The 72,089-nt window shown below is 39.0% G+C and overlaps 1 protein-coding gene and 2 long non-coding RNA genes across 3 annotated transcripts; 1 reads left to right on the forward strand and 2 right to left on the reverse strand.

Moving 5' to 3' along the window:
* Positions 1-12,771: 12,771 nt before the first annotated feature.
* LOC138903482 (uncharacterized) lies at positions 12,772-34,756 on the reverse strand. The gene is made up of 2 exons (XR_011412610.1): positions 34,199-34,756; positions 12,772-12,996 (listed from the first exon to the last, which is right to left on the reverse strand). It is a non-coding gene; the product is annotated as an uncharacterized lncRNA (long non-coding RNA).
* Positions 17,261-18,275, forward strand: LOC104092300 (uncharacterized). The gene is made up of 3 exons (XR_685423.4): positions 17,261-17,638; positions 17,759-17,843; positions 17,993-18,275. It is a non-coding gene; the product is annotated as an uncharacterized lncRNA (long non-coding RNA).
* Positions 34,757-41,918: 7,162 nt separating the features above from the next.
* LOC138909952 (uncharacterized) lies at positions 41,919-43,016 on the reverse strand. The gene is made up of 2 exons (XM_070201171.1): positions 42,935-43,016; positions 41,919-42,808 (listed from the first exon to the last, which is right to left on the reverse strand). The coding sequence occupies exons 1-2, from the start codon at positions 43,014-43,016 to the stop codon at positions 41,919-41,921; spliced, it is 972 nt and encodes a 323-aa protein (XP_070057272.1).
* Positions 43,017-72,089: the final 29,073 nt, after the last annotated feature.

Below are 72,089 nucleotides of genomic sequence, written 5' to 3' on the forward strand. Positions count from 1 at the left end.
GCCTTTCGATATATATTTCACAAGTTCTAGCTTCAACGACTTAGCTGCAACTTGGATAATCTTAAATATATATAGAGTAAGAGGTTCCTTACCTTTAAACAGAAAGAACAAATCCAATTTGACCTTAATTTTCCACGAAATATCCCTTCAATTCTGCCACAAGAACAAGGAAGCGAAACTAGCAATTAATTCGGGTTTTTCGGCACTAGAATTACTTTAGAAGACTTGAAATCACCTAGGGTTGATATTAAAAACTTGAAGGAGTATTTACAGAACATAAAACACTTAAAACAACCTCCCACACGAGCTGGAACAACACAAAAATCAGCAACAACAAGAAGAACAAGAAACTTACTAGCGCCACGGGATTCCCGACACTTGATTTGTGTTGTTTGCCCTTTGTTTGGGTCTTGGATCATGAGAGAACCTTGAGAGAGTATTTTTAGGGTTCTAAGGTCTGAATATACTGAAAAATAATGACGTAAAACGGGTTTGAGGTATCTTATATATATCCATATGTCTTAAACCGCCTATGTGGGCCCCATAGAGAGCTGCTTGGCGCACTCTCACGAAAACGCGAATATCTCTCTATTCTGAGATCGTATCGATGAACGGTTTAATAAGTTGGAAACTAGACTCATAGATCTTCAATTTGATAGGTAGATCACCCCATAATTCTAAGTATATTGGGAGAAAAATGTAGTAACATTTGACCTAAAGTTTAAGTAAAATTATAAACGTAAGTTGCGACAACTTTTATCGACTTTGTTTCATAACTCGCTTGACTTCAAGACTTATGATACGGATATTATATGATTCAAATACATTAAAACATGACCTCTTGGGACAATTAATCACCTCTAGTGTTACCCGAAAATACGGGTTACAACATCCTTGATTCGGTTAACTTCAAATACTTGTTAACCACTCTTATACACCCTTGTATCGTTTAAGACCAATAGGATTAACTTCTTATCATCTCAAAGATAATCTCTTCTTGGATTTACGTCGACTAACTTATGGCGTGATCTATGGTATGCGAATTTGGGTTGTAACACCCTCTCCCCCTTAGGAACATTCGTCCTCGAATGTAAGGGTTTATGGGGTGTCTAACTCATTGTGGATTCCGACGGAGATTTCCGGCTGAGTTTCCCCTATAAAATGGACACTAGCCAAACTTGCAAGCAGTTAAACCTAACCTATGGCCTTACAAGACTATACAAAGCATTATGGATATGTACATTATCTGCATATTACCATTTTGTATTAAAAAAAAGAGTATTCACAAGCTATTGCTTACCTCATAGAGCCGTTTCACCTTATAATGCGTCCTTCTTTCCCCCGGCATCCTCGTTATCTTCACTCTGGAATAGGTAAGGGTATTTAGACTTCATCTCCTCTTCTGCTTCCCATGTCATTTCTTCTATATTCTTGTTCCTCCATAATACTTTCACGGAAGCTACATCCTTTGTTCTCAGCTTGCGGACTTGTCGATCTAATATAGCCACTGGCACTTCATCATATGATAGATCCTTTGTAACTTGTACATCTTTGATAGGGACGACCCGAGAAGGGTCTCCAATACATTTCCTCAACATAGATACATGGAATACCGGGTGGACAAATTCCAATTCAGATGGCAATTCTAACTCGTAAGCAACCTGTCCAATTCGTCGAAGAATTTTGTACGGCCCAATATACCGCGGACTCAACTTACCCTTCTTCCCAAAACGCATAACACCCTTCATCGGCGAGATCTTCAGGAAAACCCAATCACCAACCTCAAATTCCAGATCACGACGTCGGACGTCGGAATAAGACTTTTGCCTGCTTTGTGCCGTCCTCAGTCGCTCTTGTATCACTTTCACCTTCTCAATGGCTTGGTGAATCAAATCTGGCCCATATAATTCTGTCTCACCGACTTCGAACCATCCAACTGGTGATCTACATCTCCTCCCGTACAGTGCCTCATACGGGGCCATTTTAATACTGGAATGGTAGCTATTATTGTAGGCAAATTCTATAAGTGCCAGATGGTCATCCCAATTCCCCTTGAAATCTAGAACACATGCTCGTAGCATATCTTCAAGCGTCTGGATGGTACGTTCAGCCTGTCCGTCAGTCTGCGGATGGAATGCAGTGCTGAGATTTACTTGTGTGCCTAAACCCTTCTGAAAAGACCTCCAAAAGTTAGCCGTAAATTGAGCTCCTCGGTCTGATATAATAGATACCGGCACACCATGAAGCCTAACAATCTCCTTGATATACAACTTCGCATAATCTTCAGCCGTGTAAGTTGTCTTAACTGGCAGAAAATGGGCAGATTTTGTAAGTCGATCAACTATCACCCAGATGGAGTCAAACTTATGATAAGAGCGAGGTAATCCAATAATGAAGTCCATATTAATCACCTCCCATTTCCAGGTCGGAATCTCTATATTCTGAATCAATCCACTAGGTTTCTGATGCTCGATCTTTACTTGTTGACAATTAGGACACTGGGCTACAAATTCTGCAATAGACTTCTTCATGTTATCCCACCAATACTGCTCCTTAACGTCATGATACATCTTTGTCGAGCCAGGATGGATAGAATATCGGGACTGGTGAATCTCAATCATAATCTTCTCTCGCAACCCTGCCACACTAGGTACACATAATCGGCCCTGGTATCTCAGTGTCCCATCTCCTCCGATCTTGAAAGCTGTAATCTTACACTGCTGAATTCCCTCTCTCAATCTTACTAAGGTAGGATCTTCATATTGCCGTGCTTTTACCTCGGCTACCAAAGATGATTCTGCTGTATTCTGTACAGTAACACCTCCGTCATCAGAGTCCAACAATCTAATTCTCATATTGGCCAGCTGGTGAAGCTCTTTGGTCAACCCTTGTCTACCTGCCTCTATATGTATTAAGCTTCCCATTGACTTACGGCTGAGAGCGTCTGCCACAACATTAGCTTTACCGGGATGGTACAATATCTCGATATCGTAGTCTTTCAGTAATTCAAGCCACCTACGCTACCTCAAATTCAACTCCTTCTGCTTGAAGATGTATTGTAAACTCTTGTGATCTGTGTAGATGTCAACATGGACGCCGTATAAGTAGTGCCGCCATATCTTCAAAGCATATATTACTGCAGCCAATTCCAAATCATGAGTCGGGTAATTCTTTTCATGCTTCTTCAATTGTCTTGATGCATAAGCAATCACCTTCCCACGTTGTATCAATACGCACCCCAAACCTATACCTGAGGCATCACAATATACCACATAACCTTCTGTTCCTTCTGGGAGAGTGAGCACTGGCGCGGATGTCAATCGATTCTTTAGCTCCTGAAAACTATGTTCACAAGTATCAGACCACTGGAACGTGGTAGCTTTCTGTGTTAACTTAGTCAATGGTGCTGATATAGAGGAAAACCCTTCTACAAACCTCCTATAATATCCTGCTAGCCCCAGGAAGCTGCGGACTTCTGACGGTGTTGTAGGTCTCGGCCAATTCTTCACTGCATCGATCTTCTGAGTGTCGACACTAATACCCTCATCAGATATCACATGGCCAAGGAATGCTACTGAGTTCAGCCAGAATTCACATTTAGAGAGCTTAGCATATAACTTATGATCCTGAAGGGTCTGTAATACTATCCGCAAGTGGCCCGCATGTTCCGCCTCCGAACGAGAATACACCAGAATGTCATCAATGAATACGATCACGAACACATCAAGATAGGGCCTGAATACACTATTCATGAGATCCATAAAAGCTGCTGGGGCATTTGTTAGCCCGAACGACATCACCAAGAACTCAAAATGCCCATATCTTGTCCGGAAGGCCATCTTTGGAATATCCTTCTCCTTAACCCTCACCTGATGATACCCTGAACGCAAGTCAATCTTGGAGAAATACTTGGCACCCTGGAGTTGGTCAAACAGGTCATCAATTCTTGGAAGTGGATACTTGTTCTTTATTGTAAACTTATTCAACTGTCGATAATCGATACACATCCTTAACGACCCATCTTTCTTCCGCACGAACAAGACTGGCGCACCCCAAGGTGAAGTGCTAGGCCTAATGAAACCCTTATCCAGCAAGTCCTTCAACTGTGCCTTCAACTCTCGCAACTCTGCCGGGGCCATCCTGTATGGAGGGATAGAGATCGGTTGAGTGTCAGGCAATGCATCAATGCTAAACTCAATCTCCCTTTCAGGAGGAAGGCCTGGGAGTTCATCTGGGAAAACATCTGGAAATTCATTGACCACGGGGATTAATTGTAGAGTAGGCGGCTTCGCCTCCGCATCCCTAACGCGAACAAGATGATAAATGTAACTTTTTGAGATCATCTTCCTTGCCTTAAGATAGGAAATAAACCTACCTTTCGGCGTAGCAATGTTCCCCTTCCATTCAATGGCGGGTTCACAAGGAAACTGAAACCTAACCATCTTCGTACAACAATCAACATTTGCATAGCATGAGGCCAACCAGTCCATTCCCATTATCACATCGAAATCAACCATTTCTAACTCAAATAAATTTGCAGAGGTTTGACGACTACAAATCATCACAGTGCAACCTTTATATACCCTTCTAGCAATCACAGAATCTCCTATCGGAGTGGATACCACAAGTGGTTTACTTATCAATTCAGGTTCAATGCCAAACTTATTAGCCACAAAGGGTGTAACATATGATAAGGTAGATCCTGGATCAATTAGCGCATATACATCATAAGAAAACACAGACAATATACCTGTAACAACATCCGGAGATGACTCGAGATCTTGTCGACCTATTAGAGCATAGGTTCGATTTTGAGCACCACTCGAACTCGGCACTGAACCTCTACCTCTACCACGACCTGTCGACTGTTGAAAACCTTGTGCTGGAGGTCGAACTGATGAGGAAGAACCAGACACAGATCCAGTCGGTTGAGCCATACCACCACCTCCTCTGTTAGGACAATCCCGCATCATATGGCCACGCTGTCCGCAAGAATAGCATGCATCGGAACCTCGACGGCACAGTCCAAAGTGGGCCTTGCCGCACTGATCACAACGAGGTGTTGGGGGTCTCGTCTGACTAGTATCTCTATGAAATTGTGAGCCTGATGCCCTCAAACTCTGACCTAAACCAGAATAGGTAAATCGATCATACCGAGGCCTCTGAAACTTTGGAGGAGCACTAGCTACAGGTGGCGCCAAACTCCTCGAAGATTGGGGCCTGATACTGCCTCTGAACTCATCAGAATACCCTGCAAATCTCGCCCTCTTATGCTGGCCCCTATCCTGCTCCCTATCTGCCCTTTGCTGGCGCTTACGATCCTCTAGGGTCTGGGCATAAGCCTGAATACGGGAAATATCCATGCCCTCTACCAAGGAGGCTGTTGTGCACTCATTTATCAGATGTGGTCCCAACCCGTTCACGAACAGATGCACCCTATCACTCATCTCGGCCACCATATGGGGAGCATACCTTGCTAAAGAATCAAACTGTATACTATACTCTCGTACACTCATATTACCCTGTCGAAGGTTCAAGAACTTATCAGCTCTAGCTCGTCGTATCTCAACTGGCAAGTAGTGACGAAGAAAGGCCTCAGAAAATTCCTTCCACATGGCTAGAGGAGCGTTCGGACCCCTAGATCTCTCCCAACTATCATACCAGAAAACCGCTAAATCCTGTAACTGATAAGAAGCCAACTCTACTGCCTCCGTATCAGTAGCATGCATAACCCGCAATGTACGATGAATCTGATCAATAAATGTTTGTGGGTCCTCCTTGGGGTCTGATCCGGTAAACACTGGAGGGTCTAGATTAATAAAATCATGAACTCTCGCACTAACCGGTTTATCAGCAGCACCGGTATTCTGCCTCTGAGCCTGAGCAGCTACCAAGCTAGTCAACAATTGCACCGTACTATGCATATCGTGATCTGTAGTGCTAGACGGAGGAACTGGATGTACTGGGTGCCTCCTAATATCCTCTGGAGGAGACGGAGAGGTATGAGACGGCATCTCACTCTGAGCCTCACTTTGGCCTGCTCTGGCTGGAGGCACCTGAATGTTACCCTCTCCCACAGCTGTATCAAGCCGTTTACTAATTGCTTGCTTCCTAGTCGAAGGCATCGCTGAAAGAAAACAAGGTGAATATTAGATATGAACACTTACTACTCAACTCTACGCACGATCTAGATTCAGGAAGAAGGTAACAACCCTAGATGTCACGTAGCCTCCTGATTATAAATGTGGCGTGCTACACATCCATAATCAAAACTCTACTAGACACGGCTCATAGACATCCCCTAGGACAGACTTGCTCTGATACCAAGTTTGTCACGACCCAACTAGAGGGTCATGACTAGCACCCGGGCCATACTTGCCGAGCACCAACGTACATTTTATCTAACCTTCCTTATTATCTTTAAGGGCCGACAAGATCAATATAAATAGTAGACATGGATCATGAACATCCAACAATTAAAGATAATGTCATGAACATACATAACATGGGACGACAAGACTGTCAAGAAACTATATATAAGGTACGAGCTATCATGATGCCATGAAAGACTATACAACAAAAATCAGCCGAAAAGGCATTCTAAACCATACATAAGTCGACACCTGTCTATGAGCCTCTAAAGGAACATAAGTGCTACAACATTGCCGGAACAGGGCCCCGACATACCCATAATGTCTATAACAAAAATGCATACCAAGACCACGGCAAGTCCGGAGAAGGGATCTCGCCAATAACCGCTGAACTGGACAGCCTACTGTGGTGGGGGAGCTACGTCTACCTGTCTATCAGGACCTGCAGCACGACATGCAGCATCCACAAATAAAAAGGACGTCAGTACGAATAAAGTACTGAGTATGTGAGGCAAGAAAGCATAAGTAAGAACAGTAATGTAAACAGGGATAGAGAATATACAACCTGTGACATCTGGGTACCTCTGAGGGCTACTGACATGAAATACATGATACATACATATATATATACATAAACTTTTAAATATATATATATATACATGAAATACATGATACATACATATATATACATAAACTTTTAAAACATACGCCTTTGTGGGCATCACCATCATCATATTGTACCCGGCCATAATAGGCTCGGTAAAACGTACCCGGCCATCATAGGGCTCGGTAGAATCGTACCCGGCCACGTGGAGCTCGGTAAAACCCAACTGATCAGTGGTTGCACAATAGGTGCCGTACCCGGCCGACTATAGCGCGGCTCGGTAGAGTAAAATAGATACATATATATGATGCATGCTGGACTCATTGGAATCACATTTTGAACCTTTCGGAGTGACATAAGGTTGGTATCCTTCGTACACGTTATTAGGATTAACTCTTCATCAAGAATCTTATAAGAATCAGGAACTACCAACAACATTGATAATATAAGAATAAGAGAAGTAACATCAATATCAATCGTTTCATAAGAAGGGCAGCAATGTAAGTACTGCTAGCTTCTAAGAGTAGAGTATCTTTGGGAGCTCGTTCATTACATTATGTACAATCGAAGTCGTGCAAAAGAATGAAAGGGATAGCCTCACATACCTTGTATATACTTCCCAAGCTCAAGCTATGCAAATGTCACGACTCCTTAGTCTACAATAAGACAAAGGACACTATCATTATCGTTTAAGCGTCGTAACTATTATGTATCGACCATAACCTATTTTACGATGAAACGGACAGCACCTCCCCTATTTATATGACTTCCCACAAGTCAATACAATCACCAAACAGCCCAAACAACCCAGATCTGATAGGCTTGAGGAACCGTGCTTATTTGATATTCCTCATTGTCGATACCAACTCCACTTAACTGATGTTAAATTTGTAATATGATAACCCGGGATATTGTTACAACCCATATTCCCGTGCGTTAGATCACGCTGTAAGTTAGTCGACGTAAAGCCGAGAAGAGATTATATTTGAGATGATAATAAGTTAATCCTATTGGTCTTAAATAATACAAAGGTATATAAGAGTGGTTAACAAGTATTAAAAGTTAAACCAATCAAGGATGTTGTAACCCGTATTTTTGGGTAAAACTAGAGGTGATTAATATTCTTAAGAGGTCATGTTTCAAGGTATTTGAATCATATAATATTCGCATCATAATTCTTGAAGTCAAACGAGATACAAAACAAAAGTCGACAAACGTTGTCGCAACTTACGTTTATAATTTTACTTAAACTTAAGGTCAAATGTTACTATGCTTTTCTCCCAATTTACTTGGAATTTTGGGGTGATCTACCTACTAAATTGAATTTCTATGAGTCTAGTTTCTAAATCATTAAACTATTTGCCGATACAATGTCGGAGTAGAGATATATTCACATTTTCGCGAGACTGCGCCAAGAGCTCTCTATGGGGCCCACATAGGCGGTTGAGATATATTGATATATATCAGACCCCTTAACCCCGTTTTAACTCATTATTTTTCATACTCTTCGGACCCTAGACACCTCAAAACACTATCTCAAGGTTCTCTTATGATCCAAGACCCATACAAAGGGCAAACAACACAAATCAAGTGTCGGAAATCCCGTGGCGCTAGTAAGTTCCTTGTTCTTCTTGTTGTTGCTGATTTTTGTGTAGTTCCAGCTCGTGTGGAAGGTTGTTTTAAGTGTTTTATGTTCTGAAAAATACTCCCTCAATTGTTTAATATCAAACCTAGGTGATTTCAAGTCTTGTGATTCTAGTACCGAAAAACCCTAATTGATTGCTAGTTTCACTTCCTTGTTCTTATGGCAGCATTGGAAGGATATTTTGTGGTGAATTAAGGTCAAATTGGATTTGTTCTATATTTTTAAAGGTAGGGAACCTCTTACTCTATATGTATTTAAGATTATCCAAGTTGCAGCTAAGTCGTTGAAGCTAGAACTTGTGAGTTATCTATCGAAAGGCTTGTTAGTAATGTTGTTGGTGGGTGGACTATTTTGGGAGGTTATTGATGTTTTTTGGGCTGTTTGGTGATTTTTTTTAACTTGTGGGAAGTCATATAAATAGGGGATGTGCTGTCCGTTTCATCGTAAAATAGGTTGTGGTTGATATATAATAGTTACGACACTTAAACGATAATGATAGTGTCATTTATCTTGTTGTAGACTAAGGAGTCGTGACATTTGCATAACTTGAGGTTGGGAAGTATATACAAGGTATGTGAGTCTATCATTTTCCTTCTTTTACATGACTCTGATTGTACATAATGTAATGAACGAGCTTCCAAAGATACTCCACTCTTAGAAGCTAGCAGTACTTATATTGTTTCCCTTCTTATGGAACGATTGATGTTGATGATGCTTCTCTTATTCTTATGTTATGAATGTTTTTGGTACTTCCTAATTCTTATAAGATCCATGATGAAGAGTTAGTCCTAATATCATGTACGGAGGTTACCGACCTTACGTCACTCCGAATGGTTCAGAATGTGATTCACATTAGTCCAGCATGCATTATATATATGTACCTATTTTACTCTACCGAGTCGCGCTATAGTCAGTTGGGTACGGTACCTATTGTGCAAACACTAATCAGTTGGGTTTTACTGAGCTCCACATGGCCGGGTACGATTCTACTGAGCCTTATGATGGCCGGGTATGTTTTTATCGAGCCTATTACTGCCGGGTACGATATGATGATGATAATGCCCACAGAGGCATATGTTTTTAAAATTTTATGTTTATATATATATATATATATATATATATATATATAAAAACATAAAATTTTATGTTTATATATATATATATCATGCATTTCATGTCAGTAGCCCTCAGAGCTACCCAGATGTTACAGGTTGTATATTCTTTATCCTTGTTTACATTACTATTCTTATTTATGATTTTCTGCCTTACATACTCAATACTTTATTCGTACTGATGTCCCTTTTATTTGTGGATGTTGCATGTCGTGTTGCAGGTTTGATAGACAGGTAGGCAAAGCTTCCCCACCATAGTAGGCTGCCCAGTTCAATGATTAATGGCGAGATCCCTTCTCCGGACTTGCCATGGTCTTGGTGTGCACTTTTGCTATAGACATTATGGGTATGTCGGGCCCCTGTTCCGGCAATTTTGCAGTACTTATGTTCCTTTAGAGGCTCATAGACAGGTCTCAACTCATGTATAGTTTAGATTGCCTTGTCGGCTGATTTTTGTTTTGTAGTCTCTCATGGCAGCTTGTCAGCTCGTATCTTATATATAGCTTCATGATAGCCTTGTCGGCCCATGTTACATATGTTCATGCCAGTATCTATTATTATTGGTTGTTCATGATTCATGTCTACCATTTATGTTGATCCTGCTGGCCCTTTTAGATAATAAGAAAGGTTAGATAAAATATATGTTGGTGCTCAGCAGATATGGCCCGGGTGCCAGTCATAGCCCTCCTGTTTGGGTCGTGACAGATATGTAGAATCTCTGGCCCCTAGCACCTCCTTCTCCTGTAACGACCTGCTATTCTAGGCTTGATCAGTTCTTGTCTCGGGAGCGAACTTATCCAATGACTGAAACCCTTTGTCTCGATCCCATCCATTAGTTGATACCGGGAACCCGAGCTTATAGTATTCTATCCTTATTTGTGACTCATAATGGTTATGGACATCCGCCCATGTAGTTTCTTGAAACTCGAGCAGGCTTTCCTTTACCTTTTGGGAGGCGTCGGAGCTCTGCGGATTTAGACCCTTTTGTGAACAGCTCTACTGCCCACTCATCCGGTACTACTGGTAACATCATCCTCTCTTTGTGGAACCGGATCATGAATTCTCGTAGCAGTTCGAACTAGCCTTGCGCAATCCTGAATATGTCCGCCTTTATGGATTGAACCTTTCTTGCTCTAGCATGTCCTTAATGAATGAGTCTGCAAGCATCTCAAATGAGTCAATTGAATGCTCGGGTAAGAGAGAATACCATGTCAGGGCCCCTTTTGTGAGGGTTTCACCAAACTTCTTCAGTAAGACTGACTCGATCTCATGTTGAGCCAAATCGTTCCCTTTCACAGTAGTGGTGTAGGTTGTGATATGCTCCTGCAGATCCGAAATCACATCGTATTTTGGTATGTCCGGCATCTTAAACCTTTTTGGAATTAACTCTAGTGTTGCACTCAGCTTAAATGGTGATTGCATGTATTTGTTTGAATCTGGGCTTTTTAGTATTAGTGGCGTGCCCTGAATCTGATCCTCCGAGCGTGAAACTCCTTCGCATATGGATCCATTCGTTCGTTCATTTCCCTTATAAACCTCATTAGCTCGGTTTTGAAGGGATCATTCCCATTGTTATTTCCAGATCCGTTCTCGGTCCCTCCGGCTTCGTCGAAACAACCTTCACCCATTGGGGTGTTGTTATCGACCCTATAAACCTTTTGGTTTGCAGGAACACTGGAAGGAACTGGGCCCCTTTTGTTCGTGTTATTGGGCGCACCTGACAAAGCTTGTTTTTACTCATTCATCACCCGATCCTGCCTTGAGAGGTGTTTCATGATTGATTTATGCTGTTCTCTCAGAATTTTAACCGTTTCCACGACATGTACCCCATCCGCATCATCGGGAGTCGGTACCCCCACATGCCAAGGATACTGGCCATCTCGGACTGGGGTCTCCTCATCCCCTTCATTGCGAGTCTCGCTGATTGAGTCATCATGTTGGGACAATTCTTTGTTCCCCTCGATGTTGTGTGTGATGTTGACATCATTAGCTTCCATATTGTTTTTCACTAAGGAAAGAATCAAAACAAGTTAGTAATAAATGTAAGGATCAAAGCAATTACGCAATTGTCTAAGCCTCATGGTGGACACCAAACTGTTTACCCGTAAAACGGTACAGTTAAATCTGTTACGTGATTTATAGATAAGCGAACTGATTTGATCCAAAAATGATAAAGAGATAAGGTTAAAATTGAAATTAGCAACTGGAATGGAGAAGATGACAAGTCTAGTTCCGAACACAATGCATCCGAGGACAAAAATGAAAGTAACAATAAAATGCAAATAAAATTATTTAATTGAGAGCAGAAGTAATAAGATATAACTTTTGTATGCAGAAAGTTTCGCGTCCTTACAATGGCTGTTGAGCCTGCTATTTATAGCTTTACCTAAGTAAACAAGATTCTAAGATCAAGCTCCTCTTAAATGATAATAAAAGAGTCATTGATGAATGTGTAACGGCAGACTATGAATGCAAATATTCTTTGTAACGGTCGCTCATTTAATGTTAGTAAATATTCCCTCATTGAATTATATCCGATGACAAACTTTTGATCTTCTCCCGTCGCCTACGCTCCCTTCATGATTTATTCGATATCGATTACATTCGTTGTATTCGGAATTGGTTATTCACTGACTTGCCCTTTGCTTATCTTCGATTCCATGTGTCATGTTACCATTCGACCATTTGTTATAATCCAATTTTACCCCCAAATAATTAATATAATCAAGGCTTGTGTTTTTCTGCATTATGTGCTTTTGGGATTTTTAAGTAGTAGTAGTCTATTCCGAGGACGTAGGCATCATTGGCGAACACCATTAACTCTTATGCTCAAATTTATCTTCTCTGATAATTTATATCTTAAATTATGCATTTTTCACATCCCGAAATGTATGATGGATCATCTAAAATAGTCGCATCAGAAATTATATAGTTAATATGGTTATGCGATGCAGTCGCTTTAGGTTAATGTTTCACCTCTGTCAATATAATGAAGTGGTTTATATGTTTCTTGTACACGAGAAGCTACACAGTTACATGTATAAAAAACCAGAAGACGCTAATATATATGGTACCACAGGTTACATATTCCAAACCACATATTCAGAGATATTCTCAAAACATATGTATTCTTGAACCAATAAAGAGAAATACCAAAACACAACTAGAGTGATACATAAAGCTTAATCAAAAATCAAAGTTGAGTTCAAATTCAAACCCACCTTCTTCCGCTTCTTCTACTTCTACTTCTTCTCCTTCCTCCTCCTCTTCTCCTTCATAGCCTTCTTCATGCTGCTTCTTAGGATGACCATGTAATAACTTTTGCCCTATTTTCCCAGCAACCTTTTTCATCAAATTCTTCTTATCATGTTCTCCTTTCTTTTGTGCCTTGCTTTCATCATTCTCATGGATTTCTTCTGGCTTGTCTTGAGCTGGATCATCTCCATGTTTGTGGTGTATATGGAACTTCTCCTCGATCTTGTGCAGGATTCTTGACATACTGGTTTGATAAACTATTCTATATATCTGAATTATTTATTCAGTGGTATCTTTTAAGAAAATGAAGAGAGAAATGGAAGTGAAGATAGTTGGATAGAATTAAGATGTGTAGCATTGGCCTATTTATAAGGTTTAGGCATTGACCAAAGCCCACACAATGACCTTCCATTGCTTTAGTGTCAGTTGAAATAGTCTTCTTTGGCTTCTTCATAAACGTGGGTGGCAACTGCTGGGACGGATTCCTTTTAAATATTGGCAAGTTGGGACTTATGATTAGGTGTCTTTTCAAAACGGTGCTAGTATTTAGTTCTTACTTTATGCAAGTTTCAAATAAACTTTTCCGGTAGTCTGTTACGTATGAAAAATAATACATGAATTCCACTTCAATAATCCGGAGATGGAGATTTAATTATCTAGAGATAAGAATATATAAGAAGTCAATGATCAGGATTAGAGTGCGTATGTTGAGCCTTGAGGAGGCTCAGGTTTTTGAAGGCCAATGTTCATACGCTAAATAAGAACATTTCTTTCTCTACTACTATCATTTGTTAATTGTACCATACGCAAGTGATTGCAAGTCGCAAAAGATGATTGATGATCTAATTTTTTTTCGGATTTGGTTACTCATAATTACTTTGAGTTGTGTCAAATTTTAAGGAAAAATAAACAAATAAAAAGTTTAAAGTAAAAAAATTTTCAAATATGGAAAATAATAAGTAAAGTGTGTCACATGAATTGAAACAGAACGAGTACCTTCTGTATATACAATTTTGTTATCATATTTCCACAAGCACATTAGCCATCAGCGCTCTCTCTTTAATATTCTCTTCTTTTTTTTCTTTTTTAAAATTTCACTTGTGTGGTCAATACTCTTTTGTAGGATAAATAAAAATATAGAGATATCCAATTTCGTTGTACCAACTTTCAATGATTCACATCTTTGACCACCCTAATTTTCTAAACAGTATGTACCCTTTAAACATTACAATTTACAAGTAGCGACTTATGATTGTGCGGCTCTTGGATTTCATTTTGGTTATATTTTGGAAAATAAGTTTTGCAAAAATTTTAAAAGAATAATTTTGGAATAAGATGAGTGTTCGAATTATTTTTTAAAGAAAAATATTTTGAAAAACAATATTTGTTTTAGTTTCCGGAAAATCTTGGATTGGTATTGCCTGATTGGTTTATGATAAATATTTTGGTTTTATTATCATACGACAAACTTATCCTTGGGGTTAATATCATGTATACCCGTAGATCTTTACTTACTATAACAATAAATTACTTTTTTTAAAAATTAATTACTTGAACTTGGCCTACTAGAATATAAAAGTTAAACTTTTATCATTATAGTATAAAGTAATAAAATAGTACCCATTTCAACCGTAAGTCATATTGATCAATAGATTTTGTTATTTTAATCGGTAAGTTTTACTCTCTATTTCAAAAAGATTGGCACTATTTTCTTATTAGTCTGATCCAAAAAGATTGATATTTTTTAATATTTTCTTAATATGAAGTATTTATAGTCACACAAATGCGATCGCAAGTTTCAGACCACAAATTTTAAAAGTTTTACAATCACACAAATGATATGAATTATTTAAGACCACATATCTCAAAAGTCTTTCACTCTTTAATAAAGTTTGTATCAAGTTAAACTAAGACAATTTTTTTGAATCGTAGAGAGTAGTTATTTTATGGTATTGTGTAAAGTTTAGTTTTATATATATATATATATATATATATATATATATATATATATATATATGTGTGTGTGTGTGTGTGTGTGTGTGTGTGTGTGTGTGTATTATAAATCTGTATTGCTGTAATAAACAATTAAACTTTCTGAAATATATAAACAAAACAGAAAGTTATTAATACTTGTTTAACGAAATAAATTCTGGAAAAACAGTATAGGAATAAATCGAGCCCACTGAATACACAGTGTGTCCTTAAGGACCCAATGTGCTAGAATATATCCTCCCAGGATAGAACGATTTAACTCACCGGAGTGTTGGTACCAAACGCCGGTGAACAGCGAGCCACTCGAAGACTGTAAAACACACTGGATTTTTTTGTGCAGAAGAAGAAGAAGAAGCAGCTCAGAAAATTTCGTAAGGAAAGATTCTGGGATTCAAACTCTATTTATAGAGTTGCTGGCATTATTTTTGAAAAGGTTTGCAATCTTTCAGAAACATCCATAGCTGTTGGAACAGGGTTGTTAATCCGGAAAAGAAAACGGGTCTGACCGGACCAAATCCGAAGCCGAAGCCGAGTGAGCGACGACGGCGCGAGGCTTGCCTTCTTCTTAACTCTTTAAGAGTTAGAAGAAGAGCAATTATATATATACTCATCAAAAACCTTTTCTTCCTCCAATATGGGACAATGTCCCTTTGCCAAGGAGGGAAATTCAAATATTTTATTTTTCCCTCTATTTCTCATTCACGCTCTTTAAGTTACACAAGCTTAAAATCCCAATAATATATATATATAAAGAATTGAGGGACATTGGGAAGTGATGTCCCACTATTCACTAACCAAGAATTGGGTTTATCTTTTTTCTCAGTTTTTTTGCATTTTCCTTGATATTTTTCAATTTACTTTCCAAATTATGTGCTCTGAAAGTCACGCCTTTGGACCAATAAAATTGAAACTGAAAAGTCATGTCTTTGCACTTTAATTTCATTAATTAATTGCCCTTCCTCTTTAACCCCCATCTTTTCACCCAGACCCAATTCAATCTTTCTTTGTCCTCCTTCAGCAAATATGGCATCAGATTCAACATTTTGCTCTCCCGCATGCTCTGTATAATGCTTTTTTGGTTTATTTTTCCTAATTGAAAAACATTAAGATACATTACTTCAACTCTTTGTAACGCATCTTCTATAAATTGCTGGTATACTGTTGATTATCTCTATAAATTGTTGGCATACTATTGATTATCTTTGTGTTGAATGATCAATTTACTTCTTCACTTTATCATATAAAGATATCTTCTTTTGTTTTTTTCTGCTAAATGACTTCACCTAAAATTCTAAAATGTTAGAGTGTCAATTCCTCAATAAGAGTAAAAACAAATATGTGATTGGTATTTTGGTATAAGTGAATTGCTATAAATCTAAACAATCCATATATGTATACTAACTATTTGAAGTTTATTTCAGGATAGACAATACCAGGTTTACTTTGTCTATGCCTCCCCTCTCTATTTTAAAATTTCAATCAACTAGAACTTCAGGAAGCATTTTTCACAGACAAACGTTGTGTTGTCTTTAATAGGTTGCATCACAGAATAGTCTTTTAACAGACATATTAATTGGTTGAACAATGTGTTGTCATTTTCCTGCACTATTTTTACTGTTGGTATATTCAATATTCATAATATATTTGAGGCCAAATAGTTAGAGAATGACGAATTTGTCTGACATGGTTCTTGGCCAAACATAATCACAAAAAAATATTGTGACCATAGGCTCTTGAAACACGGAAGGAAAATTTACACTTTTATTCTTTTAATGTTAACCTTACACAATCTTCTCTGCCTACATATGCAGGTTGATGCTGCTAATGGTAGGATAACGAAGACCAGAACAGTGCTAAGTCATCCATTTTTGATAGTTGAACTCTTTCAACAGGTAATGAAACACATACACTTATTGTGTAAACTGAGCAATTGTTAATAATTAATATATATGTTGACTAGAAAAATTATATATCTTCCATATTTTTGGGCTTTTTCTCTTAAATCCTCTGTTGATTTGACTTTTAAAAAGTTTAAAGTGTCGTAAATACAATGACAATTAAAGGGAAAGACACTGAATAAAATAAAACATGAAGAGACATGAACATGTCTGTTCATGTTCCACTCCTATGTAATATCTTTTTCTCTTGGTCAGAATGTAGTATATCTTCCCATAAATCTATCATTCTTCCCATTTTTTAAATTAAAAGCACTTAATACATCATAATGATCCAATAAATATAATTTTACCGTTACTAATTCCTCAAAAGGTTTTACTCAACAGGTGTGTATTCCTATCATCCTCTTCATTCAATAAGGATCTCCGAAATCTCTATCAAAGGAAAAAAATAAACACAGCCCTTTTGCTATCCACCAGAAAGTCCAACCGTCGTCACGACAAAAGTTAAAGGCACTCCTTTGGTGTTGGTCCCCATCACTGATTTCTCTTTCATGACTCCTCTCTCTGTGCATGCACCTTTGTGTATCTTTAACTCCATAGTCCATAATTGAAATATAACTATATTCTTTGTAGTATAATTGAGAGCACTTTAATTAACTTTTTGTTATTAAAAAGAATTACTCTTTACAATGGATCTAATGTTTGGTCTAAGCAAGGAGAATCAAAGTAAAGTAGGAGGGCTATGATCATTTTGCTGAAAGGTTCTGTTCTTTCTTCCAATTTTTCTGTATTTGTTGTATTTATGCTCCATATATATTCTAATCCTCAATTGAGGGTTTAATGAGATTTCTCATTCTATTATTTTGAATCATATGATGTAGCGGGTTTTGACATCGACAAAATAAAAACATAAACTCTAAAGCCATTTTCAACTGTCGTCTTCCTCTCTGCCATACAGTGACATAGGTAAACACTCCATTCTTTCTCTGCCTTCTCCCTCTATATATATTTCAATTCACAAGCATGTACATTCATGAGTCATGAACTATTCAGATTCAGGATGTTTAGAAACATGTACTATATATTACTCATGCATAATGATGTTTCGAATGCAGTTGCAGTTTATTGGGTGAATATATTGATCTAACTCGAGAAAGAAAGAGATCAATTTTGGATCTATGAAAAGTGAAGCGAAGAATGGAAAGATTGAGCTATTTGCGGTTAAGTTTTGGTGCTTTCACGAGACTTATGGAGACGACTATAAAGTATACAAGGTTATAAAATTTATATTTTCAATTCTTCATTCTCATTTTGTTTGGAAAATTTCAAAGTTCGCGATTACTAATATCATTACGAAATTGATTGAATGTATCAACCTCTTTTCCCCACTTATTTTAAAATCCCAAAGGAGACATAAAGTAATACTACATATTATTTACAATAATTATTACTATTATTTGTGAATAATAATTAAGCAGTGCAATAGGACATAGAGACATAAAGTTAATACTAAATATTATTTACAACCGTTATTACTATTATTTGTGAATAATATTTTTAAGAAGGAAGACGACGCAATAGGACATACACTACATATTTTTTCCGAAAAAAAGGTGTGTCAACTACTCTTCCAATTGAGAAGATTTCTTTGGAGCACAACCTGATTTCTTGCCATTAAAAAAAGATTATATCGAGTGAGTTAACTAGTTTTAATATAATAAAAAGTAGCTTTGTAATGAGGAAATTTTACCGATTTTAAAACTTTACTTATTCCTTTGTTGACCGTACAGTACTAGCTTCAATATTTTTTCCTGGTCAATACGTTATAGAGCAAGTAGGGAAAGAGTTGGTTGACGTTTTAAAAGACTAGTTGAGTATTTAAGATATCTAATCTAAATTTTATTTTTCCTTTCTCCATACCTCCTACCCTCTGAACTTCCTGGATTGAGCTGGTCCAAAGTGATATATAATTTAGTTAGCATCTGGGGCCACTTCAAATGTAAGTTTCTGAGTACATAATTGAAAATTCCTAGTCAGCTTTGTGAAATTGAAAAATAACTATTTTAAATTCTTACTATTAGAGTTTAATTAGTATTTAAATTAAAAGACTATTAGCATTTAATTACTCCTTTCGTACGAAAAATATTTGGATAAAAATAACCCTATCTAAAGCACAAAATAACTGGGGTAATTTCACTGAAGGTCATCCAACATATCATTTATTTCACAAAAGTCACTTATCTATTTTTCATCACTAAAATGTCACTAACTTAAAAGTCATTCTAGTTCAAAATTTATAAAATATTCAATAAAAAATATGACATGCATGGCATTACATTTAATTAAAAAATCTAACAATAATACCACATAAGCTTAAATAGACTATATCTAAGTTAGACTCATTTCTTCCTCAGTCCGATTTCGGGCAGTTTTTTGAATATTAGTATTAATTTTTTTTATATGAAAAATTCTTAAAAAATAAATTTTTCGGAATTCTAAAATAGTTTCCCGCATTTTTGCGCCAGAAAAAACCGACCGTCGGTCGGTTTATATATATATATATATATATATATATATATATATATATATATATGCGGTCGGTTGACCGCGGTCGGTTTTGGCCGAATTTTTTGTAGTGAATTTCTACTATGTAATTTCATTGTGGATATTTCTTACCAATATTTTGACTTTAATGGAATAGTAATTTGTGAAAATAAGTTTTTATTAGCTTGTTATTATTGTTTGTTAGTGGCACATTTATATGTTATGTGAGATTGAAGTCGGTCGGTTTTTCAAAATATTTTTTTTAAAATTTTTTTTTTTTACGAAACCGACCGACTTCAGTTGGTTTTTTTGGCGCAAAAATGCGAAAAACTATTTTAGAATCCCGCAAAATTTATTTTTTTAAGAATTTTTCATTTAAAAAATATTAAAACTAATATTCAAAAAACTGCCTGAAATCGGACTGAGGAAGAAATGAGTCTAACTTAGATATGGTCTATTTAAGCTTATGTGACATTATTTTTATATTTTTTAATTAAATGTAATGCCATGTCATATTTTTTATTAGATATTTTATAGGTTTTGAACTAGAATGACTTTTAAATTACAAAGGTAAAGTTGAGTGACTTTTAAGTGATGATAAATAGATAAGTAATTTTTGTGAAATAAATGATAAATTGGATGACCATGGGTGAAATTAACCCTAAAACAACTCCAATGATCGATATTGAATTTTACAAATTGATATATTTCCACTATATTCTTCTTCCTCTCTCGACTTCTAAAAACTGATGCTGAGTAGCATAAAGTCAATATTTAAATAGATGTCAATGCCATTACCATCGGGTAGATGTTGAAAAGGTTTCGTATCAACTGAATCACTGATCGATCCTAATTTTCTACATCGGGAAGCGCATGCTTCAAACCCTTTTGACACATTGTTGATACATGGCTAAGCCAACACCTCTATTTTAAAAGGCGTTTTTGGGGCGAGTCCCGAACCAAAAACGCCCCGGGGCGATGATGTGGGACGAAAGTCTCAAGAGGCGTACGCCCCACAATTTGGGACGTTCGGGGCGTACACCTGGGCGTTCCGGGCGCATTTTTTTAGTAAGGAGTAAGCCTCAGAGACTTTTTCAAATTAAAACAAAATTTGTTGAATTAGTCCTTCATATAATACCCAAATTCTCAAAAGTCAGTTTGGTAATTACTCAAAAGGTTTAAAAAAGAACTCAAAAGTATTAAATTTAAAAGTAAAAACCTTTTTTATTGATTTAAGCTCTAATTCATGATTTTTTTAATTTTTTATCTTGTCCGCTAGTGTGCTAATATCTCCCAAAAGCAATGAATATTTAATTTATTTTACAAATACAAAGAGAACTACATTTTTCTTCATAGCAGCAAATTCAAAGTTTAAATTGCAGGTTAATCATCCTTTTTGTTCCTCCATATAGAAAACTTTATTCTTCTAGACTCAAATTACTTGTGCTTGTAAGTAACGTATAATAGATTGTTATGATTATTGTTTTGTGGGGATGGAGCACACATATATATAGTTTTCTTCAATTTTTATGCAATTTTACCTGTTTATAAATATTAACTGTCATTATATTATTTTATAAAATATTAAAAATTAAATACTTATGGGGCTTACGCCCCGCTGAGGCATATGTAAAATGCTCCGCCTTACGCCCACGCCTTTTAAAACACTAGCCAACACCACACATCATTCATAATGGTAATAAATACACCGACCAAAAACTCTTTGATCAGACACGTGGAAAGCACAGAAGGAATTCATAATCAGCACTTGGAAAGTACGGAAGGAATTCATAATCAGCACGTGGCAAGCATGGAAGGTCTCCCTAGTTATCACGACCCAAAATCCCGTCTTAAGCATTGTAATGATACTTAATCTTTAAGACTAGGTAAATCAATTACTTACAACAGTTAAACCAGTTAAACATGATATTTTAAAGCAGAGTTTAAGAAAAACTTACCATACTATAAAAAAAATCCAAAATTTTCTTTAATCGTCTCTAAAACTATAATCCCCAAAATTCAGTTAATCGAGTATTTCCCTTTTTTAAAAGGGAAGAGGTCCAAAATTGCCCCTCTACTATGGTATATACTTTAAGTTTGTCCCCCGTTATACTTTTCGTTCAGATCCACCCCTAATGTTAACAAACTTTCTAGAATTGCCCTTAACCCTAACAGATCTACACCGTGGCAGCTGACTCCCTCAATTTTTTCCATGTCAGCTGCCAAGTCACTCGACCCCCTCCCTTCCTGCCACTTCATGCTACTCATCTCTAATCTCATGTACCCATTTATCTCTCCTCCTTTACCACCCCCACTTATCCGAACCCCTGACTTTCTCTCCTTTTCCATCGTCAGCCTCTTTCTTCTTAATCTACATAAATCGACAGTAAACTCATAACAAAACACACTTTCTTCATATTTACTTTATCACCATTAAACCTTTTCTGTTCTTGGGAGTTTTCCGGCGAGGTGTAGCGTGTAGAGTGGGTTTGAGGAGAAAGAAAAAATATGGGATGGAGAAGATTCCTGAAATTTTAAAATAATTTTTTTTTTTCATATCTCAAAGTGGGGGAAATGGCTAATGGATAAAAACTCATGGACCAATGAGGGTAATCTTTATATTCTGGAGAGAGAGAAACGGAAGATATTCTTTGGTGATTGGAAATGGATGTTACTTTAATGGTGAATTTGTTTTGGATTGAAAGAGGAAAATGAAGGTCATGGAGTCTGGTCTGTGATGATGAGGTTAATTTTAATATGGGACCTGTTGATATGGCAGCTGATGTGGACAAATTAATAGAGGGATTGGGTGCCACGGTGTAGATCTGTTAGGGTTAAGGGCAATTCTAGAAAGTTTGTTAATGATAGGGATGGATTTAAACGAAAAGTATAACGGGGGACAAACTTAAACTATATACCATAGTAGAGGGGCAATTTTAGACTTTTTTCCTTTTTAAAATAAGAGTTGAGGAAAAAGGACAAAGAAAAACGGAAGAAAAAAGACAAACATGATCTGTAGAAGGCCGCCTATTATGGCGTCAAAAGAGATGCCATCAGTGTTAACAATTCCCAATTTGGATTGATATCTTTCTCGTTCTCATTCTCGCCTTCCCTCGCTTCCCCCCCCCCCCTCCCCCCAACCCTAACTCATTCTTCTCTAATTCACTTTGATCCTTCTAGAAAATTCAGTTCTATGAACTAGGATGAACTCCTCAATAATATTTACTCTAATTACCCTATCCCTTTTATTTGCTCCGCCCCCGAAACCATGATCGCTCCTACCCTGTCGTCGCCGCCGGTGATGGTAGTGATGTGGTAACCCAATACGACTGTCGGTGAGGTATGGAGGTAAATTATAGAGGGGGAGAAGGTAGCAGGGAACCATATATGACTTTAGATGATTTCTTGACTAAAATGGGGCGGCTATAGAGGAGGATGTTAGAGTTCCGGTGATTTCTCTGCCTGCTACTGCTGCTGCCGCCAACCATAGACGCGCCGACTACTGGGGTTTTATGGTGGATAATATGGGAAATTATCAGTTTTCGGTAGCCATGCAGAACGAACCGAGGGGTTATGGTATGGAGCCTGATATAGGATGTGGTAATGGGGTTGTGACTATTGCTAGGAGTGGGAGATGGGGAGTGTTACGGGTAAAACCGGGGCTAATGAGCACCCCGACTTTTCGGTGGGTCAAACGAAGTAAAAGACAACTATATAGAATCAAAGTTGAGAACTTCTCGTACTAAGGCCCGAACGGAATGCTCGCCACCGGGCTCGATACAACACCCCCCGAACCCGGTACAAGCCCCATGACTTCGGAAAACATAACAAAACGGTTACACATGACTAACAAAGGACCGTGATATCCGCGCCCAGCCGGATATTACGGCGTAGATCTCGGCCCGTATCGGCAGCAAATCAGTGATTAACAAAAAAGAAAATTTTTACCTTTCTTAGAACTGTACTAGGGATGAAACTTTTCTACTATATAAATGGAGTAACTTTTATTCAAGAGGCATATTGTAACACGTATATCAATGCAATATAAACTTGTTTTCTTTGCCTCTAAGTTATTCGAAAGTTCTTATTTTTGTTCATAGCTCTTCATACATATTTGGCTCCGAATAGAGGGCAGAACAATTTTTAAGCTCAGATCTGAGCCCGGACTTAACATCATAACTGGTTTGGTTATTTATTTTATCTTTAATTCGCTTATCAAACGTTATTGATCACTTATATTGAATCAATCCACATATCCTTTAACATATATAAATTCAATTGTTATCCATTTTTAAGGGTAAACAGTTTGGCATTCACCGTAGGGCTAAGGATAATAATGGTGGTTTGATACGAATTTTTATAACACACTCTATTTTATGCTTGTTCTTTAAGATTTTAATTTCAGGTCAACCTAAAAATGTCAAACTCTCAGTCTACTCACTTGAACGTTGATGTTGAGTTTGACCATCATGGCGAAAATGACAATATGGTGCCTAGCAATAAGGTTCCCTCTGCTGATCCCAACAGAGTCCCAGTTGCAGATTCAATCAATGCTAACTCGCATGTGGCCATCAACGCCAACCTGCCGACCGACCCTGAGAATAACGTTTGTGGAGGAGCCCGACTAATGGTTCGAGGTACGCCCGAAGGTGAAAGCGAAGGGGGCAGTTTGCGGGTAATCTTTGAAATGTTACCGTCCCAACATACGGTGATAGTGTAGCTGCAAAATCAAAGCCGCACCCCCAGCAGGGTCAAACCCGAACCATCTCAGGAAAACACACAAAATAATGAGCAGGTCACTGAAAGGCCGCGTGAAACTGAGACCGGTGTCAGCCCCGAAGTAATGAAAATGCTTGAAGCACTGACCAAATGGGTGGAGTCAGGTGAAACAAAAATTGAGGCAAACGACAAGAAGGTAGAGACATATAATTCCCGGGTCGATCAAATCCTAGGAGAGCCCCCAATATTGAAAGGCCTAGACTCCAAGAAATTTGTCCAGAAGCCTTTTCCTCCAAGCACAACACCGAAGCCAATTCGAAGAAGTTTCGTATGCCCGATATACCGAAATATAACAGAACCACGAATCCAAATGATCATGTTACCTCCTACACATGTGCCATCAAGGGGAATGAATTGGAATATGATGAAATCGAGTCAGTTTTGCTAAAGAAGTTCGGAGAAACTGTTAAAAGGAGCAATGATATGGTATCAAAACTTACCCTCAAATTCTATTGATTCGTTTGCTATGCTTGCATATGCTTTTGTGAAAGCGCATGCCGAGGCCATCAAGGTCAAGACGAGAAAATCGAACCTCTTCAAGGTAAAGCAAAGAGACAATGAAATGGCCAGGTAGTTCGTATCAAGGTTTCAAATGAAACTGATGGACTTGCCTTCGGTTGCTGATGATTAGCCCGTTCAGGCGTTCACTCAAGGACTTAACCCCATAAGCTCCTTGGCTTCACATCAGTTACAACAAAATTTGGTAAAGTACCCGGCGGTAACTTGGGCCGACATCCACAACAGGTACCAGTCAAAAAATCAGAGTAGATGATGATCGACTCGGGTCCTCTTCTGGGTCTGTTTATCCCATCAAAACTAATGACAGGTCTAAGAGAGTCGTCGATGATGAACCGAGACCAAGCAGAGACTGATACCAACCGTATAGTAGAGATCGAAGGGGTAACGAATCTGGGCGTCACCCTACGAGGAACAAGAAGAGGAGCGATCGAGGCCACAGTAGCCGGGACGATGAGCAAGAACGGTTTCGATAGGCCACTCGGGGCCAGGGAGGCACCAAGATTATCGGAATATAACTTCAATGTTGTTGCTCCCATCATCGTATCTGCCATCGGGTGCATCAAGGATACCAAGTGGCCTCGACCATAGCAGTCCGACCCTACCTAGAGAGACCCAAACTTGATATGTAAGTATCATGGCACTCATGGCTACATGACCGAGAACTACCGATAATTAACAGAAGAAGTGTCCCGGTTATTCAATAACGGACATCTTCGAGAATTTCTGAGTGATCGAGCCAAAAATCACTTCAGGAACAGGGACTCCAACAAACAAACCGAACAAGAAGAACCTCAGCACTCCATCAACATGATCATTGGAGGGTTCAATGTCCCTCAAGGGCAGTGATAAAATGCACTAAAGTATCTATCACGAGGGAGAAATGCACCCGAGATTATATCCTAGAGAGAACCATTTCATTCAATAATGCGGATGCCGAAGGCATCGTACAATCTCATAATGATGCACTGGTAATATCTGTACTTATCAATAAATCTCGAGTTAAGCGTGTGTTGATTGATCCAGGTAGCTCAGCCAACATCATCATATCAGGGTCGTAAAACAGTTGGGTTTACAAGACCAAATAGTGCCAGCAGTCCGGGTGTTGAATGGATCTAACATGACATGCGAAACCAGTAAAGGGGAGATAACCCTACCGGTGAACACCGCCGGGACCATCCAGGAAATAAAGTTCTATGTGATTGTAGGGGATATGAGATATAACGCTCTATTCGGAAGACCATGGGTTCACAACATGAGGGTGGTACCTTCGACCTTGCACCAGGCATTGAAGTTCCCTACACCGGGAGGGATCAAGACAGTATACAGAGAGCATCCGGCTGTAAAGCAGATGTTCGCAGTCGATGAAGTACACCCGGTACCCGCCATTTCGACATTAAAAAGTGTGGAGTCATCCGAAAAGGCCTAAGTTAAATAACAATCACCGATGCCGGTCCTGGTCGGATCGGAGGACTTTGATGAGGAAGATGATTACAGAGTTTCGAGATCGTTCTTAGCTCCTGATGATACCGACTCTACCAAATCAGCGGTCGAAGAATTGGAGCAAGTCATATTGACCGAGCACCTGCCAGATCGAAAGGTATACCTGGGCACGGGGTTAGCCCTCGAGCTCAGGAATAAACTCATTAATTTTCTTGAAGATAATGTAGATTATTTTGCTTGGTCCCATCTTGACATGACAGGGATCCCACCGAAGGTAACCACTCATAAGCTGAGTTTCGAACCGAAGTTCCACCCGGTTAAACAGAAGAGAAGACCTCAATCCGAGGTCAAGCATGCATGCATCAAAGATGAGGTATCTAAACTCCTTAAAATAGGGTCCATTAGGGAAGTTAAGTACCCGGACTAGTTAGCTAATGTAGTAGAAGTGCCTAAAAAAGGAAATAAGTTAAGAATGTGTGTAGATTACAAAATTTTGAACTAGACATGCCCTAAGGATTCCTTTCCTTTACCTAAGATTGATAGGATAGTCGACGCGACGGCCGAGCATGAGATTCTCAGTTTTCTCGGTGCCTATTACGGGTACAACCAAATTCGGATGGACCCGGGCGATAAACAAAAACTTCCTTTATCACTATATTCGGTACCTATTGTTATAACATAATGTCGTTTGGATTAAAGTAAACCAGTGCCACTTATCAAAGCCGTTGGCCCAAGTGAAGTTTGTTTTGATGATTGACAAAGGAACTCAAGCATGAACAAGGTCCATACACAGTGTACACAGACACGGGTAGATTCGAGCACAAGGGATGCACGTGAAGGAGATAGGCTTAAGTTGTTATATCTAATTCTCTTGAACGAAAAGGTTGGATAAGTGATAAGGAGAAGGACTCCTTACTCGAAGAGAACTCTATCCAAGATTGGGAGGAGTTAAAAGTTGAATATAACTAGAACTCTTCCACCAAGGAAGAGTATAGCATTGGAACTCTAGTTATTTCCTATTCTACTAACTCTATATATTTCAGGATGTTCTCATTTACATGCAAGCACAAATACTGAAGTTAAATGCGAGTTGAGAGCAAAATAGCAAGGCATTTTGCAAGTAATTCGTGTGTGATTCAAGTGTACAAACCTGAAGGTACATGAACCAGATATAAGAACCAGTTTCAAATGTCTGTCTTTTATTCTAGTTTCATTGTAGTAGGACTTTCAATTGTACCATTCAGCTTTACTTAGAAGCAATTGTACTAGGTACTCTGAGTGTCGTATTCAAGTTAGAGTTAACTTGAAGTTGTTACAACAACTAGAGGCTGGTTGCCATAAAGGGATTAGAGGTAATCCTTAGGTTTACAAATAGTTTTGTAAATGCTATTTTGGCTAAGAGATATAGTGAAGTGTTGGGGAAAATCCTACTGAGTAGTAGGTCGTAGTTTTTTCACCTTTTGAGCCGGGTGTTTTCCACGTAAAAATACTTGTATTCTTTAATTTCCACATTTATTATTCCGCAACAATAGTATAAGGAACACATAGAAGAACCAGGTCCTTCTATAATCAGTGCACGCAAAAATTGGACACCACACAAATCATCCCCCTATTGTGTGGCATTGAAGTATAAAACATCAAACGCCTAGTAAACCGGATGGCTATCTAAAGGAAAAAGTATTTGTCAAGCAACCTCCGGGCATTAAAAGCAAGGAATGTCCTGATCATGTGTACAAGCTTGACAAGGCAGTTTAACGGCTCAAGCAACCTCCGCGAGCATGGTATGAAAGATTGTCAAAATTCTTACTTGAGCATGGCTACAAGAGATGTAAAATTGACAATACCTTGTTCTTGAAAAAAATAAGATAAAGATCTCTTGGTAGTTAAGATATATGTTGATGATATAATATTTGGAGCAACTACTTATAAGTTAAGTAAAGTATTTACTAAACTAATGGGGAGTAAATTTGAAATGAGCATGATGGGTGAGCTTAATTTCTTTTTAGGCTTATAAATTAAACAAAATTCAAATGGAACTATGATCCATCAACAAAAGTATGTGAAAGAGTTGCTTAAAAAGTTTGAAATGGAATATTCCAAAGAATTTGACACACCTATAGCAACAACCACAAAATTGGATATAGATGAACCTGATTCATCTGTTGATCAGAAGTTGTATAGGGGAATGATCGGTTCATTGTAATATCTCACCGCCAGTAAACCTGACATTGTTTTCAGTGTAGGCCTTTGTGCTAGATTTCAGGCAAATCCAAAGGAGTTTCACTTTACTATTGTCAAGAGGATCTTGAGATACCTAAAAGGCACAACTGATCTTTGCCTATGGTACCTAAAAGGTAGTAATTTTAACTTGGTGGGATATGCTGATACTGATTATAAAAGTTTCCTTGTGGATAGAAAGAGCACCTCAGGTATGGCACACTTTCTTGGCTCATGTCTTGTGTCTTGGACCACCGAAAAGCAAAATTTTGTGGCCTCGTCTACTGCTGAAGCTGAGTATGTTTTTGCTACCTCATGTTGTGCTCAATTATTGTGGATCAAACATCAATTAATGGACCTTAGAATTGATGTAGGTTGTATCCCCATCTTTTGTAAAAACACTAGTGCAATTAGTATGACTAAGAACCCGGTTCATCACAAAAGAACTAAGCATATAGATGTTAGGCATCACTTTTTGAGGGACAACTACAAAAATGGTTAGATCACTATGGAATTGTGTGCTACTGACAAGCAAATAGCTGACATATTTACAAAAGCTCTAAGTAGAGATCACTTTGAAAGGAACATGTTAGATGATTAAGATCACCTAAAAGGAACCAGTTCTAACTCAAAAACATTGGTTAGAAAATATGTGAATTTTGTACATAATTAGATTAGATTTTGCTCAGTCTCATACTTTCACCAGTATACTCTTGTGCCATGTGCTAAAATGTCGCATTAATCTCTAATGATATTATCTTTATTTTCTCGAAAAATTTAGATTTACACATCTAGTATTTGATAAAATGATCAAGTGAGCTGGAACTATGAACTCCTTCCTAATTTGTGTTTAATTGTTGACCGGAAAGAAGTATCATAAATATCCCATTTGATAAAAATAATTTATCAATCTTTCCTAGTATAGTCATAGTCCCAACTGCCCTCATTTCAACAATAAAATTTACATTACTAACATACTCCATCAAGCAACAATAACTACAGAATAAAGTTTTAAGTATAATGAAATTAATTTACTATCAGCACATACATTAGTGTAGGAGAATTCTAGGGGTTTTGACTTTTGGGGGAAAATGGATATTTCTTTAATAGTGACTTTTGAGTTTTTTAAACATGAATGGAATGAAAATAATGAGGAAAAGTGGCAAAAAGAATAGCATAATAATTTATTAACAGACCAGTACCTGAAAAATCTTATCATGGATATGAAAGATTGGAGAAGACTTTTAAACTTTTCACTATACATGATAGAAAAGGTTAGAGTAATAACAATTGAGACTTTTATATTACAATAAGATAAATAGAAAAGTAGGAAAAGGGACAATATAATTGAGGAAACTACGAAATTTTATTCATACGATCCTCAACAACACTGGTACAAATGGGGAAGAAGGCTTAAAATTGTTTCCACTGATAGACCATGACTCCATGAGTGAAACAGCTAATGATATCTTCGGAATTGCATTCATCACTGCTCGAGGTACGTTGCTCTTGGTGAGTTTAAATAATTGTGACTAATAATTGAGAATTTTAAGCTTTTCAAATTGTTGGGCACAATGTTTTTCCAATGATTTCAACCCTGCAGGTTATCATTGGAATTTTAGCATTAATTCTCTGGGAGTCAATTACTCAAATGGTCACTGGACTATCCCTAATTATCTAGTAAAGTCATTTTTCTTTCGTTTATAATAGAAAAGTCACTTAACTATGTCTATAACACTTAGAAGGTCACTCAACTAAATTTCTCAAACTTTTGATGGCTAAATATCTATTTTACCCTCTAAATTTTTATTTTTATAAATTTTTTAAATATTATGATTTTTTTTTCTTTTTAATCTGTCTTATGAACTTACCTATAGAACAAATAAATTTTATTATAAAGTAAAAAAAGTGTAAAATATTTTTTATGCATATATAATATTGAAATAATAAATAATTGAGCCTAAATTTTAAGCATATATAATATATTATCAGCTATATCTCTATTTTGCATTGTTTATATTAAACGTATGGAATATAAGTTTTAAAAGTTTTTATTCTATTTTATTTCAATTTTGTAATTTTTTTAATAGTTTTTGTCATTATTATCAAAATCATTTCATATTAAATTTTTTATTGTACTCAATTAATTTATTATTCTAACATTATCTATGCTTTAAAAATATTTTGCACGTTTTACTTTATGAATAAATTTATTTGCTTTATAAGTAAGTCCATAATATAAATTAAAAATAAAATATAATATTCAAAATATAAAAGAAAGAAGATAAAGGTTGACAATTTAAAGGGCAAAATAGATATTTGACCATTAAAAGTTTGAGAAATTTGGTTGAATAACCTTCTGAGTACTATAGATATAGTTAAGTGACTTTTCTGTTATAAATAAAAGATAAATTATTTTACCAAATAATTATGGATAGTTGAGTGACCATTTGAGTAATGAACTCCATACCATGTATACTATATAACTCAACTGGATATCGTTTAACTTCTGTTAAAGGAAAGATTTATTTTGGCTATATTATCAAAATTCACGGAAAAGATAGCTCAAGAAAGTATAAACAACTTTTGAGTTTTCTAATTGAGTCTTCAACATGACTCATGAAATCTAACATTGCCAATACAAAGCATAAAAGTACTGATTCCAAAATCACTAACTGAAATCATGTAGTTATATTCAAGTTTTTACCGCCAAAAGACATTGAATTTCCAAAAGAAGTTGCAAGTACTGATGCTGATGAGGTTGCTCCAAAATCCAAATGTTCCAGTTCCAAACAATTGTTGCACAGAAAGATCAATTCCAACTATTTTTTACTAATAACAAATAAACATTAAACCGATTCAGAAATACAATGTCTAGTATCCGATATATTTTTGCAAATAAAGAAAGAAAATATGGATTGAAAGAAGATGAATTCTTGGCCAAAGTAGTTAAATCAACATAAGGATTCGTTGCACGGTCATCAGAAGACATAGAACTCGGCGTTTAAATTGATCCAATTCAGATATTGATCTCTATATAATACTTATATAGTAACATATATTTATACGAATTTAGAAAGAAAAATGCCGACTTTTCATATTGAAGGGAAACGAATTGTTAGCCAGAGCAGAGAATAACCGACATAAGAATTTGATTAAATTACCTATTTTCGCGCTTACTCGCCAATTTCTTCGATTTATTCAAACCATTCGCCAATAATGCAAAGTACGTAATATTTCATTTCATACTGATACTAATGTTGCGCAATCGATGGGATAGATTCCGATTGATGTGGAGAAGATAAATATAAGGCATGGAGATTTTGGGTTTGAAACGTTTGTAAAGAATATTAAAAGACACGCCTTTTCTGATTCCGGTTGAGACATATTTTTTAAAAGTTTAATAATTGAGTTTATTGTGTTTAAATCCCTAAATATTTGAGGTAATAGATAAATACAACCCCTCATCAATAAGAGATGCCACATTACTTTCTGAGGTCCCTATTTTATAAATATAGATAAATAGATAGATACTCAATTATTATTAATCCAAAAACAGTTGATGTTCAATTGTAGCTCTAAGATAAAGTGCACCGTTTCAAAATAAATTCAAACCAAAATCTCCACGTCTTTTGTTCATCCAAACGATTAAAATACTTAATTGCATCTCGTTAGCAAACAAAAGCAGCGTTTCAAAATTATGTAGGCATCCCAGAAGCCATCGTGCCTCTTCGGAATCCAGATCCACCGTCTAAAATCATCTCTTTAAAAATTAGTTCCTCCTATGCCTGTTTCTCCTCACTATTTCATCACCCCTCTCTCTGCATTTGTCTATCCTACAAAGATTATAAGGAGACTTTCAGTGATTCTCTTCCGTATTATACTAATAACAACATCTTATATCTCTATTTATGCATAACTTAGTACTGAATTAAACCATTCATGATGAGATGAACTTTCAATTTCTCAATACGTTGCGTTGAAACAAACAGGTTTGAGATATTTTTAATATTTGTTTATTAAATTATATGTGTAAGTGGCAAAACATAGATAGCTATGGTACTCTCTGATTCTATATTAGTACATAATAATACTCTTTTCTATTTTTTTGTCACCTTGACTTCATTTCATGGTATGTTCATATTTTTCTGTAATCATAATCTTTAAAAGTATACTTCACAAAAAAGGACTTTCTATATATTTCTTTTCTATATATATATATGAAAAGTTAAAAAATATCATATAATAATCCAGAAATTGCAATGATCCAATGAGTTCGAAAGAATTGAACGAGGAGGTATGAGGTGAAAATCTCATGTTCGATTTTGTAGAGTGGCATTAAGAGTGACTTATCTGTCAACTTTTCCACAATTACCCCCATAAAAACAAACTCTATTTTACGTAAAGTTGACAGAGTACGATTAACCTCTGCATTTGAAATCACTGCTTATATACCCTGTATTGGAAATAATTTATAAGAACATTCTGTAGTCTTAGTAAAAGGGGAAGGGTTAAGGATTTATCGACAATATCAATATTCAGTTTACAATTAATATTATTTAAAAGAGAGAATCAAATTCAAACATTTTATTGTAAAATAATTTAATTAATTTTTTCTCATATTTAAATAAATATTAAAAAAATACTATATATTCTTGAGATATAACAAACTAGATAGTATTGCATACTCTCAACTATAATGCATGCAGACAAAAAAAAAACTACAAACTAAATACCATATAATATTGGTATACAACAAAAGAAAAAAAATTATATCTTGTGAACAGAGCGTTTGAATCAGGTGATTAGCCTTGCAGATTATGAATAGGAAATAAAGGAAAGAAAAAAAAATGCAGAATAAAGAAAGAAGAAATTTATTTATAGTAAAAAGACAATTCCAAAGAAGATAGGAGAATGAGAATGAAAATAAATTGAAATAAAAAAGAGCATAAAGGGATTGTAGAAACAAAAAAAAAAAATTAAATTAATTAAGGATAATTTAGAAAATATAAATTTACAATAAGGATATTTTTGTCTTGAAAAAATTAATTTTTTTTCTTCTACTCCTACTTTTTGTAAGAAGCTAAAATTTGTAGCTTCTTACCAAAAGCATAAAAATGGCTTCCGCGGCTCAAAAGTACTTCTCTATCTTAGTCAACCACTTTAAATTTCGGAAAAAAAAAATCTGATTAAAAAAGCGCTTATGGCCTCAAAAGCCTAGCCAAACATGCTCTTCGTCTTTTCTTTTTAATGCTTTATCATCTTTCTTTTCGGTTCCACCATGTTAATTTTTGAGGTTATACCCCTTTTCCTCTGCTTACATTTATCCTCTCAACTTTGAATCTTAGTATTCACTCGACAACAAAGATATACAGAGATGAAAATAGAGAAACAACGAGATTTAATGTAAAATGTTTGTTAGAAAAGAATTTATAAGTAACATATTTCAGGAATAAGAGCGTTATTATTTTATAATACTTTCAAGTTTTATTAAAAGGAGAATTGATTAGTTTTGAGTTAGACATAATTTTTATAGATAAAAAATTACTTTAAGTATTTGTCATGTTTCATCTTTTTCTTTACGGACTAATTTATAAGTAATAATTTTTTATTATCATACGAAGCGCAGATAAAGTAACTAGTATATATATATATATATATACTACATTCCAAACCACCTATTCAGAGATATCCTCAAAACATACGTATTCTTAAACCAATAAAGAGAAATGCCAAAGTACACAACTGGAGTGATACATAAAACATAATCAAAAATCGAAGTTGAGTTCAAATTCAAAACCACTTTCTTCTGCTTCTTCTACTTCTACTTCTTCTCCTTCCTCCTCCTCTTCTCCTTCATAGCCTTCCTCATGCTGCTTCTTAAGATGACCATATAATAACTTTTGCCCTATTTTCCCAGCAACCTTTTTCATCAAATTCTTCTTATCATGTTCTCCTTTCTTTTGTGCCTTGCTTTCATTATTCTCATGGATTTCTTCTGGCTTGTCTTGAGCTGGATCATCTCCATGTTTGTGGTGTATATGGAGCTTCTCCTCGATCTTGTGCAGGATTCTTGACATACTGGTTTGATAAACTATTCTATATATTTGAATTATTTATTAATTCAGTGGTATCTTTTGAGAAAATGAAGAGAAAAATGGAAGTGAAGATAGTTGGATAGAACTAACATGTGTAGCATTGGCCTATTTATAGGGTTTAGGCATTGACCAAAAGTCCAAAACCCACACAATGACCTTCCTTTGCTTTAATGCACAGTTGACATAGTCTTTTTTGGGTGCTTCATAAACGTGGGTGGCACCTGCTGGGACGGAAAAGGAAATACTTAAATTATGTTCTAAAAGTATATTCCTTTTAAATATTGGCAAGTTGGGACTTATGATTATGTGTCTTTTTGGATTTGGTTAAATTTGTTTTTTAAAATGGTTCTATTATTTAGGTTTTACTTTATGCAATTTTCAAATATACTTTTCCGGTAGGCTGTTACATATAAAAAATAATACACGAAAAGAAGTTTCTACTTAAAAAATGCGGAGTGGGAGATTTAATTATCTAGAGATAAGAATATATAAGAAGTTAATGATCAGGATCAGAGTTCGTATGTTGAGCCTTGAGGACAGTTCAAGTTTTTGAATGCCAATATCCGGTATCATTTGTTAATTGTACCATACGCTACGCAAGTCGCAATAGATGATTGATGATCTAATTGTTTTTCGGATTTGGTTACTCATAATTACCTTGAGTTGTGTCTAATTTGAAGGAAAACTGAGTAAAATAAAAAGTTTAAAGCTTTAACTCTTTACAAATATAAAAATATATAATTTCTTTTTGAACAAACTAATAAGTAAAGTATCATATAAATTGAAATATAGAGTACGTTTTAGGTACTTGCCAACTGTATATACAATTTTGTTATCATATTTCCACAAGCACATTAGCCATCAGCGCTCTCTCTCTAATTTTATCTTCTTCTTTTTTCTTTTTTTAAAATTTCACTTGTGTGGTCAATACTCTTTTGTAGGATAAATAAAAATATAGAGATATCCAATTTCGTTGTACCAAATTTCAATGATTCACATCTTTGACCACCATAATTTTCTAAACAGTATGTTACAGTTTAAACATTAAAAGTAGCGACTTATTTGTTTACACTAAAAACGGACAACAATTGAATTTATACGCGATTTTAAGGATACGTGATATAACGTGGCACAAATTGAGAAATATATATATATATATATATATATTAAAATTGACTATGAAAGAAATAAATGCAAACCGGACGAATCAAATATCCTTTGCCCTCAGGTTCGATCACCTTCAAACCAAGTGAAGATTCAAATGATATAAGAATAGAGTAGTAAAATGTTGGAAGTTAGAAGAAGGCAGTATATTACTTTCTATTGCGTGAATATGATCCATCATACAAATGATCAGACCCCCTTTATATAATAAGGGAGTCCTACTCTTGATATAATTCTAAATACAGTAAGGAATCCCATGATAGGCTAATTAATCGGCCTCTTCTTAATACGTGTCGGGATTTTTGCCGCGATCCTCGCCCGATTGCGGATATTTCGGCTTTTCGTTGTTTGGCTCGGTAAGCTTCCCTTGGTCTCGTTCGATCTCTATCTTGCTCGGTCTCAATCTTGCTCGGTCTCGATCTTGGCCGATCTCGATCTTGATCGATATTTGGGTCACGAGCTCGGCAATCTAACTCGCACCATGGTTCGATATAACACGAGTTTGAACCTTGCCCTATCATGTTCTAGTCTCGATCATTCATACGAGGGGCAAGCCCGATTTTGATCGTATACAGATAGTCCCCTCGTTTCTCGGAGAGGAGATGACGAGAAACGATATGAATTTTCAAGCTCCATCTCGACGGGTAATGACGTAAACGACGAACGCCACTGGTATACCCGATCATGACATAAGCAACAACTCAAAATGTCCCGTCGGTCCAGTTATCAAGGTATTAAATGCTTGTCAGTCGCTGGTCGACCACTACTGGTTTTGAACCGTCACCAGCAAGCAATAAGTACCCTAGATTTTTCTCATTCAAACTTTTACATTCAAAGCTCTTCCTACTCTTGCCTTTTGTTCAAAACTCCCTTTGCTTTACAACTTTTGCACCCAAATTTCTTGAGTTCTCATCAATCCGTATACTATCTTAATTCTCTTTTTTCCTGTTCTTTAATGGCGAAAACTTCTAAGACCGTACCGCAGAAAGAAGCTGCTTCTTCATCACGGCCCGTCGGCGGTGAGGCTGCGGCGGAACCTCAACCTGAGGAATTCATTCCGGCAGGGTGCCCGACTGTTACTGATTTTAGGTTCGAAAAGACCTCCTTGGTAACGGGCCGATGTGAGCCGGTCTCGAGGTACATATGCACAATCACCGAAAAACTCCTCGCTAGGGTTAAATAGGACTGCAACTAGGTCAATAAGCATGTGGTGGTTCCTTCGCCCGAGGAATCGATCACTACCCACGTGGAGGGGTTTCTAAGTGTTTACACTTACCCCTTTACGTTGCGTCCCTTAGACCCCATCATCATTGCCTTTTGCAAGAGGTATGATGTGACCCTCGGCCAGATCCACCCCTCATTCCGGAGAATAGTGATTCTCCTCCGATGTTTTGTAAACAAAATGGAAGGATGTCCCTTTACCCTCGACCACCTTATGCGCCTCTACAGTCCCCGACTCTATCGAGGGGGGCTGATCAAGCTTGCTCGCCGAGCCAGAAGGCTCTGTTCTCGAGTATAGATGAAGGTCGGAACCGAGGTTAGATGGGCCGATTTGTTCGAGTAAGGACTTCAGACCTGATCCTTGCTGAAGATATGCCATTTCCCGAGGAATGGAACATGAAACATAAGCAGTACTTTGCTTTGAAGGTTTTATCTCATCGCTTTTCTTCTTATTTCTTTCTTCATTGACATTTTTTGGTGTCGCAGTTGTGGCCCAGATGCCGGACCCAATTCCAAAACTTAAAAAATGGGTCGAAGGCCTGGTGTTACAGAGGCCGTACTCAGAGCGTGCTTGGATGGAGTTGTTGAAGGGTCAATGAGAGGCCCGCAATCATGGTATCTTCCTTAGAACGGTAATCGTTCGGGATTTTACTCGAGCTTACTCATCTTTTTCCTTTGTAGGCCTCGGAAAGGATATTAAAGTTAGGCCCCCATCTGGTAACGAAGAAGTCTTTCCCCACCCTCCTGCTCCAAAGCAGACCAAAGAGAATAAGAGCAAAGGGGCTCCGATTCACCGGGCTCGAAAAAGAAAAAATCGCCGAGGAAATCTCGCAAGCCCGGGGGAACACCGGTGCTATGTCTTCGAATTCAATCCGCCGATTAAGGGACGAGTCTGAAGAAGACGAGGAAGATAATTCCGAATTAGTGGCCCATATGTGGACCGATGTCACCGTACAAGAAGACCTCGAGCCGGCGAGCGCTGAAGTTAAAGCATCCTGACATGAGAAGGTCGGTGATGGAGCTCTGGTTGAAGCTTCCGAGCCAGAAAGGGTCGAGCCCATTCCGCCCGAAGCTAAGGGGGTCGAGAGAGAGAGTGGGGAAGGCGCCCAAAGAGATGAACTTGGAGCGGTCGACCTCAGCGGGTCTCCTCAGATTTCGGATGCCATGATCCGTGAGGCCGGAATGTTGAGTCCTCGGGAGGTGACCGATATCCATGGTTTCTTGGATGGGGCTGAGTCTGCTGATTTGGAAGACGTCACCGGGCTCGATGACCTGCCGGTACAAAGGAAGGAATTGTCGTCGAGTGCCACTGGTCTATTCAATGAAGCCCGACAAGCATTAAATCGGGTAAATTTGGCGTGCCTTTTCTTTATCATACATTATAAATTTTAAAGTTGTAAATAACCACAACATCTTCTTCCCTTATGCTTGTAGGCTTCGATGCTGCATCACGAGGCTTTCCTCCGATATCGGGAGGAATTGACTCATCATGAAGCCGAGGTTCGAGACCTCACTGAGAAAAGTGACACCTACAAGCTTCTCAGTGAGAAGCTTCAGGCCGATTTAGTAATGACTCAAGACGAGCATGCCGAGATGGCCGAGCAGGTATTCTGAGTGCTTCACGATAGTGAAGATGAATTGGAGATAGTAACTAACGATCTGATCCTGCAGGTTCGTCAGAGGCTCGAATAGATCGGGGAGCTTCAGAAGCATGTAGATACAATACATGCCGAGGCTGAAGAATTCAAGAAGAATATGGACATCTTAGCCTCGCAAAAGGAAACCGTCCAAACACAACTGGAGTCGGCCGAGACCTAGCTCCAAGCTGCAAAAGAGAAGGTCTCGGTGCAGGTCTAGATAATCAAGGAGCTTCAATCTCGAATAGACTTGGCTATTTCTGATAAGGCAAACTTGGCTAGCGAACTTGAAGTGGCCAGATCTGAGGTGGTCGTGGCCAACACCAAAGCTGATACCAAAGTGGCCCAATTTAAGGTCGATGTCGAGGCCATTTAGGCAAAAGCTAAGAGCATGATGGATCATGAAAAATGGCAAGCTCGAAGGCAAGCCCTCGAGAGAGTTCATGCTCAGGGCTTCGATGTGATGGCTAAAATCGAGAACACCAAAGCAGAGGAAAACAGGGCCCGGAAGCTGGCCTTTCCTGAGGAAGACTCCGACGGCTTAAGCGAATCCGAAGATGGGGAAGATTCCGAGGATGGAGATGTTACCCCCGATGAAGACCAGGCCACTTAGGCCTTTACATTTTTGCTTTGTAAATCTTTGTGTTAGGCCAATCTGGCCTTTATATATATATATATATATATATATATATATATATATATATATATATATATAGGCTTTTCTTCCCCTTTCGGCTCACTTGGGCTATTTGAGTTGGACGGCAGTCTTCGAGTGAGGGGGTGGTTATTCGCATTCTGGTTATGTATTGCCCTTAGGCTTATTATTTTCGAAAGTACGAAGCTCTTTAAGGGGATGCAAAGAGGAAAAAAAACAAAAAAAAATTTAAAACATAAGATGATTGCAAGGAAAGTACTTCTCTTTATTCTCGATTGAAACAATCATATATGCGTACATATTTTATGCCGGGGCTTGAGCAATCTACATGGGCACGATTCGTTTTGACCGTTTGGCCCTTACAATAAACCCTTTCTATCGAGACCCTCCCTTAATGAAGTATTTTCCTCGCTAGAGTTGATATTCGAATACAATGCATATCCAAGGTTAGCCCCCCAGTATTCGAGGTTGATTGCAAAGGAACCTCTGATATTGTTGAGCTGATCTTCGGTGCCGATTCGTAATCAGGCTTGATTCTAAGTTAGCACGATTCATTGTTGCCTCGTTAAAAACCTCTCCGAAAAACTCATTTGGGACAAAACTGGTCTAAGGGAAAAAGAGTACAACACGTACTTTCAGACCTAAAGACTTCGTGTCGTTCGCCAAAAAATCCATCATCGTTTCTTGTTGACCATCTGCAAGTGTTAGTCTGAAATAAAAATGATTTGGCACCGGAATGATTTTCGTAGATGCCCTCGTGAACTTCCCTCAGGACATACTCGGTGTCTCCTGGTCCCTGACATATGGGGTGACATTGGAAGTACGGTTTTAGTTTCCTAGAGTCGCTTATCAAAGCGAAAGCCAACTTTTCTAGGTGGGATACATAGTTTCGGCCTCACCCAAGATCCGGCTAATGTAATAAATTGGAAATTGCGTACCTCGTTCTTTCCGGACCATGACTCCACTTACCGCTATCTTTGATATTGCCAAATATAAGTATATCTGTTCGTCTGCCCTTGGCGTGTGAAGCAGCGGTGGACTCGATAAGTAACGTTTAAGCTCTTCCAAGGCCTACTGGCATTCCGGGATCCATGTGAAGTTATTTTTCTTCTTCAGCAACGAGAAGAATCGATGGCTCTTATCGGAGGACCTCGAGATAAAACGTCCCAGGGTGGCTATGCGCCCAGTTAACTTTTGTACGGCCTTTACGTTATCTATTACCGTGATGTCCTCGATAGGTTTGATCTTGTCGGGGTTGATCTCGATTCCTCGGTTGGATACCATAAATCCGAGAAATTTGCCTGACCCGACCCGAACGCGCATTTTTCCGAGTTCAGCTTCATGTTGTATTTCGTCAATATATTGAAGGTTTCCTGCAAATTCTTCAAATGGTTCTCTGCTCGCAGGGACTTAACTAACATATCATCAATGTAAACTTTCATAAATTTCCCTATTTGTTCTTCGAACATCCGGTTTACAAGGTGTTGGTACGTGGCACCGACATTTTTTAATCCAAACGGCATTATGTTATAGCAGTAGGTTCCATATTAAGTGACAAACGAGGTCTTCTCCTGATCATCCGGGTTCATCTGTATTTGACTGTACCTGGAATAGGCATCGAGAAAACTGAGGATCTCGTGGTCGTCCGTGGCATCGATCATGCGATCGATATTAGGCCAAGGAAAAGAATCCTTGAGGCATTCTTTATTTAGATCTTTATAATCTACACATATTCTAAGTTTTTTTCCTTTTTTAGGGACAACCACTACGTTTGCTAACCATTCGGGGTATTTTACTTTACGGACGGACCCTATTTTAAGAAGTTTGGTTACCTCATCTTTTATGAAGGCATGCTTGATCTCGGACTGGGGTCTTCTTTTCTGCTTTACCGGATGGAACTTTGGGTCCAAGCTTATTTTATGGGTGGTGATTTTCGGTGGGATTCCTGTTATATCGAGATGGGACCAAGCGAAACAATCCAAGTTAGCTATAAGAAATTGGATAGGTTTTTTCCTGAGCTCGGGAGTTAATCCCGTACCCAGGTATATCTTTCGTTCGGGCAGATGTTCGATTAGTATGACTTGCCCCAGCTCTTCGACCGTCGATTTAGTAGCATCGGAATCATCGGGAGCAATAAAGGATCGAGGAACCCTGTAATCGTCGTCTTCGTCAATCCTTGCTTGTCCGATTGGGTCGAGGCTGGCATCGATGATTGCTATTTGGCTTCCTGTTTCGCTTTCGAACCTGAGTCCTTCATTGATGAGATTGTTGATATCAGAATTACTTCATCGATGGCAAACATCTCCTTTGCGGCGGGTTGCTCCCCATAAACCGTCTTTATCCCTTGTGGTGTCGGAAATTTTAATACCTGGTAAAGGGTCGAGGGTACAACCCTCATGTTGTGGATCCATGATCTCCCGAACAGGGAATTGTACCTCATGCCTCCTTTGATCACATAAAACTTGGTCTCCTGAGTGGCACCGACTACGTTTACCGGCAACGTTATATCTCCCTTAGTAGTTTCGCAAGCCATGTTGAATCCGTTTAGCACTCGGGCCGCAGGCACGATTTTGTCCTGTAGGCCGAGTTATTCTATGACCCTCAATCGAATGATGTTGGCCGAACTACCTAGATCAATCAACACAGGTTTAACTCGAGTTTTATTCATGAGTACAGAAATTACCAGTGCATCATTGTGGGGTTGTATGATTCCTTCTGCGTCCTCGTCGTTGAAAGATAAAGTTCCTTCTGGTATGTAATCTCGAGTTCATTTTTTCCTTGTGATTGATACTTTGGTGCGCTTTATCATCAGACCTTGAGGAACATTGACCCCTCCGATTATCATATGAATGATGTGTTGGGGCTCGTCTTGTTCATTCTGTTTATTGGAATCCTTGTTTCTAAAATGATTCTTAGCTCTGTCGCTTAGAAATTCTCGAAGATGCCCGTTGTTGAATAACCGGTCTACTTCTTCTCTCAATTGTCGACAGTCCTCCGTTATGTGGCCATGTATGCCATGATATTTGCATATTTGGTTGGGTTCCCTTTGTGTAGGATCGATTAGTAAAGGTCGAGGCCATTTAGTATGTTTGATGCGTCCGGTGGCCGATACGATGGTGGATGCATCGACATTGAAGTTATATTCTGACAATCGTGGTGCTTCTTTAGGTCCGGTATGCCTGTCGAAACCATTCTTGCTCATGAGCCCTCGAGAGATCCGGCATCGATCATTTCTCCTTTCACCTCGTACAGGGTTGCAATCAGGTTCGTTGCCCCTACGATCTTCATTATACGGCTGGTATCGATCCCTGTTCGACCTTGGTTCTCGGTCGATATCCCTCTTAATTCTGTCAACGAGTCTGATAGGATAAACGGACCCGGAAGGAGCCCCGAGTTGGTCATCTTCGACCGTGACAACCGGGTATTCTATCAAATTTTGCTTAAACTGCTGTGAAGTCACCGAGCTTCGAACATTGAGTCCTTGGGTGAAAGCTTGAACTGCCCAATCGTCGGCGACCGATGGTTGGTCCATCCGTTCCATCTGGAATCGAGACATGAATTCTCTAAGCATTTCATTGTCCTTCTGTCTTACCTTAAAAAGGTCTGATTTCCTAGTTTCGACCTTGATGGCTTCGGCGTGTGCCTTTACGAAAGAATCTGCAAGCATAACAAAAGAATCAATAGAGTTAGGTAGTAAATTGTGGTACCATATCATAACTCCCTTTGACAGGGTCTCCACGAATTTCTTTAGTAACACAGATTCGATTTTGTCATCCCTTAGACCATTCCCTTTAATTGCACATGTGTAAGAGGTGGCATGCTCGTTTGGGTCAGTCGTTCCATTGTACTTAGGAATCTCAGGCATGCGAAATATTTTTGGGATTGGCTTCGGAGCCGCACTCGGAGGAAAGGGTTTTTGTATGAACTTCCTGGAATCCAGGCCCTTCAATATCGGAGGTGCTCCTGGGATTTGGTCTACCCTGGAATTATAAGTTTCTACCTTTTTGTCGTTAGCCTCGATCTTCCTCTCCCCTGATTCTATTTCTTTTGTCAGCTACTCAAGAATCTTTATAACTTCAGAGCTATCCCCCGATTCACATTCAATTGACCTATCTACGACCGATTCATCCCATGCGGGTGACTTCCCGGGGAGGATCGGGCTCAGCCCTGCTTGGCACGCCGCTTTGGTTCTGTAACTGAGCTATTGCCGCCTGTTGAGCTTGCATCATTTCGAAGATCATTCGTAGGTTCATCCCTTCTCCTTCAACATTTTGTGTGTTCCGAGTTACCGACCGGGCTCCACCACGAACGCTATTTTCGGGGTCGGTAGGAAAATTTGCATCGATATCCACATGTGAATTAACGTCGATCGGATCTTCGATCGGAATTCCAGCGGGATCAGCAGGCGGTATCTCGTTACCGGGTGCTATGTTGTTATTTTCACCTTGGTAACCGAACTCGTTGTCAACATGTTGAAGTGTTGATTGAGAGTTCGATATTTTTGTGTTTTAGCCTGGAATCAAAGATACTCACAAGAATAAGTGTAAAATAGTGTGTGTTACGAAAGTTAGTACCAGGCAATCACTATTATCCTTAGCCCCACGGTGGGCGCCAAACTGTTTACCCTAAAAACGGACAACAATTGAATTTATACGCGATTTTAAGGATATGTGATATAACTTGGCACAAATTGAGAAATATATATATATATATATATATATATATATATATATATATATATATATATATGAAAATTGACTGTGAAAGAAATAAATGCAAACTAGACGAATCGAATAGCCTTGGCCCTCAGGTTCGATCACCCTCAAACCAAGTGACGATTCAACTGATATAAGAATAGAGTAGTAAAATGTTGGAAGTTAGAAGAAGGCAGTATATTACTTTGTATTGCGTGAATATGATCCATCTTATAAATGATCAGACCCCCTTTATATAATAGGGGAGTCCTACAGCAAAGAATCCCATGATGGGCTAATTAATCGGCCTCTTCTTGATACATGTCAGGATTTCCGTCGCGATCCTCGCTAGATTGCGGATATTTTGGCTTTCCGTTGTTTGGCTCGGTAAGCTTCCCTTGGTCTCGTTCGATCTCGATCTTGCTCGGTCTCGATCTTGGCCGATCTCGATCTTGATCGATCTTTGGGTCACGAGCTCGACAATCTAACTTCGCACCATGGTTCGATATAACACGGGTTTGAACCTTGCCCTATCATGTTCTAGTCTCGATCATTCATACGAGGGGTAAGCCCGGTTTTGATCGTATACATTATTATTGCGGGGCTTTTGGATTTGATTTTGATTATATTTTGAAAAAATATTTTTTGAAAAAAATTTATAATTTGGATAAGATGAGTGTTCGAATTATTTTGTAAAGAAAAATATTTTCAAAAACAGTACTTGTTTTTAGTTTTCGGGAAATTTTGAATTGGTATTGCCTTTTTGGTTTATGATAAATATTTTTGTTTTATTTTCTTACGTCAAACTTATCCTTGGGGGTTAATGTCATTTATAGTCACGGATCTTTACTTATTATAACAATAAGTTATTTTTTTTTCAATTAAATACTTAGACTTGACCTACTAGAATATAAATGTTACAATTTTACACTATACTCTTACTTTTTCATTACGAAAAACAAGCCAACGCTCTACTTTGCTCTGTCGGTCAGACCTCCTTAAAAGTATGTGATTTTGCATTTCAACCAATTGATGTACAATAAAGCCAAAAAAAGTGTACACATTTCATCGGTAAGTCACATTGATCAATAGATTTTGTTATTATAATCGATAAAGTTTTGTAATTTTATTATAGTAAGTAAAATTTAGTTACTTTAATATGATAAAAAAAATAGCTTTGTAGCCTTATTGAGTGGTAAAATTGTTAAATTTTAGACTTTACTTTATTCCTTTGTTGACCGTACAGTACTAGCTTCCACTTGTGTGGTCAACACGTTATAGACCAAGAAGACTTTTTTTTTTGTTGAACTTCGACGTTTTAGAAGACTAGTTGAGTATATAAAGATATCTAAACTTTGTTTTATCTAATTTCGGTATTTAGCATCTGTGACCGCTTCAAATGTAAGTGTCTGAGTACATTATCGAAAATTCCGAGTCAGCATTGTGAATTGAAAAATAACCATTTCTGATCCTTGCTATTACAGGTTAGTCATGTCTAAAAGGCTATTACTAACATTTAGTCACTCCTTTCGCACAAAAAAATATTTGGACAAAAATATTCCTACCTAAAGCAAGAAACAACTCCAGTAATCGATATTGAATTTTAAAGTTGTAACAAGTGGAACTTCAACACACTGTACTGGCATTCAAAAATTCCCTACATGTAAATTTCCAGCACCTGGATTTCAAAACTTTTAAAGGCAAAACTCTAGCATTATATGCTTGGCATGCTCACAAACACTAACATCCATTATACTAATATTGTTGATGACGGCGGGTTGTTGCTCCTACAGCTGGGTGGACCACCTATCCATCATATCTACAAGGAGCAAAATAGCGTGGCAAATAGTTTAGCTAAATATGGTGCTAAACAAGCAGATGGTAGCAACTGTGTCACGACCCAAACTCTCCCTTCGTGAAACGTCGTGACGGCACCTAATCTCTAGGACTAGGTAAGCCTAACACTTGCGAAAAAGAAATGAAAAACATAAAAATTTACACCTAACAGTAACATATATTTTTAATAAGCAATTATTGAGATGCCGCTCGGCATATACAATAATCAACTCTCGAAATATACAAAACACTCCCAAGACCCGGAACACCGTAAGTCACAAGTTTCTACGAAGTTGTAACTGTTCTATACATCAGTGTCTATAGAAATAAGAAAAGAATCAACATAGGGGGATAGAGGGGAAATCCGAGGATCTGCGGGCGCATGCAGATGTACCTTGAAGTTCTTTGAAACGGCAACGACTGCAACTAAGGACGAGGCTGGTAAAAGGAACCTGGATCTGCACACGAAAAATATGTGCATGAAAGGGCGTGAGTACACCACAGCGGTACCCAGTAAGTGCCGAGCCTAACCTCGGTCGAGTAGTGACGAGGTCAGGTCAGGCCCACTGGTATATAATAATAAAAATAGGAGAAAAAGCAGTATAATAAGAGACTAAAGTTCAACAAAGGAAAGTACAGTGAAATAACATAACAATGCACGTAATTAAGCGACAGGGGATCTCCCGAGATACAGTCTCGTAGTCCCAAAAGTAAATATGCAGGGAGAACTCCCGAGGTACCGCCTGTTAGTCTCAAAGTAAATGTGCAGGGGGATCTCCCGGGATACCGTCCCGTAGTCCCAAAAGTAAATATGCAGAGGGATTTCCGGGGATACCGTCCCGTAGTCCCAAAAGTAAATATGCAGGGGGATCTCCTGGGATATCGTCCCGTAGTCCCAAAGTAAATACACAGTGCAATCAATTACAAATGACAAGTACATCAAGAGAATCTACAGTCTAGACTAAGTACAAGTCGGGAAAGAAGCAAGAATTCAATAAGCATGCTGCAAAGAGTTCAATTAAGCAAATAAGGCACGCAGACATGTTATTCTGAGCTAACAGGGTAGCTACGCATGCTAGTATATTCAATTAAGGTGGAAACAGGGAATTTCTTAGTAAAAATCAGATTTTTCAACAAATAGCCCTGTACGCACTCATCACCTCGCGTACACGGCTCTCACATAGTAAAATCAGTACCAAATCCTAAGGGAGATTTCTCCCACACAAGGTTAGGCAAGCCACTTACCTCGAACCAAGCTCAATCAACCAGTAACAATGCCCTTTCCACGAATATCCGGCTCCGAATGGTCCAAATCTAGCCAAAATTAATTACATACCATAAATACAACTATAAGAAATTAATCTAATTAATGAAATCAAAGCTAAAGCAAGAAATTAGAAAATCACCCCAAAAAGTCACCCCGGACCCACGTCTCGGAATCGAATAAAAGTCATAAAATATGAACACCCATTCACTCATGGGTAAAACCATATAAAAACTACTCAAATCCGACTAAGAATCCCCTTTCAAAACAAAAAATCTTAGTTGAAGAACTTCTCCCAATATTTCCCAATTTCAACCCCAAAATCCGAAATTAAAGATGAAATTAATGATAGATTAGTGGGATATAACCAAAATAGAGTGTAGAATCATTAATGTTTCTGAAAATCTCCCAATATCGCGTCCAAATCTGAGCTCCCAAACTCAAGTTTTGATAAAAATGGCCAAACCCTCATTTTTTGAAATGTTTAATACTGCCCGGTGATTTCCGCGATCGCGAAGCAAAACTTCGCTGCCCCAGAATTTAACTCTACGCGAACGCAGAAAACTCAATGCGAACGCGATTCACTAGCTCTCATACTTACGCGATCACGAACAATCCCACGCGTTCGCAAAGAACAACACTTGAATTCCACTGCTGCTTTACTTCCTCTTCGTGAACGCGGCCTAGCCCCCGCGTTCGCGATGCACAGCCTGACCAACCTACGCGATCGCGCCCCCATATTTGTGAACATGAAGAACAACTTTTGCTGGCCTCTCAGATGCCTTACGCGATCGCGAGACCTCTATCGCGAAAGCGATGAAGAAAAAGTCTGCAAAAAAACACCAGAAAATCTGCTATCTTCGATAAGTCCAAAATGATCCGTTAATCATCCGAAATCAACCCGAGGCCCCCGGGACCTCAACCAAACATACCAACCAATTCTAAAACACCATACGAACTTAGTCGAGCCCTCAAACTATATCAAATAATGCTAAAATCACGAATCATCCTCCGATTCAAACTTAAAAAATTTGAAACTTCCAAATTTGACAACCGATGCCGAAACCTATCAAACCACTTTCGATTGACCCCAAATTTGCACATAAGTCATAATCAACCTTACGGACCTACTCCAACTTCCGGAATCGGAATCCGACCCCGATATCAAAAAGTCCACTACCGGTCAAAATCTCCAAAACTTCGCCTTTCGCCATTTCAAGCCTAAATGAGCTATAGACCTCCAAAACACTATCCGGACACGCCCCTAAGTCCAAAATCACCTAACGGAGCTAACATAATGATGGAACTCTATTCCGGAGTCATCTTCACACAGTTCTGACTACGGTCCAAATCTTAAGACTTAAGCCTCCATTTAGGGACTAAGTATCCCAAAACACTCCAAAAACCAAAACGAAACCTATTGGCAAGTCACAATAGCAGAAAAGGATACGGGAAAAAACGTTAATAGGGGATCGGGGATATAACTCTCAAGATGACCGGCCGGGTCGTCGCATTTTCCCCCTCTTAAAATAATCGTTCGTCCTCAAATGAGTATAGAGACATACCTGAAGTTGTGAAAAGATGAGGATAATGACTGCGCATATCCTGCTCGGTCTCCCAAGTTGCCTCCCCGACCGACTGACCCCTCCATTGCACCTTCACAGAAGCAATGTTCTTTGATCTTAGCTTTCTGACCTTCCTGTCCAAAATAGCCACTGGTTCCTCAAAATAAGATAGATCCTTGTCCAACTGGACTGAGCTGAAATCCAATACATGAGCCGGATCACTGTGATACTTCCGGAGCATAGAAATGTAGAATACCGGATGAACCCCTGCAAGGCTGGGAGGCAAGGCAATATCATATGCAACCTCCCCAACGAGCCTCAACAGCTCAAAAGGACCAACGTACCTTGGGCTCAGCTTGCCCTTCTTCCCGAACCTCATAACGTCCTTCATAGGCGATACCCAAAGCAAGTCCTGCTCTCCAACCATGAATGCTACATCGCGAACCCTCCGGTCCGCATAACTCTTCTGTCTGGACTAGGCTGTGCGAAGTTAAGCTGCTCTGCCTCAAAAGCGGCTGTCCTAGTCTCATGCTGAACTGGAGCTACCGGCGGCATAGGAATGAACTCTGGGGCCTGATCAACATGGACCCTCTGCTCAGGAGTACGGGCTGCGGGAGTCTGTGCCCCTCCCTAAGCCTGAGAATTGGCGGGCGCTAACGGAATCAATCCAGCCTGAGCTAAGGTGCTTAACATGCTCATGAACTGGGCTAGAGTCTCCTGGAGGGCTGGTGCAGCAATAGGAACCTCCGGTGCCTGCCCTCCAGCTGGAACTGTTGGGGGCTCCTCTGTCGCAGCTCGCGGAGGTGCTCTGGCTGCACCGCGTGGCCGTACTCTACCCCGGCCCCGGCCTCTGGCAGCTCTAGCAGGGTGCGCGGGTGCCTGCTCATCAGATCCTCCAGTACGGGTCCTCATCATCTGTAAGAAAGAATATAATAGAGAATTTTTAGCATTTGATGCCAATAACTCGCACAATAAGGAATCAAAAGAAGTATGATTGTTCCTAACAGTTTCATAGCCTCCCGAAGATAAGTACAGACGTCTCCGTACCGATCCGCGAGACTCTAATAAATCATCTTGTGACTCACGACATCTATAAACCTAGAGCTCTGATACTAACTTCTCCCGACCCAAACTCTCCCTCCGTGAAATGTCATGATGGCACCTAGTCTTTACGACTAGGTAAGCCTAACACTTGCGGAAAAGAAATGAAAAACATAAAAATTTACGACTAACAGTAACAGATATTTTTAATAAGCAATTGAGATGCCGAGCGGCATATACAATAATCAACTCTCGAAATATACAAAACACTCCCAAGACCCGAAACACCGTAAGTTACAAGCTTCTACAAAGTTCTAACTATTCTATACATTAGTGTCTATAGCAAAAAGAGAAGAATCAACATAGGGGGATAGAGGGGGACTCCGAGGATCTGCGGGCACGGGCAGATGTACCTTGAAGTTCTTCGAAACAGCAATGACTGCAACTAAGGACGAGGCTGGTAAAAGGAACCTAGATCTGCACACGAAAAACATATGCAGGAAAGGGTGTGAATACACCACAGCAGTACCCAGTAAGTGTCGAGCCTAACCTTGGTCGAGCAGTGATGAGGTCAGGTCAGGCCCACTGGTATAAAATAATAAAAACAGGAGAATAAGCAGTACAATAAGAGACTAAAGTTCAACAAAGGAAAGCACAGTGAAATAACATAACAGTGCACGGAATTAAGCGACAGAGGATCTCCCGAGATACCGTCTTGTAGTCCCAAAAGTAAATATGCAGGGAAAACTCCCGAGGTACCACCTCGTAGTCACAAAGTAAATGTACAAGGGGATCTCCCGGGATACCATCCCGTAGTCCCAAAAGTAAATATGCAGGGGGATCTCCCGGGATACCGTCCCGTAGTCCCAAAAGTAAATATGCAGGGGGATCTCCTGGGATACCGTCTTGTAGTCCCAAAGTAAATACACAGCGCAATCAATTACAAATGACAAGTACACCAAGAGAATCTACAGTCAAGACTAAGTACAAGTTGGGAAAGAAGCAGGAATTCAATAGGCATGCTGCAAAGAGTTCAATTAAGCAAATAAGTCACGTAGATAGGTTATTCTAATCTAACAGGGTAACTACGCATGCTAGTATATTCAATTAAGGTGAAAACAAGGAATTTCTCAGTAAAAATCAGGTTTTTCAACAAATAGTCCGTGTACGCACTCGTCACCTCGCGTACACGGCGCTCACATAGTAAAATCAGTACCAAATCCTAAGGGAGATTTCTCCCACACAAGGTTAGGCAAGTCATTTACCTCGAACCAAGCTCAATCAATCGGTAACAATGCCCTTTCAATGAATATCCGACTCCGAATGGCCCAAATCTAGCCAAAATCAGTTACATATCATAAATACAACTATAAGAAATTAATCTAATTAATGAAATCAAAGCTAAAGCAAGAAATTAAAAAATTATCCCAAAATGTCTCCCTGGGCCCACGTCTCGAAATATGAACACCCATTCACTCATGAGTCCAGCCATATAAAAGTTACTCAAATCTGACCACGAATCCCCTTTCAAAACTCGAAATCTTAGTTAAAAAACTTCTCCCAATGTTTTCCAGTTTCAACCCCAAAATCCGAAATTAAAGATGAAATTAATGATAGATTAGTAGGATATAACCAAAATAGAGTATAGAATCATTACCCAATCGATGTGTCTGAAAATCCCCCAAAATCATGTCCAAATCCGAGCTCCCAAACTCTAGTTTTGATAAAAATGGCCAGACCCTCGTTTTTTGAAAAGTTTAATACTGCCTAGTGATTCCTTAATCACGATCGCGGAAATAGCCTCGCGATCGCGAAGCACAACTTCGCTACCCCAGAATTAACCCTACGTGAACGCAGAAAACTCAATGCGAACGCGATTCACTGGCTCTCACACTTACGCGATCACGAACAATCCCACGCGTTAGCGAAGTACAACACTTGAATTTCACTGTTGCTTTACTTCCTCTTCGCGAACGCGGTCTAGCCCACGCGTTCGCGATGCACAACCTGACCAACCTACGCGATCGCGTCCCCATATTCGCGAACGCGAAGAACAATTTCTGATGGCTTCTCAGATGCCTTACGCGATCGCGAGACTTCTCTCGCGAACGTGATGAAGAAAAAGTCTGCAACAAAACACCATTTAAATCTGCTATCTTCCACAAGTCCAAAATGATCCGTTAATTATCCAAAATCAACCTGAGGCCCCCGGGACCTCAACCAAATATACCAACCAATCCTTAAACACCATACGAACTTAGTGGAGCCCTCAAACTTAAAGAACTTGAAACTTCCAAATTCGACAACCGATGCCGAAACCTATCAAACCAGGTCCGATTGAACCCAAATTTTACACACAGGTTATTATCACCCTTACGAACCTACTCCAACTTCCGAAATCGAAATTTGACCCCGATATCAAAAAGTCCACTACCGAACAAAATCTCCAAAACTTCTCCTTTTGCCATTTCGAGCCTAAATGAGCTACAGACCTCCAAAACACTATCCGGACATGCTCCTAAGTCCAAAATTACCTAACGGAGCTAACAGATCCGACGAAACTCCATTCCGGAGTCGGTTTTACACAGTTTCGACTACGGTCCAAATCCTAAGACTTAAGCCTCCATTTAGGGACTAAGTATCCCAAAACACTCTAAAAACCAAAATAAAACCTCCCGGTAAGTCACAAAAGCAGAAAAGGATATGAGAAAAATATTTAATAGGGGAGCGGGGCTATAACTCTCAAGACGACCCGTCGGGTCATCACAAACTGTCTTCTTTTTGCAACACCCCCACTTTTTTTCCAGTAGTTGCACCATCAAGACCAAGTAGGAACAAATCACCGGAGGCTTGTTAAATCCTGTTCTTCCATAAGATCTTCTACATCTACACTGGCAGCTCCATTACAGGATAAAACAACCTCTTCTTTAAATAGTTTTTCTAGTAATGTTTTGGTTTGTAACACACCCTATGAAGGTGTGCAACTAGTAGACTCTGATATGCAACTAGTAGACTCTAATATGCATAGCCTAGTTACTTTGATGCCTATAGTGCATCCTGCTCCCTGTACTACTATCCACTTTTAGTTTCTTAATATAAATACTTCCTTTATGACCAAAAACAAAAATTTCAAACGTGAAAATCTCCTACTGCCCTTAAGCAAGTACTTTTGCCTTTGATTTCTACTGAAACTTCACATGACATTTTAGCAATTGATAATATATCTTCTTCTTGTCCCTTAGTAATTGACATCAAGAACTTAGGGCTCTGATTAGTTAACACTACTAAAAATTCGGCAAAAGTCGACCGCACCGAAAAACCGACTGAAGTCGGTCGGTTTTTTAAAATATTTTATTTTTTAATTTTTTTTATGAAAGCGACAAACTTTGGTCGCTTTTTTATTTTTGCGCAAAAATGCAGGAAACTATTTTAGCGTCCCTTGAAATCTATTTTTTAAGAAACCGGCCGAAATCGGTCGATTTTTCATATAAAATACAATAAAATAAATATTCAAAAAATCGACCGAAATCGGTCGGTTATTTCAGTCTGTTATTTTACAAAACCGATTGACTTCGGTTGGTACTTGTATATTTTTAATAAAACAGACCGAAATCGGTCGGTTATTTTTGCACGAAAATTTAATTAAAGAGTACAAATAAAATAAAAGAAAGTCTTAAACCAAAATGTACCTATGGTCTAGTGGTCGAATAGTATCATGCCATGGTACAAACTCTGGTTCGATTCCCTGACGGTGCATTTTTTAATTGCATAATTAAAATCAATTTTTTCGGTAGATTTTTTCTTTTCGGGTTGTTTGTGAATTTTAATTGACCGACCGAAGTTGAAAATTACGACCGACTTCTGTCGCTATTTATTACTGACCAACCTAATTTTGACGGATTAAAATCGGTTGGAAATCGATCGGTTTTTTTAATTTTTCGACCGATTTTGATCAGTATTTCTTGACGGTTTTAGGCAGTTTTCTAGTAGTGTAATTATGCCTCCATAATTAGCTTTTTTTTTGTAAACTTTCTCGTCGGAGCCTTATTATTGTCATCGGTCACCATCTCTATGTCCACAATTTCGAGCCATCCGTTTAGCTTGTAAAAAACTTGATGCACATGGTTATGTATAGTTATTAGAGAAAACGTATAATAACTAAGCAAAAGCTTAATAGTTGATGATTCACCATAATATCTTCCACGAGTTCGAACGGTTATTGATGGGTAACCTCCAATAGCAAAAAGAGGGGATGCGGACCTAGTGAACTGTTTACCCGTAAAACGATACAGTTGAATTTATACATGGTTTATAGACAAATAAAGTTATTTGGTCCTGAAATAATAGATGAATTAGATAAAAATGTAATACTTAGGCTTGAGATTGAGATAAAATGGCAAAAATAGGAATTCCGGGAGTCTTCCGGGCACAACAACAATGATATCAAAGAACAAGAAGGTAAAATTATATTAAGCTTTGAATAGAATGTAGCATATATTTGCCAGAAAATATGTGTCCTTTACAATGATAATGGTGCTCACTATTTATAGCTGGACCTACGAAATAAGGTCCTAGGATCAAGCCCCTCTTTAATGTCAATTATGAGGGCCATTCAAGATCATACAACGACATGCAATGAATGTTTTATTCTTTGTAACGGACCGTGTACTTAATGCTATAGAATATTTCTCATTTAGTACTACCGGGTGGCAGACATTTATTTCATATTTGTGAGTATTGCTCTCTCTGGTAACCGACGAGATCGTCGCCTTCAGATTCAACTGTATTCTGTTTTCGCCTCTACGCGTCACTTCTTTATTCGATCATTTAATGTAAACATATTTTACCGTATACAGATCGTCCCCCTGCTTTGCCGGTTATTGAGACAATTATGGCCACGATTTTAGCTGCCTATTTTTTCACTTATACGCATCAAACTCCTTCATTCACACCTCATAATTCTTCAAACTCTCTTCATTCAACTCGTACTCTGCCTCTAACCTTTCTTTAATTTTCTTCATAAGAGAAAAGCTTTTCCTTTTTCTCTAATATAGAATGGCTTCTTCTCGTAAAAACCTTAGCTTCTCAAAGAACAAAGGCAAAGTCGATGAGGATGCTCTTCCTACAGTGAACACCATCATCCCAAAAGTCTTGTCACAACTAAAGACTTCGAAGAGAAATTTCTTCTACTAACCCTCGTAAATGGGCCATTGGCAGACACTCTTCTTCCAACCATCCTTCCAGTATTACTAATGTGAAGGAAGATTTCCGTTATCAAGATTTATTCATTATCGCTCCTGATCTGGCAGAGTGGGTAACCTTACTCAATATGAGTTTTACGTATTTCTATACGTATCCCTTCACTTTGGGGGCATTTTCTCTGAGTGGAGACATTGACTCCGTCATTGTGGAGTTCTGCCTCCGCTACCAGGTGTGTTTCGCACAAGTCAGTCCTTCCGTGTGGAGGACGATCGCTTGTCTTCGGCGCCTCTGCCAAGAAACGAGGAGCTATCCCTAGCTCATGTGATGAACCTCTATTCCCCCAAGATCTTCCGTGGGGGAATGGTAAATTTCATCAAACGTGGCTGCTATGCTCTGCTATCTAGTATGGATGATGAAAACGATCGTGGGTGGAGGAAATGGTTCGTTGCAGTTGCCACCAATGATATCATTCCGGCAACGGCTTCATCATTTACAAAATCATGGAACCACACTCGTACGTTCTTTGTTTAATCTTTCTTTCATTAGAGATCATCTCATATCATTATTGACCCTCCTTCTTTTGCCTGTTTCAGCAACTCGATGGGTACCACCTAGGGTTGAAGGCTTGGACCAGTAGGTCCAGAAAATCTTAGACGTCACTACTCCCGAGACCCGCGTGTGGAAAGAACTGACCCTTAAATATGGGTGGAAGGCCAAAAATCATGGTAACTTGGACTCATCTCGTATTTGCTTTTCCTGTGAGGAATTTGATAAATCCTTTCTCATTTTGTTGAATTTAGGTCTACACCAGGGCTCGGTTATCATCCCCGAGGAGGATCTTTTGGCTAATCATGCTGATGTGGCGAGGCTGCTTCAGGAGGCGTTTACTCGTACACGCGTCTCCGGGCCTGCTTCGGGTGCAAGTGTTTCTTTTCGGAGTCCTCGGCCAGAGAACAAGCAACCAAAAAAGAGACATTCCTCCGCGGTCGAGGGAAAATATAAAAGGGCAAGGAGTGCCGTGCCTGAATCATCTTCAGATGTTGTGGTCTTGATCGTCATGCCTGAGCCAGCTATAGATACCATGGTAATCGATGGTGATGGAGAGGCTAGTGATGAGGGGGCTTCTCTACATAGAAGACGATGACCTTCATCAACTCAACAGAATGCTCAATCTGTTGAGTTAGTTACACCAACTGAGGACGATGCCTCGACGCTTTGGGGAGGGGGGTTGAAATGGTGGAAAATGCCAACTCCCATTTTCGGATCCTAATCGATGCGCCCGGTGCTGTGATGTTGATCACCGAGTCTATGCCGTCTTCGGTCGATGAACAACCAACAACCAACACTGCGTTTGCTGCAGCTGTTTCTCACCCTTCAACGCCATCAGCTTCATCTCCTTCTTCATCGACTCTTCCACCAGTAACTGCTACATCATCTCCACCAACCGCATCTGTCCGAGAAGAGGATATTTCTTTGCCCCAGTTCCTAGTCAATGGGAACTAGGGGAAAAATTACGCTGCCCCCTCAGAAGATCAGCAAAGGAGAAGGAGCGTTACTCTCTCGGTCTCTACCGGGCACAATCTGTTATCCCGGCCGGTGGAACTTGCTAACTATCTAAAGCCTTTGGCTTTAGAAAAAGATTGGGAAAAGATATAAGTTCTCTCGGGAGAGTGCTTATTGAACAATGCTATACACAATGCCGTAGCGGTATATTCTTCATTTCCTTTATTATCTCTTCTATCTTTGATTTAGTATTATTTTGAGTTTGCCTTTTTTGTTTTGTAGGCCAATTTTCTTGCTTCCGAAGGCCTCCAAAGGTGTATTCGGGATAAGGAGGAACTTACCTTCGAGCGAGATCAACTTTTGGCCGAGCAGGACAAGCTGCTGCTCGCCTCTCAGAACTGGAAGCCAAAGCTACTGAGGCTGTTGTGTTGGAGGCTTGTTTGTAGCAAATAGAGAAAGAAGTAGAGACCCTTAGCCAAGAGATCACACCACTGAGGGTTCAATTTGAAAAGGCTAGGGCAAAATGAGCTAAAGTCCATAGTGTCGTTCTTGCTACATCCGATTGCGAGGCTGCTTCTTCTGAAAGATTAAATACTTTGGAGGCAGCTTTGAACTCCAAAATTGAAGAGCTTGTTATTGCTGGGGTGAAATATGCCCAATTGGAGGAGAAGTATAAGAGGAACATTGAGCATAATTGACTTTTCAGCTCTACTGTCTGTGATCTCGATGTTAGCCTCCGGTCCGTTAAATCCGCACGGGAAAATCTATCTGCTAAGGTTCACCAACTTAAAGAATAACTCAAGCGTCGAGCAACTTCCCTCGTTTTTGAAAACACACATGTTATGTACAACATGAGGAGAAAATCCTTGGAAGAGGCTAAAGAGGGTGTCATTGACTTTGATATCAAAATCGCTAAAGCCCGTGAGCTAGAGTCAACTGCTAAAAGGGGTCTTCCGGCCAGGCCTGATGTTTCTGATTCTTCTGGTTCAGTTTTGAATTTTCGGAAACTGAAGAGGAATCGGAAGGCGAAGATGTTGAAGGCCAAAATGATGAAGGTCAAGATATTGAGCCGACGGCGGATCTACCCACTTCTCCTGGGGGCTCTTCCTCTGAGTTCTGGAGATGTAGTAGCTTAGCTTTTCATTTCTTTTCCCAACTTTTGTATTTGTGCCGTTTTGGCAAATTTATTGTAAATAAAAACACCAATTGCTCAAGTATTGCATGAGTCTTTCTGTGTTCTTTTGTTTGAACATTTATGCAAGATTAATCTTTGCATCCTTTTTTGTTTAAGTGTTTTGCGCAAGTTTTACTATTTGCATCTGATTATGCAAGGCTTTGGGTGTATTTTTCCCCCGAAAGCGTTTGGATTTTGGGCACATGTTCTTCCAAAATCAACCTTTTATCATGAGGGTTTTCATAAGAGAGGGCCTTATTATATTTACGGTGCTCTTGAATAGGATGTCTCCTATTCATTACGGCACTAGCATTTGATGTACTTGTTTAATTTTCAAATGACAAAAACAATTCATCGTTCAGACAAGAAACAAGATAAAAATAAAAGAACTGTACTTTATTCCTTCCATTTTCAAAAAGTACATAAGCATCCATCGTGCTAAAAAGAAATTGTCATTTCTTGTGGCTAACTTGTACAACTTGTTTCTACGTGGCTGACCGCACAGTCCCTGGTCCCGAAGATATAACTATGCTTTCGGGTTTCGTATTTTGGTTGAAGCGGCAATCGTTGTCACCGTATCCTCATATCATTCCTCCCCAGTGTTCAAATGCGAAGAATGCAAATTAGAACACTAGACGTTTAGCATCTTTGAGGATTCCACCAATGAATTGCTAGATAATCTTCAGTTTAGTAACAAACTTCACTTCCCCTTAGGAATTTATGCTATCGAGCCAAAGACTATCTAGCAATTCCCTAGTGGCTTGCACTTGTGAGCGGTCCGGTAATCTTTGTTCGATAGCAAACTCAACTTCCCAGTAGGAAGTTTGCTATTGAGCAAAAGATTATCTAACCGTCCAAGTGGTTCTTCGCTTGTGTGCCTTGTTATTAGAAGGTCTTATTGCTGCCATTGAAACTTTCTTCGTAGTATGCTTTCCGTTGCTGCCTTGTTCAAAAACCTTACTAGAAAAACCCAATTGGGAAAAAACTTGACTAAGGAAAAAAGAGTGCAGCATACACTTTCAGTACAAGTGATGTTCATCAGTAATAGTATCTCTTGAGGTGTGCCACATTCCAATTGCTTGGCAACTTTTCGCCATCTTGATTATCCAACTCGTATGATCCTTTCCCGGTGGTAGTCGAAACCCCGTAGGGACCTTCCTATGTTGGACCTAGCTTCCATGCATTGCGTTCCCGGGTGTTTTGAGTTATTTTCCTTAAAACCAGGTCTCCCACTTTGAAGTATCGAAGGTTGGCTCTTCGATTGTAATATCTTTTTATTCTCTGCTTTTGAGCTGCCATCCTTATATGCACCAAGTCCCTACGTTTATCGAGCAGTTCCAAATTGACCAACATTGCTTCGTTGTTTGCTTCTTCATTTGCCTGAAAGTCTCAGGGTAGGTTTCCCTGCTTCCACTGGGATGGGGGCTTCTGCTCCGTACACAAGGGAGAAAGGAGTCTCTCATGTTGTTACACCCTATATTTTCGTACGTAAAAATGCGTCGTAAGTAAACTAATGTAGGACCAAAAATGAGATAATATTTAAAAGTATATAAAGTAAGTTAATCATGTTACCTCTGAGGTTACAAATATTGAAGATCATGAACAACAAGTACAAAGAGGGTTGGACAGTTCAGAAGCTAAAGCAATTGAAGAAAATAATGTTTCGTCAAAAGTCGACAAGTTGGGAATGTTATAACATATACCTTTGGGGTTAGACTAGGGTGCTTAATATGATAAGGAAATTATGTTATGATTTATATTATTCGTATGACATCCGTGTGTTATGTTTTGAAGTCAAGAGAGTTGTGGAACAAAAGTCGATGAAAGTCATCACAAGTTATATTCATAAGTTTTACTGAAACTTTGGGTCAAATGTAACTGCGATTTTATCCCAATATACTTAGAGTTATGGGGTGTTCCACCCATCAAATTAAAGATCTATGAGTCTATTTTCCAACGCATTAAACCGTTTGTCAATACGATATTGGAGTAGAAAGATATGGGCATTTGTGCGATACTGCGCAAGCTGCTAGGTGACAAGTAGGTGTGTCACCTACTTGCTTAAATGAAAGCCCAAAAATGGGCCATTTCGGGTCGTCCAAAGAGGCCTTTTAAGGGCCTATTTTCTTCATATATTAGACTTAAAATAGAGCATAATAACCAGATATAAGCTCTGCAAAGAATCCTCCCAAAAATTTCCCACAAACCCTAATTGATTTTCTCTCCCTTTCAAGTTCCAATTGGAGGTAAAACCTAGAGTTTGAAGAACCAAGATAAGAGCTGAGTTATCCAACAAATAAGGTGAGTTTACTTCTCTCTTTCATCCAATTTTTCTTCTGTAAATTCATGGTAAGTCGTTCTATACTTGTAAGAACTCACGGGACGGTGATCGGAAGCCGTGAGTTCGAGTTATTCACTTGTAGCGGACTGTTTTGTGGACTGTTTTGTGTTGCTGTTGGGCTGCGTGTTTTACTACTATTTTGTGGAGTTTTGGAGGAGGAAGGGGGTTTATAAACACCATATAAATGTAGGGTGGTTGGCTGGTCGTTCGTCATAACATTTTCGGGTCGTTTGACACTACTACGGTAGTCGTTTTGTGTACGGAGAGATTGGGGTGTGTTGGACTGTTTTGTAGTATTTGATGGTGTATATAGGGCTGTAAAATGATGTATATATGTTGTTATTGTTCTGTTCTTGTATTGTTGGTGTTATCTTGAATTTGGAGGAAGTAAGGATTATAGGGGAGATGCTGCCCGTTTTAATACAAAATAAGTTTATCGTTCGTTGTGCGATAGTTGTACCTTTCATAACTTAACGATAGTATTATTATCATTCTTGTAGATTAAGGTGCAAAGAGGTGAGTTCAACTTGGTGATTGGAAAGATTGTGATAAGGTATGTTAAGGCTAAGCCTTCCTTCATTTTGGCATGATCTCGTAGCTACATGTGTTAGTAATGAGACAAAAAGAGAAGTTCATATTCATGAATTTATTCACACTATTCTAGTCTCATAAGTTACAATATTATTCCTTATCGAGACTCTATATTCAATTTTAGTATTGTCTTCTTCCAGTCAAGAGAGCAGCAAGCCTATATATACAGTATTACAGTATTTTCATTACCATCGAGCTATAATCGATGGGCAGGCCCCTATTGGGCAACCTCTGATCAGATGGAAAGTTATATACCGAGCCTACTGTGGCCGAGCGCCTATGAGCGAGCCCAGCATGGTCGAGATACATAGCCTAGTATGGTCGAGCGCCTATGAGCGAGCCTACTATGGCACAGCAGTTATATATACCGAGCCTTATAAGGCCGTACAATTATTTTACTTACTATATTGAAGGAGTTGAGTCAGTATCAGCAGGTAAGTATATCTCCAGATCATCTTTGACTCCCAATTACTTCCAGTTATTATATTATCAGTTCAGTTTCGATTTTCAGTTATGTTATTGCCTTACATACTCGGTACATTATTTCGTACTGACGTCCCCTTTTCCGGGGACGCTGCATTTCATGCATGCAGGTTCAGATAGACAGACGTGTAGATCTCCTCAGTAGGTGTTTCCCGAGTTCAGCCTGATCGGTAAGCTCCACGTCTTTCGGAGTTGCCAGGTCTAGAGTGTTGTGTACATCTTACGTATATCTGTATATATGTTATGGGTAGGTCGGGGCCCTGTTCCGATCATAGTACATCTATCAGTAGAGGCTTGTAGACATATCCTATTGGTTAGTGCAATATGTTGGGTTTGTAGGCCTGGTATGTATAATTTGGTGGTTTGTCAGCTGTAGTAGCTATGACGGCCTTTTCGGCCTAGCTTTATATTGATGTTTAGTTAGCGCTAGTTTTCATTCAGTTTTATATTTTGCTTTGCAAATTGTCTTGCAAGGTGGCCCCATGGCCAAAGTATGACATTATATGTTCAGAGTCCCTTAGTCGCAATTTGGTACACCAGGTTAGGTGAGGCACCGGGTGCTTGTCTCGCTCCTAGGTTCGGGGCATGACACATGTGCTCGATTTGGCCGTTGTTCGGTATGCCCATAGTACTCTTAGCAATTCTTCAGGCCATTTGCCTTTAGCTGCCTCCAACCTCCTTTTGAGATTTTGTATAATCACTTTGTTCGTTGATTCCGTTTGACCGTTTGACCGTTTGCGCTCGGATGACAGGGCGAAGATGTGATACTTTTGATTTTCAGGTCATCAAGGAACTTCGTGACCTTTGCGCCTATAGAATATGGCCTGTTGTCACAGGCTATCTCTGTTGGTATCCCAAATCTGCAAATTATGTTCTCCCACAACAAATCTACCACTTCACGTTCACCAATCTTATGATAAGGACCTGCTTCAACCCACTTAGAAAAATAGTCAGTTAAAACTAAAAGGAACCTTACCTTACCAAGGGCTAGTGGCAACGGTCCAACAATATCCATTCCTCACTTCATAAATGGCCATGGAGACAAAACTAAGTGTAACAGTTTTGCTGTTTGATGTACCAATGGTGCGTAACGTTGACACTTATCGCATTTTGAACAAAAGCTTTGGTGTCTTGTTCCATCTGGGGCAAATAGTATCCTGCCCTTACCAATTTTAGTACTAAGGAATCTGCGCCCAAATGGTTTCCACAGATCCCTCCGTGGACTTCTCTTATAACGTGTTTAGCTTCGGAAGGTCCCAAACATCGGGCCAGCGGGCCTTGGAAATATTTCCTGTACAATTGGCCTCCTTTGAAACTATATCGCGCTTCTTTAGCGCGCAACACTCGGGATGCTTTTGGAACTTCAGGCAACTTTCCGTGCTCGATGTAATCAATGATCTCATTCCTCCAGTCCCAGACTAAATTAGTCGCGTTTACCTCGTAATAATTATCTGCATCCAGAACTGAGTGCATAAGTTGTACGATCGTACCAGAGTCCAATCCCTTCATTTCCATTGATGATCCAAAGATAGCTAATGCATCTGCTTCTGCATTTTCTTCCCTTGGGATATGTGTAATTGACCACTCCCGAAACCGAGCAAGCGGATCCTGAACCTTCGCTACATATTGTTGCATGCATTCCTCTTTGGCTTCGAAGATCCCGTAGACTTGATTTACCACAAGCTGGGAGTCGTATTTGATTTCTATGACCTCGGAATTTAGTCCCCAGGCCAATTTGAGTCCTGCAATCAAAGCTTTATACTCCGCTTCATTGTTAGTCAGAGGAACCGTTCTTATGGCTTGCCTTAGGGTCAAGGCATGGTCAATACTATTCCAAGCCACCCTTTTACGTTGGAATCTCCATCCGTATATAGGGTGCAAACTCCTTATGTCGATTCTGACACCATTACCGCTTCTTTGGTAGCCAGAGGTAACAATCCCAGACTGAAATCGTCCACAAAGTCGTCCGCCAAAATTTGTGACTTAATCGCAGTCCTAGGTTTATATTCTAAGTTAAATTCACTCATTTCGACGACCCACTTGGCCAGCCTACCCAAAAGTTCGAGTTTATGTAGGATATTCTGCAGGGGAAAGGTGGTCACCACAACTATCAGGTGATATTGGAAATAAGGCCTTAGCTTCTGAGCGGCGACTATGAGGGCTAAGGCCAACTTCTCCAAATGTGGGTAGCGAGTTTCTGCTCCCATTAAAATTCTACTAACATAATAAATTAGAGATTGCGTACCTTCATCCTCACGGACTAAACGACACTTACTGCTACCTCCAAGACTGCTAAGTAGATTAACAATTTTTTGCCTTCCTCTGGCTTTGATAATAGCGGAGGACTTGACAAGTACCTTTTCAAATCCCTCAAAGCCTTTTGACATTTTGGGGTCCATTCGAAGTTGTTCTTCTTCTTGAGTAACGAAAAGAAATTATCGCGTAAATGAACCTGCTCAAAGCAGCCAATCTCCCCATGAGCCTTTGAACTTCTTTTACGTTTGATAGCTGGTCCGGGATGTCTTCGATGGCTTTGATTTTATTGCGGTAAAACTCAATTCCCCTTTGTGATACCAAGAATCCTAGGAACTTACCGGAACTAACCCCGAACGCACACTTCTCAGGGTTAAGCTTCATGTTATGCTTCCTTAGGTTGTCAGAAGTCTCTTGCAAGTGTTTAAGATGATCACATGCATTCAAAGACTTAACAAGCATGTCATCTATATAGACGTCAATGGTTTTCCCTATTTATTTTTCAAACATTTTATTATGAGCCGCTGGTAAGTGGCTATGACATTCTTTAGCCTGAAGGGCATCACATTATAGCAATATGTGCCGAAGTTCGTTATGAACGAAGTTTTTTCCTATTCCTTCAGGTTTATCCTAATTTGGTTGTACCCGGGATAAGCATCGAGGAAACTCATTAACTCATGCTCGGCTGTTACATCGATCATTTGATCAATGTTTAGTAATGGGAACGAGTCTTTTGGGCATGCCTTACTCAAGTCCTTATAGTATACTCACATGCTAAATTTATTATTCTTCTTTGGAACTACTACTACGTTGGCTAGACAGTCTGGATACTTTACCTCTCGGATTGAACCGATATCAAGTAGGCGAGTTACCTCCTCTTTGGCGGATTTGTTTCTGGCCTCGGCAGTAGGACGCTTTTTCTGTCTTACTAGAGGAATGTTGGGATCCAAGCTTAGCTTGTCTATGGCCACTTACATCGGGATACCTGTCATATTTAGATTTAAGAAATTCAATAAACCCAGACCTAAACTCAGGGTGCAATCTTGTCCCCAAGTGGAATTTCCTCTCCAAGAACTCTTCAAACAATGCAACTTGCTCGAGCTCTTCCGTTGTGGACTTTGTTGCGTCCGTCTCTTCTGGTACCTGGAAATATCTCGGCGCCTGATATGATTCCGACTCCTCTTCCCCCTGGTTGACTTCACTTGACTCGGGAGAAGGCACCGGTTCCTGTAATTGCTATGCTGCATGCTCTTTCCCTTTGCTACTGGAGACCGAAATCGCATTCATATCCCTTATCGCCGGTTGATCGCCTTTTATCTGTTTAATCCTATCGGGAGTTGGAAATTTCAGCAACTAGTGTTACGTCGATGGTAAAACCTTCATCTCGTGCAACCATGGTCTTCCCAGGATAATGTTGTAGACCATATCACATTTCATCACCTCGAAAAGGGTTGTCTTCATTACCCCCTCGGTGTTTGTGGGTAGCGGGATCTCTCATTGGGTTGTCACACTTGTGGCTGGAATGATGCTTTCGGTAAGTTTGGCTTGCATCAATATCCTCCATTGTATAATATTTTTTGAGCTCCCTGGATCCGCCAGAACACGTTTGATTTTAAAATTTAATACATTTAAAGAAATTACCAATGCATCGTTATGTGGTAGCAACAATCCATCCGCATCTTCCTCCGTGAAAGTGATGTCGTCTTCAGCGACTTCCCAGAGTCTCTTGCTGTGGGTCACTTATACTTTCTTCTTCTTTGCCGCCGAGAAGGTAACCCCATTAATCTCATCCCCCCCGTGTTGTCACGATTGCGACCGTAATTATTTTTGGCCCGGTCTCTTAAGAATTCTCTGAGATGGCTATTTTTCAATAGTGTTGCCACCTCTTCACGCAGATGCCGTTAATCCCCAGTTTGGTGACCGTTCATCCTGTGGTATTCGCACCACAAATCAGGATCCCTCTGGCTGGGATCGGATGGCTTCGGCAACCGTGCTTCTTTAATGTTCCTTATAGTTGACACCAACTCTACTACACTGACGTTGAAGTTGTATTCTGAAAGTTTGGGGTAGGAAGGATCTCGAGAACCTGACGTTTCCTTTTCCTGTAATGACCTATTGTTCCGGACTTGATCGGTTCTTCTATCGGTAACAAACCTATCTGCCGACTGGAAGCCTCGCTATGTCCTTCGGCCTGTTCATTGGGCAAAAATCAGCTCCTCGAAGACCGCCTATCTGTGTCGAAATAATCTCTTGATTTTTCTTTATTCTTCTCTCGACCTTTAACTGGCGCCGGGAAGCCGAGCTGATCATCTTCAATCCATATCTTTGACTCATACCGGTTGTGAACATCCGCCCAAGTTGTCGCTTGGAACTCGAGCAACTTTCATTCAATTTCCTAGAAGCATCGGTACTTCTCGGATTCAGCCCTTTGGTGAATGCTTCAGCCGCCCATTCATCCGGAATGGCTGAGAGCAACATCCTTTCCTTCTGGAAGCGGGTTACAAATTCCCGCAGCAACTCGGACTCTCATTGTGCGATCCTAAATATATCGGCCTTCCGGGCCTGCACCTTTCTAGCCCCGGCATGGGCCTTAATGAAAGAATCCACGAGCATCTCGAAGGAGTCTATGGAATGTTCGGACAACAGCAAATACCACGTCAGGTCTCCCTTCGTGAGAATCTCTTCAAATTTCGTCAGCAATACCGATTCAATCTCGTGGGGGAAAGGGGGGGCTAAATTGCTCCCCTTCACTGCCATTGTATAGGTGGTGATATGCTCCTGAGGATCTGAAGCCCCATCATATTTTGGCACGTCCGAAATTTTAAACTGCTTCGGAATCAATTCTGGTGCCATGCTTGGTTTGTACGACAATTGAGTATACTTCCCTCATATTTGGTCCTTTCAGCACCGGTGATGCCACTGGTATTTGGTCCATGTGGGCGTTCACTTCCCTCATAAACCGTATGAGTTCATTCTTTAAGGGATCATGTCACGCCCCAACCTCGGGAAGCGCGACCGGCGCTCAACCGGGTGAACCCGGCAGAGCAAGCCTGTTAGATACTTTCTACCCAATTAACCCATGATCAAGAAAAGACGTGATTTCATTAATTATACAATAGGAATCTCGTTCATACAAATCCTAAATTGTTTCATTTGTCATTGCGCTTTTAAGTCCCAAAATACACATTCTTAAACTTCAAGTGGAACAAGTGATCAAACACAATATGACTTGTTTAACATTTCCAACACCCATATACAACCCACATAGTGTCTACGGAGCCTCTAAAAATACAAAAGAGAGTAAAGATGGTGCCGGCAATAAGGCCCTGACTATACCTCAAAAATAGTGACCATAATATAAACAAAAGGTATAATACATGACCCCGGAATGAAATGGGACTCACCGAGTCTGCTGAGAAGAGGATGCAGCACTATCTGTGATCCGCACTGTCTGCTGTGTAACCACCTGCATCCATTTAAAGATGCAGCACCCCCGGCAAAAGGGACCTTAGTACCGTCGAATAGAACTAGTATGTATAGCTAAACACCAACTCAATAGAATGAATAATAATACAAGAGGAACAGTCAAGAATTCAATAAGGGCTTAAAATAATAGTAAAACAACAAGTCAAGGATAATATACATTTTCAAGACAGTTTCCATATTATTAGTTTGGGTGACCCTTAGTACTGATGTTCCACAATTCACAATACCTCCGTATTCTTACACGGAGTCCGATCTCGGTCCGATCGGCTAGGCCGCCTCATCTGAGACATTACCATAATTTCATTATAATTTTCGGCACAGTACCACCATGTGTGCGGCATGGCATCCGATCATGGCCCGATCAGCTAGGCCATTTCATTTGAGACATCATCATTTTTCACAATTTCATCCACAATACCACCGTGTTCTTACATAGAGTTCGATCTCGGCCCGATCGGCTAGGCCATCTCATTTGAGACATTACCTTTTTCAATCAATCATCTCACATCATACTTCTTTCATATACTTTCGATTCATTGGCACTAGTGATTATGATTACAAAGTCTTTCTTGGAACTTGGTCGTATTTCATAGTTCCAGACCCCTTTTTCCACTTTTAATATCATTATCATTATCAAAAACAAAAGGCTTCCCATTCAAGATACTAAATTCACATATGAGCAATTTGGGAATCTTAGGCACATAGAGGCTTTTCATCCAATTTGGCATAACAGCCTTTTATCTCAATCTTGACATGCAGTCTTAACGGTTCTAACACATATTCCATATTTTTGAACACATCCTCAAATAACAAGATAACATGATGAAGCCTTTAGAATAAATATTAAACTTACATCCTTCAATACAAACACATTAAAAATCACCAATTCTATAATGATCAAGAGCTTACTCCAATTACATGAACACCATGGGGTTCGATTCTAAGGAGAAGGGGGTTTAGCCAATATACCTCAATTGAGCTTCTTAAAACTCTAAGATGTTCCAGAATATTAGCAACTTCAATCTATTTACGCAATATAACAAAATTGAACCAAAAATTAGGAAGATGAATATGGTTTTAGCTCATTTGAGCATACTATCAAACACTAGGTGTGCATCAATATTTTAAGGCTCTTTTGTGGAAGATTCCATCATTTTCCAACCCACTCTCTACCATTATTAGCTCACAATCTTCCCACATACTACAAGGATACATGCATGCAAGGTAAGCACTCTCATCCCCATGAATTACCTTACTAATGGCCCATTCTAGTTATATTTTGAAATTAAGATTTTGGGTGATAGAATCTTACCTCTTAGGAAGAAGACCTAGGTGCCTCTCTTGATAATCTTTAAGATTTTAAGTGAGAATTGAAGGGCAATTTGATGAAGATCACTTCTCCCTCTAGGACCCTCTCTCTTAATTTAAAAATATGAGAAAATATGCTCAAAATGGTCCATGGGGTGTGTTTTAACGAAATAGGGTCTGGTTTAAAAACCCCAAAAATGAAGCTTCGGAACAAGGTCTGCGATCGCATAATCGATATGCGGATCGCATATCGGTCGCATAATCGGTGACCAAAACAGCCAAAAAACCTATCCGTGTTTGCGGTCACTATGCGGCCCGCAGACCTGTTCTGCGGTCGCATAATGAACCGCAGAATAGTTATGCGGTCCGTAAAATATCATCCAAACTGGCCCAATTAACTGCCTCACTCTGCGGCCATTATGCGGTCTGTAGAGTGATTCTGCGGTCGCATAATGGACCGCAGAAATGCATAACACTACCAATATTTTTCTTTACTTTCCGATGCATTGTTCAACATGTAAAACTAATTCGGCACCACGAAATATTATTAACACTATTTGTTTTCTCTTGTAAAATTTTACGGGGCCTTACAGATCGCTATCGTTGTTATGACCGGATCCGCTCCCCCGGCCCCATCGAAGCCGACCTCGCCACTCAGGGTGTTGTTGTCGACCCTCTGCGTTGTTTGATTTTCGGGAGCACCGGAAAGAATTGGACCTCGCCCATTTGCGTTATTGGAAGCATCCGATAATGCCTTCTTCAGTTCTGTCATTACCTTATCCTGTCGTATGAGATAGCCTAGAATGACCTCTTGTTGCTCCTGCAGGACCCTTACTACTTCAACAACGTGCTCCTCTTTAGTATCATGAGTTGCTTCTCGAACAAGTTGCGGTTATTTCCTTCCGTGGACCGGTGTGGCCTCGTTCCCCTCGTTGCGAGTATTGCTGATTGAATCCTCAAGATGAGGGTGATTTCCTTGGGCCTCAAGTTTGTGTGTGTTGTAAACCCCACTATCTGCTATTTTTTTTGATTTTTTGCTACAAACAAATAATCAAACACGTTAGTAAAAGAGGCAAGGACCAACTTAATTACACAACTGTCTACGTCCCACGGTGGGGCGCCAAACTATTTACCCGTAAAACTGTACAGTTAAATTTATACGTAGTTTATAGACAAGTGAATTAATTTGATTCTGAAATAATAGATGAATTAGATAAAAATATAATACTTAGCGTTGAGGTTGAGATGAAATGGCAAAAATAGGAATTCCGGGAGCAAGGCTTCCGGGTACAACAACAATGATATCAAAAAACAAGAAGGTAAAATTATATTAAGTTTTGAATAGAATGTAGCGTATGTTTGTCAGAAAATTTATGCCATTTACAATGATAATAAAGCTCACTATTTATAGCTGCACCTAAGGAACAACGTCCTAGGATCAAGCCCCTCTTTAATGTCAATTATGAGGGCCATTGAAGATCGTATAACGACAGAAAATGAATGTTATATTCCTTGTAATGGACCATGTACTTAATGCTATAGAATATTTTTCATTTAATACTACAGGGTGACAAACATTTATTTCATCTCTGTGAGTATTACTCTCTCCGGTAACATACAGGATCATCACCTTCGAATTCAACTGTCTTCTATCTTCGGCTCCACGCGTCACTTCTTTATTCGATCATTTAATTTAAACATATTTTACCCTATACATGAACACAGTTAAATTTTGAATACAACAATAATTTTAATATATTATGCTGGTATTTGTTAAATTTTGAATACAACAATAATTTTAATATATTATGCTGGTATTTCACTTTTAAAAGCTCTAAAGTCCGGTATATAGTGAGTTTTACATGTGACGATCAACACTAGTATATCTCTTACTTAAGTACTGAAACAGTTTGGCCCAACTACTTTCAAAAAATTAAGAAACAAAGAGTTTCATATTCTTAAGCTCAAAATGAAATGGCCCAATCAGATTTTTCAAGATAAGATATCAGCATTAAAAAAAGAGGCCCAAAGTAAAATGGCTCAATTGCTCATTTCAAAATAATGAGGTATATTTTGCTTATATCTGTTACCCATTTTTACTTTTATCTCTACAGATCTTTGAAATATATACACTTATTATATCATTTTCTCATGGCTAACTCTTTACTTACCTTTAGCGTATATCATAAACTTAACATCTACTACAAGAAATCTATCTTTTAGTGGCGATATTTAGAGGTGACTATTTATTGCCACAAATGTTATATTTATTGTGCCGACTTTTAAAGTCGCTAAAAAATATAAGTTTTTAGTGACAACTCTCTTAGGTCGCCTCTAATATATGCCACTAAATCCTGAATTTTTAGTTTCCGCTATTAATAAAATTTTGGCTCCAATATTCTAGGAGCGACTTGAAAAATATCGCCCCTATAAGTATTTTAGAGCGACTGGGTTGCTACTATAATTAAAAAATTACACTTAAACAACATAAATAAAAAGAAACAACTAAAGCAAATAAAACAGATTACTAAGGTCTAGTTACAAAGAAGAGAAGTAGACAGTTGTGCAACTTCATCCTCTCTCACAACAAAAGGTGTTTTCTCCCATTCTTATAAAAAATTATCCATCCAATTAATTACCTCAAATCTCTTAAATCTATCCTTAAATCACATAATGTAAACCGAGACTCAAAGCCCTAATCAAAAGTTATATTCCCAAATTACGTATGTGTTTAAATCCTAAATCCTTTGGGTGGTACATGTAGCTAGCGAGAATGATTATTGCTACAATTTCACCTTTAATTTTTCTGACCCATTTGAAAGTATACAACAATCAGAAGTAACTTTTCTTGAACAACCATTTTGGGGTTTTGCCCATAATTTTGGAGAGTGAAAATTGAGGATTTGGGAGCCGATTTGAAGTCGGATTTGGATTAAATTTGTATATTTAGACTCGTTATGGAATGGGTAACCGCAATTTTTGTGTTTGGTCAGGTTCTGGGGTGCGGGCTCGGGTTGAATTTTTGGTTAACTTTATGTATTTGTATAAATATCGAAACATTATTGCATGGAGTTATTTCATATGGCTTTAATTAATCATGTTATTGAGTTATTTTTGGCTAGATCAAGATGTTCGGATGTCGATTCGCGTGGAAAGGCATTTTTAGAGTATTGATTTGGCTTGTTTGAGGTACATATCTTTCCTACCTTGTGAGAAGGAATATCCCTTATGCTAGGACCTTATATGTCTAATTGTAATGTATGTTATTCGACGTATACGCGAAGTGACGAGAATATATGCAGGTGCTATGTATGAAAAATGACAGGATTAGACTCTAGGCTTCTTCTATATCTTGAATTGATTGTGTGCTCTCTATGATATATGTGAAAGCCTTTGTATGACTATGTGAGCTTATCCTTTCATACAAGAGATCATATTTTAGGATTATTATTTCCTAATTAGCCATGATGGGCATTTGTGAAATTACTACTAAATTGATTTGCCGTAGTCATGCTTTAAATGTTGAACACTCATCCACATTCTAGTAGTGTCATATCCTTGTGCACCTTATTGATAAATTATGAGTACATGTCTTTTGATGGTAATTTGACATATCACATTGTTATGGTTATGACACATGTGGACATGTTGGGCGGATTGATTGGGTGTTGAAACGAAGTTTTGTTGTGTGATTGTGATTATTATTATGCACATATGGCGGAATAAGGGCGGCATTCTTGATTATGTACATGTTGCAAAATAAGGGTGGTGTTCTTTGTTATTCACATATGGCGAAATAAGGGTGGCATTCTAGTTGATGAAATGTGGGGTATGAGGGTGATAATCTTAATCAAGCAAGTGAATTCTTTATGCTTGTTATGCATTTTACAAAATTTCACATTATTTTTAACATGCTACTCTATGTCTCTGATATTGACTGATAATTCTTTGTCATACGTGATTTACCTATGATGAGCGGATAACTATTGTTTCGTTTTTGTCAAACGTGATTTACCTGTGATGAGCTGATAACTATTGTTTCGTTGTGTTGATAGTACTATATTTTTTTATATTCTTATTGTTAGTTATCTGAGTTATTGCACAGTTTCTCTGATTAGTGAGTATCACATGACTTGAACCTCGTTACTGCTTCACTGTCATGATCCAAAATCTACTGGTCGTGATGCCACCTAATCC

This window comes from Nicotiana tomentosiformis, chromosome 1 (genome assembly GCF_000390325.3).
Source record: "Nicotiana tomentosiformis chromosome 1, ASM39032v3, whole genome shotgun sequence".
Lineage (NCBI taxonomy): Eukaryota > Viridiplantae > Streptophyta > Magnoliopsida > Solanales > Solanaceae > Nicotiana > Nicotiana tomentosiformis.

Bases quoted from the DNA above. Each gene is read 5' to 3' on its own strand.
- LOC138909952 (XM_070201171.1), bottom strand. From the start codon at position 43,016: ATGCCTGAGATTCCTAAGTACAATGGAACGACTGACCCAAACGAGCAT. The intron at 42,809-42,934 runs GTCTAAGGGATG...TTATGCTTGCAG, and splicing joins ATGTGCAATTAAAGGGAATG to ATTCTTTCGTAAAGGCACAC.